The sequence below is a fragment of the Camelus dromedarius genome, chromosome 3, assembly GCF_036321535.1.
Source record: "Camelus dromedarius isolate mCamDro1 chromosome 3, mCamDro1.pat, whole genome shotgun sequence".
Taxonomy (NCBI): Eukaryota; Metazoa; Chordata; class Mammalia; order Artiodactyla; family Camelidae; genus Camelus; species Camelus dromedarius.
The window spans coordinates 70,187,883-70,259,971 of NC_087438.1; the positions used below are offsets into that span (position 1 = coordinate 70,187,883).

Genomic DNA, 72,089 nt, shown 5'->3' on the forward strand with positions numbered 1-72,089 from the left:
TGAACCAGCATGAATATCTGAAACACAGGGTAACCAAATTCTAGATTCTGTAAAACTAAGGTGAATTGAAACCTCTGTGCAAATGATTCTATATAAGGTCACAGAAATATACACAAAATAAAATCTTTTTTTAAAAAAGCTTAAATAAAACATCTGATTACCACTATTGCTTTCTCTCCCTAATTATTCAAATCTTGGCTCCATGGTTTTCTAAGTGAATGAGCTTGGACAAGATACTTTTACCTTTTCCAAGCCTTCTTTTTCTTATCTGTAAAATAATATATGCATTTAACAAAATTTTTGTTGAACTCCTGCTATACATCAGGCATTGTTCTGGGAGCTGGGGATGTAGCACTTCAAAAAAGAAACAAAAATCCTTGCCTTCATGATGCCTGCACCATAGTCACCAGAATCTAGTGAATAACCAAAGAACGTCTATCATTTAAAGTCAGATACTGGTTGCGTACCGGGATGTTAAAGTGAGACTCTACCTCAGTTTTCACTGAATTCCCAAAGCTGAAGAACAGAACAATAGGCTTAAAGTAGCTCTACATTTTGTAACAAGGTATTCAACAGACTGCTGATGAAGAACCCGGAAAGGGGATGGTCCACAATGGCAGTAACCTCAGCTTCGTACCTACCTCAGCCGTATAAGAGATCTCGGGTAGGCTAAGAGAAAGGGTTGTTTTTAAAGACAGTTTGGAGAAAGCTGGGGGAGGACAGCACATCTCCATCACATCACCATCGTGAAGAGAGGGCACCATTCCTAGTCACCCAAATGAGGAAAGGATCTTCGAGAGAATCACTGGGAGGGCTGGCGCGAGCCCCTGGCGTGGAGGCACGTGAAGTCTGTGAGGGAGGCTGCGGCTGCCGAAGCCTGAGGTGGCAGAGCTGAGAGAAGAGAGCTGCGCTGGGCACCGAGTACGCTGCCCTAGTTGACCCGCATGACGGCTCGAGGGTGTCTTCGCGGGGACCAGATGTGAACTCTGAGGGATCCTATCTGGAAGGACAACTTGATGCCCTCTGTTAAAGGATAAACTGAGGCACATTAAAATTTTCAAGGTTTTTTTTTTTTTTTTTTTTTTTTTTGAGAAAACATCGATTGGAATCGGTGCAACCAAACTGGAAGTTGTAAAAAAAATTAATAAACAGAAACTTTAAATAGAGCTAGGAGACCAGAAGGGGGAGCTCTCGCTCCCTCCAACAGGAAGAAGAAAGACTCATTCCTCATGAGGACACAGCAAACGAAGAGCCCTGGACTCTTGTTTACTACAGCCCTCCCAGCTCCTCTCTCCTCTCTATGAAAGAGTTCTCCTTCCCTTGCCAAGCGGGCACTTGCATGGGGCTCGCTGTGGTTGCAGATCCCAAATTGCAGTTCTCTGCTGATCATGAATAAACACGTCTTTGCTGGAGAAATATTAGTCAGTCTATTTGTTTGAGGTCAACAAAGTGGTTAGGAGCCCCTTCCGGAAACAGCCAGGGAAAAGGCTTTTATAGAATAGACATGGAAGCAAAGCAAGGAAATCATTTGATTGACTACACCTTAAGTGGTTGCCTTATTTGGGAGAACCAAGTTGACTGTGATTGGTTGTTCTTAAATTTTATTTTCTCCATATGACTGCATTTACAGAATTGACTTTGGCTTAGGTTTTGGTTTGCTTATGTAGGCTACCAAGGTATTAGAGCCACCTGGTCTAATGGCCCCCTTGTGTAATCACTTTAACATCACAAAGGACATGAACTTCCAGATAGATGCCCAGGGCATGAGGGAGGAATCATGATGACCAGGTGGGGCCAGGCATTGCCAGCATCACAGTGTGAAGGCCTTGCAGCAATGTCTTTGAGGAGCTCAGCTCTGGGGATCCACCAGCCCAGAAGCGCCCCAGAGGTATGTCTACAGCCAAGCAGAGCTTTTCAGTCCCTTACTTCTCCCATCCTCATTCCAAGTCTGAAGTGAGGGCATGAGATCTTGCCTGTGCCAGGACAAGGAAGGAGCACTACCTCGGGAGCAAGTGTGCAACATTAATAATTATACTGCACTGAACATTTTAATTATTAAAATGAGAACATTTTTGTGCCTGGAAGGGATTAGGGGACTCATGTTATTACTTACTATGAGATTCTAAACGCTGTTATGGTACCTCCCTGAGATTTCAGCCAGGACGGAAAGTACTTAGCCCTCTAAGTAGACTGGAAGTAGATTTAACCTATGCAAAGAGCTGAACATAGTAAATATTTTCTGTTTCATCATTGTTCTTCTGATCAGCCCTTGCAACTTGCTGGACTCTCTGATCTACGGCTCTCGTACTGAAGATGGAATGAAAGTTTCCAAGGACGATGCCAAAGCAGCACACAGTGAGGAGTGGACCGGGCAGAACTCACACTGCTCTTCAGTTCCTTCACCATCCGTCCACACCTAGACGCTGGCTCTGCTCTTCAGGGTCTCAGAGGAGGGGGAAATTCTCTCACTGGAATGTCTGATTCATATTTTCTAATCTACAGCACGTGCTCTTTGAGAGCAGCTTCTGACCTGTCATGGGCCCTTTGTGTTTGTAGACTGAATACTCGCATAAAGGCCCATGGCAGGTTGAAGGGAGTTGAATTACTTCTGGGATTTTGGTGGTGAACTAATTTTGGCCACCAAAGTAAAATGGTGTAGTTTGACTGGTGAATCAGAAATGTTTCTTTCCCACAAGACTGTGGCATGTTTTCACCTCAGTGTCCCTCCTTTCAATAAAGTCAGCATTTTTCAAAGAGGTGTTCTGCCAACTCTGCAAGAAGTTAATAGGAATATAGAGAGAGAATAAAAGTTTCCACCAGTCAGATGTTTGGGAAATTCTGCACACCTTGTCCTCACTTCTGGCACAGCACATTAGCAAATTACGGAGTCTTCAAAAGTGCATAGGTTAATTTTGCTAAACTCAGCATATTTTCTGACCTTACAGTAGCTTAGACGTCTTTTCTCTCAGCACACTTGCTAACATCCCTCTGACCGATGTTCTGTGTCACACCATTCTGGATACCCAGGACTGAGGCATTATCTCCAGAAAGGCCCTATGCAAAGGAACAACATGTAAATAAGTTAGCATGGAGATTCCCCCGGCCTTGATGCTGGAAAGTAGAGAGCAGCAGGATCCATGGGGAGAGGCCAGTTTTGATGAGGTGGTGGAGGATGAAGAAAGGATTGAAAATCGCTCTATCTGGAAGGTTAGGAGGTCAAAAGGGAGCAGCAGCCCCATGGAGAAATGCAGCATATTTCACAATTCTGTGTGTGACAAGATGCAGAAGGAGTATTTTATGTTATTATAGGGAACAAGAGACTGGAGAAAATGGAACTGCCATAGACTTATGATTGAAAGAAAATTTCATCTATTTAGTTAAGTCTTCTCTAGAACCCACATTATACCAGGCACTGTTCAGAGCAGGTTACAAATATTAATTAATAAGTTCTCAACAGAACTATAAGGTAGGTACTATTACTTTCAACCCCATTTCACAGATGAGGAAACTAGAACACAAAGATATTAACTAACTTGCTCAAGGACCAGGACTCAGGTCCAGACTATCTGTCTCCAGACTCCACGCCCTTAATCTGTGCTCCATGTGGCCTTTCTGAATCCGTAAAGTAGAACAGGACGCCACTGCTGGAGGCAATCTTGAATCATTAAAAAGCACAAACAGCAATTGCAAATATTAAGGGAAAACTCCCCCTCTTCTAGGTCCTCTAAAATGGGAGAGAGTTCTCCAATTTAATCAAAACTGACTGACATTAATGTTTATTCCTGAAACTTTTTGATATGACCTTTAATATACCGAAGATGAAACTAAAATTGATGTGAGGGATAGCATTCCAGGTGAAGCAACTTAAGTGATAAAACTTGTTACCTCAGCAATGTTGCCCAAGGGACAGACTTACATTTTTCATGAAAAATGTTAGGCAGAAGGTCTTGATGTCATTTCATGCACCGTTTAATCAGATTTACCTCGAGAGACGGGGGGATTTGGAAAGCTTTATTTTTCTTTTTTAAAAATGTAACTCATATTTTGGTATGAAAGTAATTCATGTTCACTATAGACAATTTTAGAAAAACAAATTATAATTAAGAAAATAAAAATTATGCATAATTCCACCGCCCCAAAACAATTACTTGGATGTGTTTACTTCCATTCTTTTCGCTTCATATAAATACATTTTAGAATATAAAAACAATCTATTGACAGATGACTGGTTGCCTGGATGGGGGCAGGGTGGTGGTGCAGAGAGATGGGGAGAGAAGGATGACAGAGACACAGGGTAACTTTTGGAGTTGGTGGATATCTTCATTACCCTGATTGTTGGGATGGCTCCATAAGTGTGTCCATATATCAGTACTTATCCAATTGTCCTTTTTAAATAAGTGCAGTTTGTTGTATTTTAATTAAGCTTGAATAAATCTGTAAAAATTTATAATAGTGGACAGTTTGGGGTTTTTTTTTGTAACTCAGGTACTCTTTTCTGGCTCTTTATAAAACATATAAAAGAGCTATAAAAGCATTTCACACTATAGTAGGCACCCAGTAAATGAATCTGATTTATGCAAATTTTTTTCTATGAAAATGTGTGGCATAGAGTAAAAATTTTAACTCCATATAGAATCATAGTTTCCCTTTGATACATTTTTAAACTAAAGAAAGAAACAAACAAAACAACCAAGACAAACATTTTCTGGCCCATGAAACCCAAAGACAAAGCAGCAAGAACAGCAGCCACAATTACCTGCTTCTCTCTCTAAATACGTATATGGACACATACACATGAATGTATACATATGTGTGTGTTCACACCCACACATAACACACAGAGAAGTGTACAGATTTAAATCCATCTAAGGAGACTCAACAGATTTTTAGGAATCTGTTCATTGGCATCTGGATGTCAGAGACTGCAAAGTCAATTTATTAATAAGATGCCTGAAGCACAGTTGGTGTTCAATAACTATTTTAAAAAAATGAATCAATGAACACTTGTTTCTCAAATTACTTTCATATTTATGTAAAAGCCTTCCAGTGAAAATAACTTCCCGTATTTAAAAAATAAGTTTGTTTTGGTCCTCGAGCCCTAAAAGTTGCTATTATTTATGAAAAACATCACACTTAAATAGCTCCTAATTGAAGATGCTAAATAAAATAAATGCGGTTTCCAAAATTGTTTTGGCATTGAAGTTAGCATTATTTGCGTAACAATAATTAGAAACAACTAAAAATGAAGATAGTCATTCAATGGTTTAATATCAGAAAATAAAAAATAATACTCTCTTTTCTTGTCTAGTTTTTCATGATTTGAATATCCTGGTGCTGTTATTACTTACTAACTCTGGTTTATCAAAGGGCAGAGCTCATTGCAGAGTTAATACTTTTTTTTTAAATAATAAAGTTAAGGTGAAAGAGATGGAGAGGTAAGAAATATGAGAAAGAGGAGGCAGAAGGCTGAAGATTTCTACTCTAAGATTTCTACTCTAAGATTTCTACTCTAAGATTTCTACTCTGGAAGATTGCTAAACACACGTAACAAACATGTAATTTCTAATATCACTGTTTGGCCTTGAGCTGATGTTTCACTACCTCATCGATGATTGAATGTTTGTTAAACTTCTGTAGTGCAGGAACAATGAGAGACACCATAATGGATGATTCTTAGATCTCCAAGAAAGATAGCACGCATAAGAAAGGTAGTGTAAGGCTGGAAATGGAACCTTGGGAAACACACTTATAAGGGACATGAAGAAGTAAATCCAGTGGGAAAAAGAGAAAAGAAAGAATAAGAAAAATAAGAGGAGGACCTGAGCAGCATATTGTCTTGGAAATTAGAGCTTATTTCACTAACATAATTGGCATGGCATTTAGGACATGTGGAAACACTACTAGTGGTCATTTGTATCCTGTTCTTTTCTCCTTCCAGGCATGCAAAAAACAACATTTTCCAGCCCTCTTGTAGACAGACATGGAAATTTGACCACTTCTCACCAATGAGCTTCGAGCTGCAGTGGCAGGTGTCAACTCTGTGCCAGGACGCAGGAAAGCCTGGTATGAGATGCCCTGTCACTCTTCCCCTGCCACATGCTGGGGTGGGGGAGAGTCCATCAGCTTGTGTCCTTGACTGACTTCATGAAGGAGAGCACTTTACTGCAACACATAACGTGAGGGAGAGATTTACTTGTGTGGTATCAAATGACCGAGATTTGAGGCTGATTGTTTTCAAAGCATAAGTTTAGCTATCTGGATGAATAAAGGAAGCAAGGGGTTAGGACTGCTATGTGTCAGAGCAGCCAAAGCAGATTTTGCCAGCCAGATTTGGGTGGGCCTGTGGTGGCATACAAACAGGTATGATACTGTCATAAAGGGTGTTCTCTGTCTTGATTGGAAAAGCAACATAGTCATGTGGCTCAGACAGACGAGATAAAACAAACACAGGGCAACATTTTTTGGTGGTATTTATTGATTTACCGTGTCCAATCTCACATCGTTAATATATTTTATCATAGAACACAAAGTTCCACATTGCAATTATCAGCACATTGCACTAGGCATCTCACCACTGCAGGCTAGATAAAATTTTAACTATTTTCATGAAGTACTCAAAATTTAGCATTCAAAAATTATTTTCTACAGAGCTCGAGTAAGAAAGGTTTTAGCCACCTCTTCCAATCAAGACATTGTACTATTAGATACCACAAGGTCATTCCCCCAAGGTCAATTCCAGTGGAAATAAAGAGAAACATCAAGAGAGATAGGAAACTGTCAGAAATTCCACGGAAGACAGAGGGCTGTTTTGAACTGTCGTGTGAGGGGGTGATGGTCCTAGTCTAAGGCATTCTGCTGTGTCTAGCATTATTCTCCCCCTTGCCTCAGGGCCATCAGTGGTGCTAGAATCCACGTAAATGCAGGTGTCCTCAGGCATAAAATCTTGACAGGACAAATTCTGGTTCTGAGCTTCAAAAGCATGTGAGAATTGATAATCCTTGGATAGCCACTTCTCTTCCCCTGCCCCCTCACCCAAACCTCCAGGACAGGTGATACAAACTAGGATGGCTTTCTGGTGCCCAAGTCGCTCTACCGTTGGGCTCACACCTCCCTTCTGCCCCACAAACATCAGGTCTGAGCCAGAATGAAGTCTGACCCTTGGCTTTCCCCCATATACATTGCTGGACAGAGCAATGACTATTCCAAGAGGAATATTAACTGACAGGTTAAAATAAGAAGATAGCTAGGGAGCACAGCTCTTTCGAAAGAAAATAACAAAGTGGCTTGCAGAGTCCATCAAAAAATGTTTTATAACTGATGGGACAAAGATTCAAAATAAGCAATTTAAACATAGTAATACAGATAAAGAAAGATAGTAGCAATATGAAACAATAAGAAAATGTAAAAAAAAAAAAGAACCAACTAGAAATATTATATGTAAAAAAATGAAGTACTTGAAGAACAGAAAAGATAAGGTAAATTGTAGGATTGTTACAGCTGAGGAATTGATTAATAGATTGGAAAACTTGATTGAGGCACTCTTCCAGAAGGAAACAGGAAAAGATAATGACCTAGAAAATATAAAAGAAAAGTTAAGCAATATGAAGGTTATGCATTGTTCACAAGAAATTGTTATTTTTCCAAGTTATCTATTTGCCTGTTATCTGAAACACAACAGCACTTGTTTGCCAAGGCTGATTCTAAAGCTAATCTAACTTGGTTTGAGGATCTGAATAATTAATACAAGAACAAAACAACTTATTCAACAAGACGAGGGAAAATATATTTTTCCTCGGATAGATGCAATATTTCTTGATCATTTTAAAGTCCTAAGCATGCAATATTCTGATGAATCTATCATTATGCTACATGACAACTATGAAGAAGTATATAGAGATTATTAATATTCTACTGGGAGAAAATGATAATAAAAGTAATCATATCCATTTAACAGTGTTTATCATCGTTGTATTGCAAAGTAACCTGACTTAGGTAGCAATTCCTGTAAATGACTGTAAATAATATTTTACAGCCAATCAGAGTTTTTGTTCTCTTCTCATTTTTTGTTCCTCTGGCTAAAAATCAGTGTTTTAAGTAAGAATTCTCATCATTGTTGTCATTATCATCACCATTATCTTTATCACCACCACCTTCATGGGTGTTAGTATTCCCAGCCCCCTCCTTCTTCCCAAACACGTATAAAACGGCAAAGGCTTCCTTCTGATTGTGTAAGTGTTGGGATTTCCTTGCCACTCATCTCCTTACACCATGCCTCAAAACATAAGTGCTCAGTTTTTTGTTTTTTTGCCAAATCATTTGTGAAATGTTCCATCCTTCTTTCCTCCCTTTTTTCCTTTTCTCAATATTTATTGAGCACTCACTATGTACCAGCACTGAATGATGTTGATGATAAAAGAGAAAAAAAAAAAAAAGGCTATGGTCCCTGACTTCTGCAAGATCTCAAGAATTGGTGAGCAATTGCTCCATGCTTGGCTGTCCTGCGTTGAATATCCTGGGAGCTAGAGGATTTGAGAAAGCAGAAGATCTGGACCACAAATACGTTGATTGTACGTCACAAATATGTTCCCAGAATGTGGGGACAAAGAATGTCGCTAGTCCAGGATTTGTAGCAATGGGAAAGCAAGGGGGGAAAAGGTAACTACAGAGATATGCTAAAGGTAAGCTAGGTTTTAGGGAAGAAAGGATGACCAGCAACTCCTTCAGGAACATAGGAATGTTCCCTCTCTCTCTCTTTCTCTCACAGACATCATGCACATACACACACATACCCCAAGTTTGATAAAGTACCAAGCTTAAGTATACATACTCTGATTTTAAGAACCACCTCTTTCTATTTGATGATTTAGCACTGTGAAACAAAGGCTTTCATTTGCCTGGTGATTATGATAGGGTTAAAAATGTAGTGTCTCTGAGTCGGCTGTTACCGAGGAGCATAGGAAACAAAGAACAGATTTATGATTTCTGGCTGATGAGTCACTAAGGATGGGTTTAAGTTTCAAAAATAATCAATAAAGTGATAGCACAAAAAAATCACAGTGCCTTATAAGGAAGTCACAGTCACTCTGACATTTGCTAATGGTACTTTTTGTGATAACATGTTGATTAAACTCACTAAATTGAGGAGAGTAGATGCACCACTTCCTTAAAAGACCAGAAGCTGTCAGATGTTATAAAAGAGGTGAATCCAGAGACACTTTCTCTGTAAGACAGTCAGAGGTCTTTTTCACATAAATAGATGTTCACAGAACAGAAAGAGTGGCTTGGAGAAACGGAATCTAGGCTTGGGAATGACTTAGGGCTCTTGTCTTTAGGGGTTCCTAGGAAAGAGGTCCAAATGGGCCAGTGAGGGGTCCTTGATAATCTGCCCCAACCTGTGATGGTATATGCAGTCCTTACCCACATCCTAACTAAGCATGCATCTAATGTCAAATTGGCTTTCTCTGCCAGGAAGAAATATTTCCCTTCAGAAGTGATTAAATGGATTTTCTACTCCATATTCATCTTGTAAGACTTTGGGTAGCGAATTTTTCCAGGGAATGGATAAGTTGGCCTTGGTAGTTGGAAAATCATGAACAGTGGCACAAGCTTAGAGAAAAAACTTTTTGAATACCAGTTTATCCTTCATAACTACATACTGCTCCACAACATTTCAAAGCCTTAATTACAGACAACAGAAGGAGAGTCCAGTCTTGTAATAAGACTGTCTTTTTTCATAAATGAGTATAGTGACACTGAGATTCATGAACATTAATATCTACAGCATTCTGCCTGTGGGGGTCTTCTACTTATGAATTCCGCTGAAGCTTAGGTAAGATGACTACTTCAATATAAAAATCCCTTAGAGTTAAAAGAAGTCTAAAAAATGATAATCACCTCTGTGGTGCACATTAACATGTCTGTACTGTTATTGAAATGAATATATAAAAGTTCTGTGATTCAACTGTCCTTATGACTAAATTACAGTTTGAACCAAGAACTTAGCACATGCAAATTTTACATCAATCAGGGCAGAATACTTTGGGAAGTGAATATTAAGAGCTGCGTGTTACTGTGTTAGTTTAAAAATGGCAACTAAAAACTTACGGTAAAAGGTTCATCTTAAAAATTTATTCTTTACCTCCAACTTTTCAGAGGTACATTTAAGACATGTAGCTATTGAAGCAATATGAAAAAGCAGACACCATAGAAAACAAACTTATGGCTACCAGTAGGGGAAGGGGGTGGGAAGGGATAAATTGGGAGTTCGAGATTTGTAGACACTATTATGTAAAAAAGAGATAAACAGCAAGTTCATGCTGTACAGCACAGGGAGCTATATTCAATACCTTGTAGTAACCTATGGTGGAAAAAACGTGAAAACGAATATATGCTTGACTGAAGCATTATGCTGTACACCAGAAATTGACACATTGCAAACCGACTATACTTCAATAAAAAATATATACACTAAAAAAAAAAGAAAATACAGAAACATCAAGAAAGTGTCCCTTATATATCTGTAAATGCGATTTGATGTCCACTGGTTTAATGTCTTATGGAACTGCAACTCCATCGGTGCCATCCTCAATTAAGGTGCACGCTCATGATACAGCGTATTACCGGTGTTAATTTACTGGTTTAATAGGAGCTAACCTGTTAAAATGGACTCAGATTGATTTGTTGTCTTATTTGGTTAGGTGGCTGCACATCTGACAGTTGTCTGATAATTGGAAGTTTACTTGTAATGAAAGAAAGCACCCAAGATAAGAAGGGGAGAGGCAAATGTGGGATCTGGGCTTGCTTTTATTAAGGATGATTTTCATGTTGCGAGTAGGAGCACTTTGTGTCTATCCAGTGTAATCTATGTGCCAACCTCCTCCTGTTTCACAGACTCTGCTCTCTCTTTATGAGATTTGCAAAGGAGGAGGCTCGTTTCACATCCACCCCAGGGCCTCAATTTGGCAACTGCTTTTCCACACTACATCCTCTTCACTGCTCCCAGTGTCACCGTAGGCCACTGCCGTCTAGAACTCCCCACTGCATGCTAGGGTACTGTGCTGGGCTTGCGTTGCTGCAGTGTGAACATTCCACACTGGGCTTATTGCTGTGTAGTCTGATTCCCTCAGAGCACCAGCAGTCACGGCTGTATGGGTGAAACAGTTTTCTCTGAAGAATTGGGAGTAATTAAAGAAAATTAATTACAACAGAGGAAAAAGCCCTTTAATATTATATCCCCAAAATGTTTGTTTCCCTAGTCCAAGAGAAGAAAAAAAGGCAAGTTCAACCCCTCAGAAGGGGTCATTTAAGGGCACACCATTTCTGTCTTATTCTCCTGCCTTCTTTTTCTTTGCCTTCAATGTTCGCCCCTCCCCTTTTTAGTAAAACTCTATTGCCCACCCCCACAGGGACTTGTTTTGCCCTAGTTACCATCCCTGTCCTCCAAAGAGTATGATCCAGAAAATGAAATCATCTCCAGTCTTATATTTTCAATGACATATTTGATCTGGAACAGTATCAAGGGGACTTCAGCAGAAAGTCTTGGCAGAGCTTACGAAGCAAAGCAGAAATGTCTGCAGAGTCCGAGCATTGCAGAGCAGAGCGCAGAAGCCCAGATTTGAAGATGAGATTCAAAAGCCGAATAACAGTGCAGTCATTTCGCTGGAAAAAAGTACAATTTGTAGTCCAAAGATGTAGAAGTGATTTTTCATCAAATAGCCTGAGTTAACAAATAAAGTAAATGGGAGAAAGGTGGAAGACTCCAGAGGAACATCTCTGAAAGGAGATTTGAGGAGGAAATCTAGAATTAATATAATATACTATAAGATTTCTAAAGGACTGAGATATATCTAAACAGCAATGAAGAGCTCTCTGTTAATGACGAATGAGAAATGGAGAAATTCTTTTATGCCCTCAACAGGAACTCTTTTATTCACTCAACAAATATTTATTCAGTGCTTAAAATGTGCCAGGAATATTTAAGGTGCTAGGAATATAGCCATCAATAAAAGGAATAAAAATCTCTGCCTTCATGGAGCTTACATTTTAGGGGTGGAAACAGATGCTGAAGTAGATCAATTAAATGAATGGGTTGGATGCCATAAATACGTTCAAGACAAAATGGGAGAGGGGGATATGAGGGTGCTGGAGATGTCAGAGAACTGCAGTCTGAATATTGTGCTCAGGGAAACCATATGTTGATAGGTACCAGTGAAAAAATTTCTGTAAAAGAAGAGCCAGCAAAGACTACAACTAGAAGCGTGAGGGTCTACACTCAATAATACACACCTGCCATATTATAATAGAAACAGTGACCTTACCACATGTCTCAACTATTCTAAAGATGTCCTCTGTCTACAAGACGAATATCGCCACGGTGTTACTTACAAAATGGCTTCATCGAGGTGAGCATTGGTGCCCCTCCCGAAGACTACCATTGCCCTCTGTGCTTCCTTGTTGCAGGAGCCTCCATCCCCCAGTGTTGTCTGGGAGGAGAAGTTGACTGTAACAGACACACAGACCATGAGGCCTCTGATAGAAAGAAAAGACTTCTAAGCTCTTGCTTTCACGTTTCCACAAGGCTGGCTGTACATCGTTTCCTGCTCTTGTTTTCTGAGGTACCTATCTGTAAAATATTCTCACCTTTAATTATTTTGGTGGACCTCTGTTTTTTGCAAGTAAATTTTTTGATTTCAATAATTTTAGCTCTGTCTCAGGTACTATATTTAGGTTGTATTAATACTCCAAGCAACGTGGAAAAATGGGTATTATTATGTTTGTTTTATAGGTGAGAAAATAAATAGAGTTAGGTTGGTTAAATAATTTGAACAAGATCATATGGCTAGAAATCTTGGAGTGTGTGATTTCAAAGTCCGTGTTATCTTGATTTTATCATAGTGTCTTGTAAAGTAATTCAATGACAAAGTAGGGTGTCAGCTGACCCATAAATGTGCAAATAGTTCACAGCAATAGTAACAAATAGGAGAAAAGTTTTTTTTTCCCATAAACTGCTTTTTATTCTGGAAAAGAGTCAGTATATAGAAATGAATCTTCATAATTTAAAAAGATAAAGATTTTGGCTAAGTGCCTGGGAACAACAAGCAGTTGCAATATGCAGTAGGTTAATAATTAGAAAGGTAAAAAAGACACCATATAATTTCTGAATAGCAAGTTAACAGACTGATCAAGACTATTAACAATTGGAAAGCATCAAGCTTTGAGCAATTTAAAATCTGATATTTAAAATTTTATTTTTTGAATAGGCATTGATTTTGCATAGTTCAAAATATATGAAAGAATATATAGTAAAAGGCTGACCTCCTACTTCTGTTTCTAAGCCATCAACTTTTCTCCCTGGGGCAATTAATATTTTTCACTTTCTGGCTGTGCTTCTAGAAATATGTTCTAAATATGCAGATGTGTTGCTTTCAAACTCCTTTAATTTTAAAAAACATGTTATTTTGAGATAATTATATGTTCACCTGCAGTTGCAGGAAATAATACAGAGAGATCCCATATAACCTTTACCCAGATCTTCCCACTGGTAACTTACTATATAGTAAGTACTATATATATATAGTGCAGTATATATATAGTGCAATCTATTATATACACAGTGCAATATCACAACCAGGACACAGAACATTTACATAACCAAGGGTTCCTTGGCAGTAGCTGTCTCTCCTCCGTGGCTACAGCTTCCACCAGGTCAGCCCCTGGGATCCAGTAACCCTGACTCCTCCCTCTGTTTCTCCAGTTAGGGGCTGTGCTTGGTAATTTATGGATTACCTCATGACCCCTGTTTAGCTTTTGAGTTTTGATAATATATTGCCTGTGTTATCAATTCCTACAGCAATTGTCTTTGTTTATGTATGTCTGAGTTGGTCTCTATCTTCCTGGTTAGTCCCTGCCTGAAACAAATGGGTGTAGAGAAAAGGAAGCGATGTGGTATTTCTGGCACACCTGGTTTAGTAGTTTCTGTTTTATATCTAATATGTTGTTATCGAATCTACCTATCCTCTTCTCTCAAACGGGCTGTTTGCTAGGCAACGCTGTTTACATCAATGTATAATCCTTCCCAGACAACGATCTTTTTAAAGTGATCTTTTCTGGGAAGGATGACTTGAGGCAAAGATGTAACTTACACAAGGGGCATTTGAGATGGAATGTCTGAGTCTCCAGGTTCAAAAGGCCTTTCAGATCACAAGGTCTATTTGCGCCTGATTCTTTATAAGCATGCCATTTTTCTTTATAGATTGAATAGATTTTCACAGAACATAGAAAAGCTCTGGGAAGCACTTCTTTGGGAGTAACCTCCCACCCCTCCGTACTCCCCTTAGCCACAGCCCTTGCAAGCCACAACTGATCTGAATTAATACAATAAGAAGTCAGAGTCTTTAGGCAGCACAGACTTATCACCGAGGGGCCACACATAAAGCTATTACCGCCCTTTAACTGCTTGGTGAATTGGTTTATTGGGTATCCTTTGGGACACTCAAGAACTAACTGAATTTTTGATTGGGTGAAGAGTCAGGGCTAAGATGGGAGCTCCAAGCACCACCCAGGGAGGGAGGCAATTTGGACACAATGCCTTCTCAAGAGGGCTAACCTTGAGCCTAATACACTTAAAGGCAAATCAGAACTTTACTGCTTTTGGCCAAAGAACATTGCCAAACTCAGAGCAAAGGGCAAGTTACAAGGCATTCTTCTGGAAAGGTTACAAGATTTCAGATAGGACATAATGAAAGTAAGTTTCTGAATATTAAATATACAATGTTTTGGAGGTGGTTTTATGAGAATGATCACGAGAACAATAAAAACACTGTGTCAGACATTATAATCTGAAATAACTCTCAGTGTGTTCTCCTAAAGTACTGATTAAAAAAAAAAGTCCATTCATTTATTTGTTCACCACAAATTATGTTGTGTCTGGTTCTGTATTTGAGAAGTTGCACATAATCTGTATTGGGAATAAAGTAATTTATGTTTTCTAAAATTATTCTGTAATCTTCCCATACGTGTTGTATTTTAGGGCACACGGGTAGTATTAAATGTCTTATAGTTGAGGGGCTCCAGGCATCACTCTGTTGAAATAGGGGTCTACAGATTTATTTGCCTTTATATTATCAGGGATGTATACAGATTTTGCAACAAGTTTGAATCAAGATTTGTTTCAATTTGTGTTAATTGACACAAAGTTTACGCCTTTTATGTCCAGATACAGCATTCTGTTAAAACAAAAACAACTACCTCTTTCGAATTGAGACTGGAACACAAATTAGCAACATTTATAAACAATTCTAGGGTCCCACTGTCTGGATTCAAACCCAGCTCAGTCACTAACTCCGTGCGTGACCTCGAAGAAATTACTTAAATTTTCTACATCTTTAAAATGTGGATCATAATTGGCCACTCTTACAGAATTCTTGAGGGGTGTAAATTTGAAAATATGTATTAAAAGACCTGGCACATGGTAGGTGAGAGCTAAACAAATGTTAGTAACTATTCTTATCTCTGAGTTTGTTAACCGGTTTGGCAGAGGAGATGTAACATGAAAATAGAAAATCTGATCAAAGGAAAGAATTTCTTAGAAGAAGGGAAAAGATCAAGTCTGAAGATTCAAAAATGGCTAATCAAATCAGAATCTGAATTCTACCCTTCTCCCCACATTCATTAGATACTCAGCATGTTTCTAAGATTGACCCTATAATTTGTAATTTCATGGGTTCTAATCTTCTCTACTTCTGCTCAGTGCTGCGTCCTTTAAATCGGAGACTTACAAACGACAAACATCGCCACACCACTTAACTGGGGCAATCTGAGTGTTGCCAGGCCTCCGAGTGGGAGCGCTTGAGTTGCTGTGCGGGGTTTGGACTGGGCAGAGTGTTACGACTCCTCCCCCGACCACCCTAGTCAGCAACCACACCCCACTCTCCCCCCGCCCCCGCCCCGCCCCCGCCCCGCCCCCGCCCCGCCCCCTTCTTCAGGCTTCTTTGCGCCTTTCTCTCGCGGGCCCGCCCTTCCTCAGGGCGTTTGAGCTGGGCGCAGGAGGCGGGCTCAGCGCTGACGGGCTGCGCCTCTGCAGCCGGAGGGAGGAGGGCGGGAAGGCAGGCGGAGGAGGAGGAGGAGGAGGAGGCGGGGACTACGCCGGGCGGTAGCTGGCGCCTATCGCAGTGGGAGCAGAGAGGGTACCCGGCTGGCTCCGCTGGCGGCCTCAGCCCGGATCTCGTCGCCGCAGCGCTGCGCCTCTCCCGCCCTTGTCTCCGGCTCCACGGCCCCAGGCACGGCGGAGGCGGCGGAGCTGTGGGCCACTGGTAGGTTGCACGGCGAACGACGGTTCCGTCTGCAACCTTTTGTGCTGCAGAAAAGGTGGTGGTGATGGGTGGGTGGGGGGAATCACCGATTCCCGGTGCGAGACCCAGTCGCGGCGCCGCCCCTTCCTCCCTGCCTCGTGTCGGGCCCGGGCGTGCGGTGCCGGCGCAGAGCTAGGGGACCACGGCCCGGCGGGCCTCAAAAAATGGGCGGCGGGCGACCTCAGCGACCTCAGCGACCCCCGGGTTTGGCGGTCTGATACCCTCCGCACCCGAGCAGGGGGCTGGGGGCTGGTGAACTGGGTGGGGCCCTGGTGGGGTGCCGGTGCCGGTGCCCGCGGTTCCTTGGCCCAGGGGTGGGGTCGGAGACGCCGTGAGTGTGCAGCGCGTGTGAGTGAGTGTGCGGGGGCGTGCGCCCCCGTGTGCGCGCGGCGTGCGCTCGCCGAGGAGGTGCGGGACTCAGCGACCTGGAGCGCCTCTCCCGCTGTGCGGCGGTGCGGAAGTCTGGGCGCGTTGGCGCGCACGCTGGCTCCTCCGCCGCCGTGCCCGCACCGCGGGGCAGCGGGCCTAGGGGCCCCATTCAGAAGTAGCTCCTTGCCGGGCCTGGTGCGCATCTGGCCCTTTGCCCGGACCGCGTGCCGGGTGCGACTGCTCGGGCCAGATAGCGCCTCGGGGCGAGCTCTGACGGCCTTATCTCGCCGTCTCTCCTCGCCTGCGCTGCAATCTAGGTGGCGAGGCCGCCCGGGAGCCCTCAGCCAGCGCCCGCTGCACGTCTGCCGGTGTGGCGGGGGCGGACGGACCCATCGTGGCCTGGGGCGCTCGTGTGGATTGGGGCCGGGTGCTGGCCAGAAGCGAAAGCAGCAGATGTCTTTGGGCATCAATGCCCTCGCCCCACCTGTCGCGGGTGGACTTTGGGCCGGGTGGGGGGCGAAGGAGAGGGATTTCCAGGCTGGCGGCAGTCAGACCTTGAACAGGCGGCCCCATTGTGAAGCTGCCGAACTCTCTCTAGTGGTGGAATCTGCGAATCTCTGCCAGAAAGGAGATGGGAACGCGAAAGGAATGATGGCCCCGTCCCTTTCCCCTTGCAAGGGTTCGGCATCCTTAGGGTCTCCCTGCTTCTCCACTCAGGCCAGTTTGCCCTTGTGTAGGTTACTGATTTGTGTCAAGCAAAGATGCTGAGTGTGTATGTATATGGCTGTGGAGCATAGGTAAAACTGAAGCTGGAAACTTTTTAATCATTCCGGGAAAGAGGAAGAATGGAGATAGTAGCGTTTTGTAGCGTTCTTGCTACTCCCAGTCAAACGAACAGTTCTCGCATAACGTTTCTGATGTTTGTAGGCTCTTCATTTTACATTGTTTTTCTCAGATGAGCCACACTACAATTTAGAGTTGCTAGCCGCTGTTTTTTTTTTTTTTTTTCCTTCTTCTTCTTCTTTTTTTTTTTTTTTAACCCTGTAGAGCAGTTTAGCCACTAGGGAGATAGAAATGACCTCTTCCCAAAGTTTATTTTCCCAGTCATTTCAAAATACAGTATCGGTCATTATTGCACAGGCTTTTGGTACTTTCTTGATTCAAGACCACAGTTTATGCTTACACAATTATATTTAATGAATGTTTCACAGATGTCTTGGTGTTTTTATTATGTAACTGTGTATGCATTATAAACGTAATAAAGTGACCCAGATGAAATACAAGGATTAATGAGCCCAGAGACCTCTTGATTTGATAAGAACTAGTGTTTAGAATATGCTTCTGCCAACATTTTAGTTTATTTACTTGCAAATGAGACTGTTTAGCAGTAACTATTCTAGGATATAAGATAGAGGGTATTTATTGATCTTACGTAATGGTCAGTGAATTTGTTTCCTTTCTCTGTATAATAATTTTGTATACTTTGGAGAGCTGTTAATATGCCTTAACCCTTACAAGTATTAGTGTGGTGGGAGTAATAGAACTTTATATACAGAATTTAAATTTTTTTTTGCTGATTATATCCTCTAGGGGAAAATCAGCTCTTTTCCTCCAAAGAGAACTCTGATTTCATCATAAGCCTATCAAATTCTTGGTTTTAAGTTTTCATTTAGAAGGTTAGCCACTTCAGCTGTGTATACCTGTCCATCTAAGTTATGTTTACTAAGAGGCAAATAGCTTGTAAAGATGGCAATATAGACCCACATTTCCAGTTACTATCAGTCATATTTGTAATGAAACTGGATTTTTTTCTAAAAGTAGAAGGATGACTTTACATAAATTTAAGATATTAGTAATCTAGGTTTAATTTCTACTAGCAGAAATAGAAATAAAATGAATGCTTCACTTTAAGGAATTTGCTATTAAAACAACTGATATTAGAAAGAGAAACTAACTTTTGTCTTTCTGAACTGATTGTGGGTTGCCTCTCCAGGTTGGTGTGGTTAGTGATTTGTTTGTAAGGTCAAAGATAGTTTCAGAAAAGTCACACCCTACTTAACAACTTTTCTTAAAAATTATTGATTGTTTAGCTTTTATGAGTTGCAGTGGAAGAGTAAGTATTTTAAAGTAACCCTTAAGATGAGCACATAGGTGTAGCTAAGCGTTTTGTTTTCATTGTGAGTGTTGTACATTGATTTGGCAGGTAAACCCTTTTATTTCTGCTCAGTGTTTTGTTACTGAAGAGATATTTTAGTCCTCTTTTTTATTATTAGAGTAATCTTTGGGAATAGTGGTAATAAAATATATTCATTAGTCTGAATGGAACTTTAACAAAATTTGTTTTTTTCCCAAATGCTTTTTCGTTATTGATCTCTCATATAGCCACTCTGAGAAGACTACCTGCGTCCTTCCCCCCCCCCCTTTTTTGGGAGCTAGAATTAGAATCTATAACTTCTACTCTACCAATTTTCTTTGCCTAAATTTTATTTTGCTTTTCATAATATAATCTTCAATGATTCATGTAATTTGTTTACCAGAATTCTCATGGGCTGTATGCTGGCCTTCATGTGGTATTTTGTTACATTATTTTTTCTTACCGCTACTTTGTTAATGGATCTATGATGAAGCTGGGATTTGTGCCTTTTTTTTTTTTTTTATGTATAGGGATTTTGTGTGGGCTTGAAAATTTCCATAAGGAGCTTCTGTATTTTGGGGAAAACCACTCCCTTCTTTGGGTTCCCATTGCCATTCAGGTTTACTGTTATGTGTGTTAGTTAGATTTATGTATTTCCATGTCCTTCTGTCTTCCCCTCTTGTCTGGTCTCAGGCTTCACTTTTAATGTTCGTCCCAGTGCCTGAATAATGCTGTGACATAGTAAGACCCAGGAAATATTGTTGAATGAATGAATGAGTAAATGAATAATTGAATGAGTGCATACACCCAAGGGAATAATACCCCTCCAAATTGTACAGAAATCCACTACACAGGCAGAAAGCTCTTTCTTTTTTAATTCATTGCCTTTCCTTTATTAGATACGTGACTTTTGAGTAGAATAACGATATAATCGCCAAACTACGACACGTTTGAGAGATAAAGGGGGTGCTGTAAATAATTATGCCCGGACACTGGCTGTGAACTGAGACATAGGGTCATTCTGCTTTTAAAAGACATTCTTTATATACCTTTGATGATACCTATCACCTTGCCTGAGAAAATGTGATACACTTGCTAGTTAATGTTTTCAAACTTCTCTTTCTGTAGAAGCTTCATTTGCAGTCAAATGTTGGGTGTCTTCTGCTTAGTTACCCATGGCTTCCCTTCCCAGAGGCCTGTGGGCAGCCCTTGGCCATGCTTAATTTTTCCTATTTTCGTTGCTTACAGGACAGTGTCACAGGGCTTCTTTTTGTTTCAGCTGCTGATAGCTGGAAGCATTATATTCTCTAGCCTTTGCTCTGTTTACTTCCGGCTGTTTTCTATGCAGTATTTAGTCCATCTTGTAAGAATTTCACCTAGTTCTTTTGCCTCTTGTTGACTATTTCTGAGAGGAGATCCAGTGATACTTTACCAAGACTTCATGTTCAAAACATGGCCAAAATCATAAGTATTAGAGATTAATAGATTTTAAAGTATTTTTAGAAGAAAAAGTGTTATTTGGAAGGTATGTGTTTTGGGAACTTTTGAATTACAGTCTTTTAGTTGTTTTTATTGGGAGATGAGAGTAAAATCCTTATAATTTTTACTAGACTTCTTTATAGACAGTCTCTTAAAGAAGCTATATGCTTATACTAGTTTCTGACCTTATTCTTTTTAGTTAAAATGTTTTGTTTTGTTTTTTGTCTTTTTTTTTTTACCATTGTCATTCTCCTCCTCCTCTTCATGGCACCTGTGCATGGGTAGCATACAATCACAGACCAGACACTAAACAGAGTCAGAAATGAGTGAAAAATGAGGAATGGAGCAGAGTTCCTTCACCTTGGTTTTGCCTTGTGTTGCTCCTTTGGACTCTGTTTGTGTTCTATTTTGGGCTTGGCACAGGCATAATAGGGATAATCAGTTACTACACTTTGTTTACTATGAAATTACCGACCATTTCCTAGACTCCCACATAAGCTCCAGTGCAGGAGTTGGATAATTACTTTAAAGCTCTTCTGCTTTCAAATCCAGGATAAAGTTTTACGTTGATTTTCCTTTCGATGTTGAAAAAATGTTGGAGATGTTTCTCGGTTTTCAGTCTAGATTTCTAAAAGTCTAAATGAAATCTGTCTCACTTTGTGATAGATACAGCCCTGAAAAATTAAGTGGAGATATCTCTCTGTATTTGGTATCCAACCACATAACCAGCAAATATTGGCTGATAGAAACATTTTTTTTCCTGCCTTACAATTTATGATTTAAAAAAAAAAAGTTATAAACTCTTACGAGAAAGGGTCCAGGATTTAGAATGATTTTGCCTAAGTCTCTCCACTGTGTGCCTTAGAATCCTAACATTTTCAAGTTAGAAGTAACCCTAGAGTTAGTAATGAAAGCTACTTGCCTCCAATCATCTCACAGATGAGGTGATAGAACTTTTAAATAAAGTGTGGGGAGCTATACATTTTAAACAGAATTCCTCTTACAGAAAGTAATTAATATACATTTTTCAGGAACATGATTATTGTGTAAAAAACTACATACCTGGGCTTATCATTGAACAGAGCCATGTGTTTATAAGGTGATGTCAGTGGGCTTTGGAGCCAGATGGATTGGGGTTCCGATTCTTGCTCTGACTCTAAAATGGTATATTACTTGATCGAATACTTTAAAATGGGGGTAATAGTTTCCTGATGGAGTATATAGTTGTTAAGATTAAATGATATAAATTGCATCTAGCTTTTGGATTGTAGAAGATACTAAAAATTGTTTTAAAGTTAATTTTAAAAAAGTTTCCTTTCCCCATTAAAAATCCATTTACTTAAATAAGAAATCAGTTTGAAGTTAGTATCGGGGAGATTCTCTGGGGGTAATGATAGTAAATTAAAAACTGGTTAGGTAACACTTTTTGTTACATTGTACTTTATTTTCTGTTAAAACCAGAGGCTTTGTTACTGGAGCAGACTTAATTATCTAGACTTCTTGGTTACCCAACTTGAAAATAGTGGCAAAAGAAATGAAAGGAAAGGTGTCTGTGAACTGAACCTAAATAAGTTCTGAAGATTGAGAAACATGTTGGTTTCTCTGAATGATAGTTCTTGGTACATTAGTTCCTTCTAGGGTCTCAAGCTGAGGAACCAGTTACCTTTAATTTGGTAATAATCCATTTCCTTTGGATAAAACTCTTCTGTGCTGGTAAGGAAACTAATACAGTGACAATTGTTTTTGAAAACATGTTGAACTGTTGTGCCTTCTTCAGGCTCTGTGCAACTATGTAGGTAAAATGAACCCATTCAGCTCATTTGAGCCACCACCTGCCCCCAACAAGTTAAGCACAACAGAAAACACAAGGACCAAAGAAACCTTTACAGATGGAAAAACTTTGAGGTGTTTTCTTGGTCTCAATGAATTAACCCAGTTAACTAGGGTGGTAGGAGGTAAAGATAGATTTTCTTACACATTTCCTCCCCAGGTAAGAGGTGAAAGGCACAGAAGAGATGTTAGAAACTATAAGCAATGTAATAACTATAAAGAAGTGTTTTTCTAGTTGTTCTTTTAAAAAAAAAAAATAGTTTTCCATAAACTTTCAAGTCATTTGCCTCAGCAGTCATATGAAGGATTTTTATTGTTGCTATTTTATGACTAAAAAGAGTAGACACCAAAATTTAATTGCATAATAATATCAGACATTTGCAAAGGGCTTTGCAGCATGCCAAATATGTTCACCTACTACTTATTTGATCCACATAACAACTGTATGAGGGAGGAGGGATGGTATTGTCCTCATTTTAAAAATTGCTATTTATTCAAGGTCAAGAGGCAGAGGTCTTAGCAAGACAAGGGCTACGACCTATTCTGCTGACCCTAGCCTCAGTGTTATTCTTCCCATAGGATACTGTGAGTCTGTTGAGCAGATGAGTAGGATTAGGACGGTGGAACCAACATTTAAACTGCTGGTTTTTCTTGGCTCTTTATTTAGCTCACTTAGCTACTGTTAGTCTCCAGATAGAGTTTAAGCAACAGAACACAGAGGAACAAGCATGATAAAAGTGTTTGAGGTTTCATTTAGCTGAGCAAACGCAAAATTACTTTAATTAATTAATATTTTATGCTATATAATCTGTACCTGATGTTAGTACCTCCTGCTAATTTCATCCTGTTTTGCAGTTAGAATTGATGTAATTGCTTTATAAGTTGTGTTACTTGTTAAATTAAAGGTTTATCTTTCTATTTTATGTTTAGTATTTGGAGTAGAGCAGAAAAATTATTATGCCTGTGCTCCCTTGGGACTCATTGGAAATTGTACTGTGACATCTTCTGGGATTTAGTCTGGTGAGTTATATTTTGTATTTTCTGTTTGTTAACCAGTTGTATGAACATAATAGTATAAAGTGTTTTAAGGACTATATAAACAGATGACTATGAAATGTCAGTATATTATTACAAATATATATACTATAATTGTGAAATTTTGAATGGAGAGAACTGAAATTATTTTTTAAAATGCTAACGTTACTATATTTGAAATATTTGACTTTTTGATTGAGGACATTTTCCTTTTTTTATTCTTGTAAGATAAAGGAGGTCTTGTGGAATAATATTTTGAAATATAGTAGTTAAGAGGTCGTTGCTTTAATTTCAGGGGCATTTTAGTAAAAACATTAATCTCCAAAGATTGGTGAAATCATTTGCAAAAAGTTTAGCCATGTATTATCATATGGAAAGAATGGCAAACAAGTGACTGAAAGGAACATCATTTTCACTTAGTCGCTTCGCAGTTCACTGCAAGTGTGACGTTCCTTTTGTCACATCATGAATTTGAACTGTTAAAAATAGGCAATAGTGCTGCTGATGTCTTCCTGTAGTTGTCTTTTTTCAGTGTGTCATCTGTGTATCTGGGCTGAAATTGTCTGGGTGGCTCCAAGTCTTTGAAGGGGAAAAAAAATGTAATAATCTTTTTAGCATTAAAAAAAGTTATATTAGTGTTAGTTCATGCTTTGGTATGTTATTGTACTTGGCCAATGTCTTTGTAGCAAGGCCAATGTCCTTGCTTTGAAGTCACATAGAGTGATCATAATCTTTTGAAAAAACAGTTTATTGTAAGTGATTTCCAAATTAGCAGTCAGCAGAATGAGTCAAAAGAATGATGAGGAAAAAAACCCACCGTTTTCATCTGGTAGATATAGTCTGTCAAATTTATGAAACTGTATTTTAAAACACTGAAAAAAATGGAAGCATAACTAAAATTTTCAGTTTTGAAGAAAAGAGCAGAAGTTTGAAAACTGTAAGTACAAAGTACTTTTAGAGGTTATTGAATAAGAAATGATGTGGCTGGGTCATTAACTCATCCAGTTGAAATAAAGCACAAAACTGGGAGCAGTGACGGGTGCAAGCTACAGGAATGTGTGTGTGTACTCTGTATCTCTGTTTCCATTTGGGTACATGTGTACATGTTATATATGTAAATAAAAAGATATTGTAGCAGAGCTGCAAAAGGGAAATGAACTAACCTTAGAGGAAGTGAGTTACCTGTCACTGAAGGTGTTCAAACATAAATTGGGCCAGCATTAAAATTCCTTCTGATTTAGGGATAATGAGATCAGAAGAATTTTAAAGACTTTTAAAATTTAGAGGACCATGAAAAACTTAGAAATATATGACAAGGTTTTTTTATTTTTTAAGTTTGGTTTACTGACATACAATTTATATGTAGTAAAATTCACCCTTTTAAGCTGTATAGTTTGATGAGTTTTGACAAATGCATCCATTAGTGTAGTGACCAGTACAGTCAATGTATAGAATATTTTGATCCCCGCCTCCTCCCCACACCCATTCCCTTGTGTCCCTTTATATAGTCTGTTCCCTCCTCCCAACTTCAGTCCTTGGCAGTCATTGAATAATTTCTTTTCTGGTACTTTCACCTCTTCCAGAATGTCATGTAAATGGAATCACACAGTATGTAGCATTTTCTGTCTGCTTCTTTCACTTAGTGTAATCTTAGTTTGCTCCCTCTCAGGGCTGAGTACTATTCCATTTTGCGGATGGACCACAGGCTCTTTATCAGTTACCTTGTTGGTAGATGTTTGGATTGTTTCCAGTTTTTGGTGATTATGAATGCAGCTGTTATAAACATTCACATCCAGGTCTTTGAACATATATTTTCATTTTTCTTAGGTAAATACCTACAGATAGGGTAGGTGGGTTGTTTAATAAGCAGTTATTTAACTTTCTAAGAAATTGCCAAACTGTTTTCCAAAGTGACTGTACCTGACAGGTTCTAAGAAGCTAAAAGAACTGTATCAAAGTGTGTGCAAATTTATTTTTATTTTATATCCAGTTTTAACAAGTTTGGTTGGCAGATGTTTTTTAAGCCAACAGTGGATTAGAAACAGTTAATTGGAAGGCCTCAGGGGTAGTTTGTTAGCAATTGGAAGCAGCCAAAAATGATATTCACTAATGTGATTATAATTACTGGTTAAAAAAAAAAAAGGCAGAAACTTATAGCAGTGAAATTCTTCTATCTGGTAAGTTCTGTTTGACAAATTCCTAAACATGTCTGCATATTAGAATCACCTGGGGATCTTTTAAATTCAGACCCCAGTCTACCCCCTCGATGATTTAAATCACAAATCTGGGGTTGAACACAGACATCAGTGTTTTTTGAAACTCCTTGGATGATGTCATTGTGTAGCAAGCTTGGGAACCACGTCCTGGAAGCACAGCATGATGCGATGAAAGGAGCACTGGACTTGGAGCCAGGAGACCTGGAAGTGCGTGCTTGGCTCTGGGCAGGTCCCTGTCTTCATAGCCTAAGTGTCCTGTTCTCTGTCATCGGAGGTTCAGATAGGTGAACTCCTAGGAGATTCTGGCATTCAAACTAGATGGTTCTAGGTATCACTGGACTGATGATAATAGTCATGCTTAGGAAGTTTTCCATTTCCCAAGGAAGGGCTCTATTCTGAATGATTCCTTTCAGGTTCCTCTTGAAAAGGATTTTGTTCAAAAAAGGGATTTTTTTTTGTGTGTGTGATGACATTTTTGTTCTGTATATTTAGAGAGTAACATTATATCTGTTTTGTCTTAAATGGTGTTGCTGTGTGTTGCTAAAAACAGTTCAAGCATATGGAGCAGTTTTTTGATTACTGAGGGTGACTTTATTTTTTTTTGACAAACCTGATTTTAAAACCATTTTCTGGAATGTAGTTCTTCTCAAAAAGATGTCTTTATTTATTTATTTTTTGTATAGCAGTTATGAAACTTATCAGCTATTTTTAGAGCTAGTCTAATGAGCTGAGGTATCTAGGTTATATTTTCAAAATGTTGCTCCTGGTGCCAAAAGGAAGTTTGGCCTCTTGGAGAGTGTGCAGAGCTGGGTAGATTCCACACAGTCCCAGCCTTTGGAATGTGCTCGTCTTTGTGCAGCAGGTTGCCCTACGTGTGTGTTGTGGTTTGGACTTTCGGCTTTAGTTTCAGCCAGACTTCAGCCTGCTGTACCCAGTGTTTTTAGAATGTGCGCTGTATATCTTTTCCTAGGAAGTATTAAAGTGTTTCCTTGTCTGGCGCTGTTTAGTTTTGAATTCTCATATATTAAAAAAAAAATAGTGGCTTCTATGAACATTGCCAAATCTTTCATATGTTGTGTAGATATACTTCAGTGCCATTGTTACTGATTGGATTGTGAGGGAATTTGATATTGAAGACCCTCAGGTGTCATTTAAAAAAATTATAGTTGTTCCTGTGCTTGTCTAGGAAACTCAGTTTTAAAAGCATTGTTCAACTACAAGTTGTCTTTTTTATGCTTGTTGAACTTTCTGGTCTAGACTCTCCTATGCATGGAAATTTGGCTAATTCTATTATTATAGTACTTACTATTTTCTATTTCCAGTTTTTATTTTTGCTTTAAACTGTATGAAAGGCTTTAATGCAAGCAGTAGGGTCTCTGTTGTTAGGCTTTGATTTGTAACACTCTGCAGTGCAGAAGTTAGCACTGGATCTGACTTCTGGGTTCACATTTATTCTTACATATGCAGTGGGAGTGTACCTGTGACACATACCTGCAGGATTTATGAGAGTGCTTTGTAGCTGTTTATCTTGGCAATATGCTTTTTTGATACAAGGTTTATTTTGGAATATGAAACAAAATGCTTAGTCATGGATAGATGTGTTAAAAATAACAAACCCATAGCAGATTTTTCATGGTGAAATGTGAAGAATCTACTACAAACACAGGCTATCGCTGGATGTAGTCAGGGTAGCTGCGTTTCCTGATGAATGCCGCTTAACAAGGAATTTCGCAGTGCAAATCAGTGGATGTACACATACCAGCATATGCTGAGTTTGAGATTTTCGATCTTTATTCTTTCCTGTCACCTCCCCACTCCTTTTTTGTTTAGAGTTAGGTGCCTAGACTTCTCCCTCTTCAGCGGGGACATGACCTACAGCATTTCTGCCCTTTTGAAAGATAACTGAGAATGTTGATTGTGTAACGGCTCTTGGAATCTTGTTCCAATACTTAAATCTAGTCAGGTAATTCTCAGCAGTTTAATAGCTTTAAAAAGTTTTGTTTTCGGTCACATCATAGAGTGGAAGGTTATGCTGCTCAGTCAGCATTCTGCCCAGCTAAACAAGAAATATTTATTTGCCAATCAGCTGTCCTCCACCTAGCTCTCTTAGTGCCACACAGTAGATGTTCTTTGCAAGGGTAAAATATAAGTAAAGGGGCATTAAAAAAAATCTAAGCAATTTGCAGACTCTGGATTGCATCACTCATTCCTGCATGAATATCAAGATCTGAAGATATTCTTGTACACAGGACAGGATGCTGCAGAGACCCTGAAACCACCTCGAAGAGCTGATAGTTTTGAGACTATGCAGTTGTTTGGAGCAGAAGTACTGATGTTTTATAGCTAAAAAGTGCAGTTTTCCAGCCCTTCAAATCACTCGAGAAGTTCAGCAGGTAGCAGCTGTTATCTATGTAATACTTAAAATGAGCATTTTCATGTTCCAATACAGCAAGGCTTTTATTCAGAGAAGCATAGGCCTTGGTTACTAGGTTAAATATTTCTGTGAGTGGACAGTAAAAATAAACGCTCATTTCTTTAACTTTCTGGTTAAGTATTGTTTTCTCCAGGGAGTGTGTTGTTTGCCTCAGTGAAGTATGGTAGGTTTCCTACACCAGGCTGCTTGGTTGAGATTCCCAGAGCTATTAAACTACACCTTCTTCTTAACCTAGGTTTAAATCATTATCTATCAGGTAGATATCTGAAGAGCCTGTTGGATAGTTTTGCCCAAGCCAAGTGACATTTTTTATGCTGTTATTGGCTGCTGGAAACTTGACCACTGATAGTTACTCCTCTAACAGTAGTGTCTGTCTCATGTCACATCAAATCTTGACCTTTATGCATTGCTTCATTCACTTTCTTCACTTTTCTGATTTTCTAGGTTCTTATTTTCCAACTGGCATATAATTTCTGACTTTTTCTCTCAAACCTTTGTGTCCTGCCATCTGTTATCCTCAACCCCTACAGATTCTAAGAATTCCTGATGGATCTGCCTTGATGCAGCAGGATTGGCTCAGTGAGGGAACAAACTTTAGATGATCTCATTGCCCAGAAGCCTGTGCCCACTCTTCTTTACTGTGACTTTGTACACGGTTAGCTTGCTTAGCAATTTTTATACTCATAGGCAAAAAAAGATGATTTTCAGCCTAGCCTCTGTTTGAATTATTACCCAGTTCAGAATGGGTGGGTTGTGACTTCATGGATTTTAGGAAGTTTATAATATACTAAAATGAGAGGGTGGAAATCCCATGGACTGTCATGGACTGCCAGATTTGGAAGAAACCTAGACCACTGTGTCACTTAATGTGGACTGACAGCTTGAGTATCACTACTGGGTGACTCTCCGTGGGCGGGCGGCCTGGCGTGTGTGTGCTCTCCGAATCCACCACAGCCCTGGTTGTTTGGGCCTCGCTGACCTTCTCTCCTTGTCTTTCAGAATGAAGTATCAGAGAATCACTTCCTACCTGTAGCTGCCGGTCAGGTTAGGTATGTTATAGGCCTTGGATCTGTCCTCTTGTGTTCTTTCTGGGCTACAGAATTGGTGAGAAAGGAAGGATTAATTTGTCATTTGGCCTAGAGTAAACATTTGTTTGTTCAGCATAAAATTTGATGAGGCTTCACAAGGCCCTCAGGCTTATTATATGAGAAATTTTCAGGTTTCTATATGCGTAACAAGGTTGGTGGTAGTCACCTACTGTCCCCATCCTCTCAACAGAGAAATAAATTACACAATCCAATAAAAATTTATGTTTACAGTAATAAAATAGAATAAAGCCAATTACTTTAGACTTAGAAGGGCTGAGGGACTAAGGTATTTATGTTAAATTAGTCTTAAGATTTAGAGTAACAAGTAAGTAAGCAAAACTATGGATCACTTTGGCATTTGCTTTATCTCAGGAATCATTATTGATGTTAGTTTTCAGTTGTGCAGTAGATGTTTGGACCATAATGAGGACAGGACAGCATCTGGGTACTTTTTTTTTTTTTTTTGGTGAGGAGGTAATTAGGTTTATTTATTTTTGATAGAGGTACTGGGGATTGAACGCAGGACCTTGTGAATGCTAAGCACATGCTCTACCACTGAGCTATATACCCTCCCAACTTGGAAACTTTGTCATAGTCTTGATTTGTTTCTTTTCTAATGAAGGAAAAGAAAGTACAGCATGCAAATGAAGGAATAAAATTGTGGCTTTTTTTAAGCTTTCTGATTGCTTGGATTTTAAATGAATACCCAAACTTTTTAGAAAATGCTTCAATTGGGAAAAGGATATTTGTTTTACAAAAGGATTCTTGGGAATTATTTAATATACTAGCCTTTTCAATAAACATTTAATCTTAAAATCATGTTATTTTTTGACATATTGACATTTTGATTAGTGATCTGAGACATTTAAAGCTGTGATCTTCTAACTGAAGACCAAGTAGAAATAAAGTTTCTCAGAAGTAATATTGTAACTCAGTTTCCCCTTAGCATTTTATTTTCCAAAATTTGATTTATCTACAGTTTTCTGGGAACCTGGCCGTTGTTTGTGGTACTTCTTGCTGGGGTTTTTCCAGAGTGTGCAATACAATCATTGTAATGAACATTGCTGGCATTCATTGTGAATTGTTTTGCTATTTACTAAACTATTCAAAAGTGTATGATCTTAGGTATTGTAGGATAAAATAACATCAGATCGGAGGTATTTTTTTATCATTATATTGTCAAATAATGTTTGATTTTTATATATGTTTAATAGTAAAAATGGCCTGATTTACTGAATTTAGGATTAACTTTTAAACTACCAAGTGGTTTTCTTTAATTGACTGGAGATATGGAGGAAGGAACATTTACAGGGTTTGGGGAACTTTCCCTTAAGACTCATCCATACCTTAAAAAATTTTTTAGGTCTAAATTGGATTCTTTTTAGAGGTGGATTAGCTTTTGTCTTTTCTTATATGCTCCTTAAACACAACTGAGAAGAACTGCAGGTGTGAAGAGCTGAGCGTGTTGTGTTAAATTAAATGATGAAACATGTACAGATTTTAATTTTCTTGTTGGAAACATATTGTGGATTCTTGTGAAATTGTGTATGATTATTTTATTTGCTTCATTTAAGTTGAGATCTATATTTGATTTGCTTAGTAATTGCAAAAAGGAATCAACTTTGTGTGACTGAATGGAGCACTGCATTTAGAGAACTATTGTTTTCTATTTGCTTCTCCATCTGAACCTTTTACTAGTCCTTCAGACTTTAATTTAACCTGCTTTCAAATTCTTGAAGGCAAAGGAGTTGTAGTCGTTTCATGCCTGCTGTGGAACGTTTAACAGACACAGATAAAAATCTGTCCGTGGTGCATGGGCTGTTTTTCGGGCCAGTGTGATTTCACGCTCCCTGAGCCTTTTAAAACGGCCCGGCTTGGCCTGGGGTTCTGCGCATTGTGCTTTTCTAATCTGAGTCTGTCTGCTTTTAGGAGTGTGCAGACTTGTGTGTGCAGACTGGTGCCTAAAATGGAAGTAGATGTTAATGGAGAGTCCAGAAGTACCCTGAGCACCCTGCCCTTGCCCGTGGCCGAGGCCAGCTCCCCGGGAAAGGCAGAGGCAGAGAAGCCCCGCTGCTCCAGCACGCCGTGCTCGCCCATGCGCCGGACTGTGTCAGGCTACCAGATCCTCCACATGGACTCTAACTATTTGGTTGGCTTCACGACTGGTGAGGAACTCCTGAAGTTAGCCCAGAAGTGCACAGGAGGTGAAGAGAGTAAGGGAGAAGCCATGCCTTCCTTGCGCTCCAAACAGCTGGATGCAGGACTTGCACGTTCCTCTCGTTTGTACAAAACCAGAAGTAGGTACTACCAGCCGTATGAGATTCCAGCTGTCAACGGCAGGAGGCGAAGGCGGATGCCCAGCTCAGGAGACAAGTGCACTAAATCTTTACCTTATGAACCTTACAAGGCCCTCCATGGGCCTCTGCCTCTTTGTCTTCTTAAAGGTAAGAGGGCTCACTCCAAATCTCTGGACTACCTCAATCTAGATAAAATGAACATCAAGGAGCCAGCTGACACAGAAGTGCTACAGTATCAGCTTCAACACCTAACCCTCAGAGGGGACCGTGTGTTTGCTAGGAATAATACATGAGTGACTTGCAGAGGGTGTAAACCAGTTTAGGTCAGCCTATGCACTTGGCTAGTGAATTCCACTGTTGTACCCTGTACAGGACTCTTTACATTATAGATGGTTATATCAGCTAAGTGTTCCTGGAACATGAAAATTGTTTGGATCAAATTTTGAATACAGGAATGAAATCACAGGTACTTGAGGGGAAATCATTCTAGAGCACGCAACTGCAAAGAAAACAGAATGTTGACCATTAGTTTGTATAGCTTTTTAGCTAGGAGAAAAAGGCTTTGGGACAGTAATATCATCTTTTAAGATTCTGATACTCAAATTGGGAATGTTATCTGCTTGGTTGTTGCTGACTTGGTATGATTCATTAGAAATTTATATCTTAAGTACTCAAGTACTTCTTTAATCTCTGTATTTTACTATAAAATGTATGTAATGATTTGTTTTATGAAATTTAGAACTTGAACATTGCTAAATTGGACCACTTTTTATTTTTAAATATTGAGTTTAAATATTTTATAACTGGTTTTGCACTGAAAAAATTAACATTTCAGATTGACAAGAGAATAATCTTTACTTGCCTCAATAATATTGTTGAGCAATGAATTTTTTATTTCCGCATGGAAAGTTATTGATCTCTATGGCTGTAAAATATTTCTTTATAGCATTATTAAAGTGTGTCTTAATAAAATTAAATTTGGGATACAAAGTATTTATTTTACCACGGGTGGGGGGAAGCTTTTCCCGAAAGTTTCCAATATAAAGATTTCATAAGTTGAAAAAGTTTCCTTAGTGTTTATTTTCTAATTTAAAATTCATCTGGAACTTTAAAGTGGAAAGGATTCTTTACATTGTGGATTATAGGCATAATAATGTTTGCATCTGAATGTTTTCTGTAAGTGAATGGAACTTTAATAGAGAAACTCATGATTTCTGCTATCTAATGCTTAAACTAAGTATGAAGTGATACCATTCAGCATGGCATCGGGTCATTCCAGTTTTAGTTCTGTGCAGCGCAGGCACTCATTGAAATTCCAGTTTCTAGGATTAGTGCAGGAGCCTAAAGTGCTTCTACAGTTTTAATGGGTTAATCCTGGATTACTTAACAATTTATGTCAATTGCACTGGTTTAATTTGTTGCTAAAGAAATAATGCCCTGGCTTTAGTAACAAATACAGCTCAACTAGTCTTGAATATATTCTGGAAGAAAAAAAAAATGTATGTAACTTACCTTTTGTAAAAGTTTCTGTTTCTTTTTTTCTTTTTTGACTCTTGAAGGTGCAATTTATTAACTGAACTGGCATTTCTGGCAGCATAGACCTACTTATTTTAAGTTTTATTTTGGGGGCTGTGAGTTTCTAAGGTGTTAGGAATCTTGCTTATAAAATAAAAACACCTTTTAATTAAATAAGTGGCTCATTTCTGGTGCAGTTCTGATTGTTGTTTCACCAGAATGAATGACAAACTCTATTTAGAGCAGAATAAGTATTAGAAAACCCTAGGAACTCTTAATCAACATTTATTATACTTTGACTGAGGCAAACCATGAGAAAGAGCCTCAGGGAAGTTGGCCCATATCTCACTGAGTTGATCAGATTTCTTGGTGGGCTGGAAATATTCAGCTGTTGTACATTTTGAAGTAAATTGCACCTTTGTAACATATTGTATTGACGAATGATCACTAAGATTAACTATATCCATACAGTCATTAGTTTGACAAGACATAGAATCCTGTCAGATGCCAAAGACTTGGGATTTTTACGTTTAATGATTAAACACCATTATTTATTGATGATTTTACCCTGTGGAACTGTATTATTTCTAACTATGAAATAAAAGGGTGATGTAAACACACACCGTTGTGTTGTGCTTTAACTAGGTCCACCTCCAACAGGCCAGTTACTGTTCGAAGATTTGCCTAAGCACTTATTTTTAGACACCATTTTAAAGTTTTTGTTTAAAAAAATTAAAATAATTGTGCTTTTGGTGCTCCTTCACATTTCAAAGTAAAAGATGTATTCATGGCATTGATATGTGTTCAGTCGCACAGTTGTGATCTGTCCCTACCCGTGCGCCTACATAATTTCTTAAGCAAAATAAAAATATGTAGCTGGTGTTTTTTTTGGTTTTGGTTTTGGTTTTGTTTTCACATAAAGATAGGTGTGAAACTCTGTGGCAGAAATGAAGGGGGTTAAAAGTTTGAAGTGTGGCATATTTGCTATTATCTGATTAGCAAAGATATATAATTAAAGTTTGGTTTCCTAGAAAGAAAGTCACAAAACTCAAGGTCAGTAGTTTTCAAAGTGTGTTTGCCGAGCTCCTTCACTAGCTCAGTCTTGCTTTCCCTGCACTTCGTGCTTGTGCCCCTGTAGTGGGCCATGGTGTCCTCCTAAGAAAAAAGGGGAGGCTGGATATCTTTTAGCTGACCCACCCCCGCAATCGCCTCTTCTTTAGCATGGTTTCTACTTTTAAATTTTTTTCCCTCTATTTTCGTTCAGTTTGATATCCGTGCTAAACAGGGCATCCTTTTGTCCATAGTACACCTACCAGTGTTACCCTGCCTAAACATTGCGGTACCACATGTGCGTTATTTTTTGTTTGTTTGTTTGTTTTGCAAAAAATACCATATTTCAGAGGCTCAGCTGATGCATGAAGTAGTAGTAATGGACTTTCAGTCCTTGCCTCATTCTCAGGTGATCTTCTTCTGCACCTTGACTTCCATCTGGCTGTGTCTGCACCTCTGGTTCCAGGGCTGCTAAAGTCAGCAGCCAGGGAAGGGAAGACTCAGTGGGGATGGACTGAAATATAAAATCGTGCAGAACCTCCCACATCCTGCCAACTCCAGCTCCGCTGGGCGACTGCTGCGGCTCCTTGAGTCCTGTCCATTGCTCCTTAAGCCGAATCATGCCCAGGTGTGGCTCACTGGGGTCATTTCCTTTCCTGAGATATTTATGTAAATGATTTCAACATTTGGGGTTCAGGGAGCTTTTAGAAGATTCTAAGTTAACTTTTAAAGGCAAATTGGCCTTTCACTAAAAGAATATTACTTGATATCTTGAGAAGAGCAACCTATTTTTAACTTATTTTCTCATTCTAACATAGTTTTTTTTTTTTTTTTTTTTCAATCTTAGAAAGGCTTTTATTCCATTATAACCATTAGAGTTTTTTTAAGGGGACTTTGAAATGACTCTGGGCTAAGCAGGTTGTTCTCAGTCACAGACAGGAGGCGGTGAGACTGTCAAGCAGTTTATAAACGGCATAAATGTCCTAGAAGAGTTGGAGTGGAGACAGAGCAAGGATGCACGTTACTGTAGTGCAGAGGACAGCAAGTAGTAAGTGAAATTGCCTTTTAAAACAATGTAATTTGATTAGCAAAATGGAAAGTGATGAGGAAGATTGCCTTGGAAATACAATAAATCTGATTATAAAGCTAGAGGTGGAGGTTGTCAGCACTTAGTAGTGTGCTTTAGAATTATGAAATGGATCTTTTTGCATTTTACATTAGAAAAATATTAAGGATTCTTCTAGCTGAGGAGAATACTACTAGAAGTAAATCAAAAGAAGAATGAGTTTGATTTGTTATTTTCAGTTTTGCTGAGCCCCTCGATCACTTCTTTACTCTAGAGGGGGAGAGGTACTGAATTTGTAATCTCGCTGTTGTGAAACCACTCTGTGCCAGGTTTTATTAAATGATTTCAGAGGAGAAGCCTGAAACCAGATCTCCTGAATGTTGTTACCTCAATCTTGGGGTTGTCTTTTGATGTACAGATTTATGAGAGAGCACAGGATGAGAAAAGGGAACTGTTTAAACAGAAGAACATAGCACCTTTTGGAGTCAAAGACTAGCTGCACAGACGGTGGAATCCTTAAGTGGCCCTGGCTGGGGCTCACCGCTACACCACAGAGCTCTGATGCTTCTGCTTTTGAGGAAAAGCTAGCAGCACTTTTCAAAGTTGTTACTGGATGCCCTCGAGATAGGGCTCTTACTGTGTGCCTGTGGAAAGAGGAGGGGAGCACTGGGTCCATGATGTTGACCTCTAAGTCTGATTCACCAGGAAGAGTATCCTTTGCCAAACTTTTATGTAAAAGGATTATCCATGGAAGTATATATTTGTAAGACTTTGAATCCTCTGTCCCTGGCCTAATGCTTCAGTTGGGGAAAGGAACTTGGCAGTAAGAAGTTCTTGAACTTAACTGAAACTCAGATTTTGGCTCAGGAATTAGAGTTGAGGTGGCAGATACTGAGTGTGCATACCACCAGGTTCCTCACCTATGCATGTGGCAGACATCATTAATCCATCAGTGTACACTCTCCGAGTCCAGATGTGGCCTCATTATCTTTCTTAACCCAGCACTTTAGGCAGCTGCTACAGAATTGATCAACATTACACTGGAGATAAAACCTGTTTGCCTACCACACCCCCTGCAGTGGGTTACAGTGTCAATTGAAAATGGTCATTAAAATAACTGAATAACCTACGATGAAAAAGAATATGAAAAAATATATATACATATAACTGAATCACTATGCTGTATACCAGAAACTAACACAATATTGTAAATCAACTATAACTAAAAAAAAAAAAAAAAAGTGGTCTAAATATTTTTGAGTAGGAGACCATTCTGGGCCCTGTCTTCTAACCAGAGCAGAGGCGAATTAACCCAGGGGGTGCCTACTGAGAACATGCAGGCATCCTGTGGAGAAAAGGGATTAAGATGGATTTCACCTTTAAGGACATGCCTATTATCGGGAGAGGGAGGGCAAGGTAGCATAAGATGCATGCCAAATGAGTGTTTTGTAGAATAAATAATCAATTTAGGAGGGAGGGGCTTAAATCCCATGGGACTGAAATCTGAGAAGGAACTATCTTGTTCCTTTTCCTGTCAGTAGCTTGGCCAAGTTATAGGATGTTCTCACTTACATTGCTGATCTGTGTAGAAGGTGAAAAAAAGTGTCTTCATGGGAAAGTTTGGGGAGATGAAAAATATGAGGAAGACAGAATCTTAAAATAATTGAATCTGAGAAGGATCAGGGCATGCCAGTAGTGTTCAGTTGTTACCTCCACTTCTCTCCTTGGTGGTCTGCCAAGATGGATTGACCCGCTCTCCAGAAGAGAAGAGTTAAGGTATGGGAGTAGTTAACTTAAATATTGGAGTTGGGGGCAGGGGAGGAGAGAGCTATGAGGGAATAAATACATGGATATTTTAGTGATTTGTTTCCTCTTGTACTTGCCTTTATTCTGGAGTGGGGTGGGGAAGACTGAGAAGAGTTTGCTTTAATTATTTAGAGTCAAGTTAATTTTAAAATATGTATTCTAGACATAGTTTGTATAAAAAATGAAACTGCTATATGGTAAGTGTTTTGCTCAAGAACCTTACTAATTCAGATCATCTTTTGAAATGACCAACTAGAACCCTGCAGTAGTTAGCAGATTTCTGTGTTTTACTTTCTAATATTTATAAAGGTTGAGTTTTGTTTTCTTAATATTTCACATACATTTTTAGTGTCATGCTCATCTATTGAGAAGTAAATGCAGTTATAAGGAAAAATGTTTAAGGGATTAAATATTTGTAGGCATCAGTACTGTTTTCTAGTAGGCCACATAAGGTAAACCACTCATATTCCAGAAAGATATTCACTAAACTTGATGAATTGACATTTTTAAGGGGGAAAGGACATACTATGTTTGGTATAACAGTGCATAACTACTTTCTTTTTTGACAGAAATTCATTTCGTAAATGTTTGCTGGACTGAGCCCTCAAAGTTTAACTAGGTAGGGATTGCTTTTTTTCCTTCAGATTTTCTTTAAATTTCTCCTTGCCTTTTTTTTTTTTTTTTTTTTTTTGAGGGACATTTTGACTAGAATAGAAATACCAGAAGATAAACAATGAAATACATGACTTTCCCTGCTGGTCCAGGTCACTATGTTCAGAAATCATAGGAAATGCTACAGATGATAATGGTTTCTAACTTGAGAATAGAAAAGTTATAAGAGCTATCATTTGTGTTAGGCTAGACTTAGAGTGTGACTAGTAATGAGAGAAGTTTCCATTGTATATTGACAACCAGATACAGTGATCTTACAAGGCTACACACAATGCTTAGAGGACTATGATGGATTTTATGTAAAGTGTATAAAAGCAAACAAATCCTTGTTTGTAACAAAACCATTAAGATTAAGCTATTATAATTTATCTGTAGGAATTAATGCTTTGGCAAATTCATGATTCAACCTTTATTTCTTCATCCACCAAATATTATTGATATATATTATGTGCCATGCACAGTAATTAGTCATGAGAATGCAAGATGAGTAAACACACAAGCCATAGTCAAAAACAAATAGTTGAAGTTTAAAATGAGTATTTCTAATAAAAACAGATTTAAGATTTTTTTGAGCACACTGAAGAGGAAGTTCCTAATTCCACCTTGAGTGTGGGGAAAGCGTCACCAGGGAAGCCATGCTTGGGCATGGAGGGTGAAGAGGAGTTTGCCTGGTGGGTAGGAGAGGTGAGGGCCTGTATAGACAGCAGTCATTTCTTTCTAAAAATCTCCAGCAAAGGAAATCATGCTGAGTCACTACTGTAGTTTCACAGTTTGACCCATGTTTTCTGGTGAAGAATTTATCAGTGAAATTTCAAATCATGGAACTTAAACTGCCAAACGAAATTTTACCATTAACGTTTCTTCTAATTCAACAACCTTTTTACCTTAAAGTAGCTTCCCCAGCCTTAAGGATCCTTGCATCTTCGTGGGTCTCTGGTGGTCCAGAGGTTTCACAGATAGTAGCTACATCTGTGTCTGGATGAGGAATAAACTTTTGGGTACCAGGGAGCCATTTTCAGGTCCTGCTTGGGAACATAGCTGGAAACTCTGTGCCCTGAGTGACATTCCAAGATGTTCCTACAGCGCAGTCACCCAGCAAGAGGAGTGGGGTGGGAGTCTGCTTGCTTTCTCTTTCCTGCTCCTCCCCACTGAGAAAAGAATGAATGCCCTGCTCTGCAAGCTCCAAAACTCATTAACAAACTCTGTTTTAAGAGAAAAGGATGTTGTTTGGGGAACACAATACTCATGAGGCTCTGAGGTTTCAGGCAACATCATCAGTAGAAACTTACCCCGGGCTGAGTTTATCTAACCTCTGTCACCATTCCCAGAATTCTCTCCTGCAGGCTTCTTTGTAGGACCGAAAAGTACTATTTGCTGGAGGAGAGGGGAAGAGAAGCAGATGGAAATGCCTGCAAGCTATTGTTACTATTTTTTAATCTAAAGAATTTTAAATAGTTAACAGCTTATTTCCCAGTTCCCCCTCTTTGCTTTAATGAGCCAGCTATAAATAAAGAAAATGTTTAAACAATTAAAATGCATGGCCCTTCACATAATATCCTATAATTGTGGCCATCTTGATTTTGTGGTTTTAAAGATACCCACCCTGGCTCCACCACTTATTTGCTGGATGTAGTTGATTGTGAGCCTCAATTTCATTTTTTTTAATAGAATGGGAAATAATTTTTATTTTATAGTTCTTGTTAGAATTAGACATAATGTATATAATATCAAGTGCCTGTCACATAGTAGTTGCTGAAAAGTACAGCCATTGGCAGTAATACAGTCTTTAAAACCCTAAATTGCCATATCTTTATTCACCCCACAACTGCTTTAAAAAGGTTCTACATTCTAAAATAAAAGCACTACGTGTAAAATTTAAGTATTCTGGATAAAATACAGCAAAATCTCAAGCGCGTGTTTGTGAATGTAAGTTATGGATGAATATGTCTTGCCCCTCACATCCAATTAATGAACTAAACTTGTGTTTTCTGAACTGCTGACATCCCAAGTGGCGCAAACATGATCCACTTGGGTGTGGGAAGAAAATACTAGGCTAGGCCTGCTTTTAAAATATATTATCTTTAAAATTTTTATTTCTTGTATACATCACGTGTATAGCTTACCAGTGTGGTAGTAATTGCATAAAGTATATGAATAAGTATACATACGTATTTTGGAGATACCAACTCAGTTTTTAAAAAATTTTTCTTTTTTTAATTTGTGACTGTAAGAGTTTGAAAGTCATTGAATTAAATGGCCACATCCATAATAACATGGAGACCAATATGCCATCTTGGAATTCTATCTTATTAAATGTTTGAACGTGAGCTTGAGATTCAACATGATTAAAAAATTAGGATCATTAAAAAAAATTTGTGGACAGTTTTATTTTGATTCTTACTCTACATTTCCTTGCTAGTAATTTTCTATCTAGTGCAGTAGTTCTTCAATTTTTTGGATTTGCTTTCTAGTTCGTAATTTGAGGACTTGATGCAATTTGGAAAATAAAAGATGTCAAAACAGAACCCACTTGTCTTGATAGGTTTCTGACGATTGTGCCTGTGAACCTTTTCTTGGGCACACATTGTATTTTCCGTTAGGGGCTTCTGAGCCGTATAGTGAAACATGTGCTGAATATCCCATTTGCAGAATCCGTTTTTTTGTGTCTCAAATGAGGTTGTGTTCTTGGTAATGGTTTTTAGTCACGTCTTTTAGGAGCATGATACTGTGTCACCCTGCAGAACTTTCTATTTCTCATCCCACAGTTCTTTCAGGCAGCCATCTCTGATGATTTGAAGACCTTTTTAAAAGAAGACTAGAAGAATTCCTAATCTCATTCTTTGGTGTGTGACACCCTTACAGAATATGTCTCTCCAGCAGTCGATTTCTCTTGCACAGACAGCTTAATTCTTCATATGGTTACTGTCCTATCCTCTCCTTAAATATAAGAAAAAAAGAGTAAAGCCAGAGACTGTGTTCTGACACACTTTGTTGTTAGGGACTTTGGCAACAAAGGGGTAAATGACAACGAGGGAGTGTCTGGAAAGTGGCTTCTTCCTCCCACCCTTCTCCCTCCCCTAGTCCTTGCCTTCTTCTCCCTGATGCAGCTGCAACTTATAAGAGCCGGAGCTGACCCGCACCTGCTCTAGGCGCAGGCTGCAGGAGCTCAGGCACCACGTGTAAGGGCTGGGTTAGGTGTGCTCCGTAGCGCTTCCCCCAGGTAATCCACCCTTTGTTCTCTCCATCTCTGCCCCCAAGCAGCTCTCATCAAACTACAACGTGTAACGTGCCCTAGAAACGATTACAGTGGCTCCCCTCTTATCCACAGTTTTGCTTTCCGCAGTTTAGGTTACCAGAGGTCAACCGAGATCCGAAAATACTGAATGCAACTTTCCAGAAATAAACAATTCCTAAGTTCTAAGTTGCGCTTGTTCTGAGTCGCGTGATGAAATCTCGCGCTGTCTTGCTTGAGCCGCTCGTTACTCACGTAGCCGCCATCTTGGTTATCAGACCGTCTGCCGAGGTAGCGCAGCGCTGTGTTCAGGTAACTGCTTTTTTCCTTAATAATGGCCCCAAAGTGCAAGAGTAATGATGCTGGCAGTTCGGATATGCCAAAGGGAAGCTGTAAAGTGCTTTACGTGAAAAGGTGAATGTTCTCAACTTAATAAGGAAAGAAAAAAAAATCATATGCTGCGGTTGCTAAGATGTATGGTAGAATGAATCTTCCATCCCTGAAATTGTGAGGAAAGAAAAAGAAACTTGCTGGTTTTGCAGTCACGTCTCAAACTGCAAAAGTTACGGCCACAATTGTGTGATAAGTGCTTAGTTAAGATGGAAAGGCATTATATTTGTACAATAAAATATTCTGAGAGAGACCACATTCACATAACTTTTATTACAGTATATTGTTGTAAGTGTTCTAGTCTTAGTTATTGTTAATCTCTTTCTGTGCCTAGTTTGTAAACAGAATTTTATCTAGGTATGTATTTGTAGGAAAAAATATAGTTTATATAGGGTACTATCAAGTTTTCAGGCATGCACTGAGGGTCTTGAAATGTTTCCCCCGAATAAGCGGGGACTACTGTATTTACTGTAGTTAACTTTGCTACAGTTAGCTACAGTCCAGTTTATTTCTTGTAAGGCATATATGTTACTTTTACTTAATAAGAAAGGAGATCCATTTTCACTTTTTCTTTACTCTCCTTATAATGAAGAAAATATTCACATGTACCACAACCTGCTTGTTTACATCTCGCCGTTAGATTAGTTTGGCTGCCATCTCAATGCCTGGTCCTGTTTCTAGTGTGTATTTTTGTTTTTAGGGTTGTATTTTGCCTAAATTGAGAACCCGGAAGTGGAAATTTTCAGTTATTTCTGCTGGAGTTTTCCTGAGTTGCTAGCAATGCCCTTATTTGTCATGTAGCCACTGTGCAAACTGACTTTGACAAGGACTACTGAGAATTCAGCTTGTCTTCATTTTTCGTATAGAAATATATTAGCTATCTTTTGATCTTTTCCCTCAAATCTCCTATGACTGGTGCACCTTTTTCATACTTTCTGAAGTAAAAACATTTGTGTTTTTTATGCACAACTGCAGAATTCTTCATTCTGTGACAAAGCCTTAAAATAATATTACTTCTTACCTTTAAGGTTTTGTGATATATCTGAAAAAATGGACAAATTGTCAAAGAAATAAAAAACAAAATTTTATTTGGTTGCAAATGGAAAAGGCAAAATAGCCTGTTTGGCTTAAATCTGCATTCACTGTATCTCTAGCTGCTAGTTTTAATTAAAAAACAGCTGAAGCAGTGGAATATTGGGGTGGAAGAGGGTGCTGTTGAGTGTGTGATTGGACCTTTTAGAAATTCTAGAAATCCTCAAAATGTTTTGTAACTTAAAGGCTTTTCAAAGCAGTATTCCATTCATACAAATTTAGATACATAATCAGAGTTTATAAGAACCTTCTGTGCAGTTAGTCGCTCCATCAAAAATTTGTACTCACAAGCCTCTTTATGTGGGCTGTTTAATGAATAACTAACTCCCCACTCACTGACTACACTCAGCGTACCTGGGAAATCTAGCTGCTCCTCCTCAAGGCCTGTCTCATATTTGCCGTGCCTCACACTCACTCCATCAGTGTTTTGTGTTGAAGCCAGTCCCTGCTGTAGGCAGTGCATGCGTTTCCTCTGCTTCCTGGACTGAGTGGTTAGGTTTGTGCAGGCGGTGTGTTGAGACTCCATGGTGGGCACATGATGCTTTGGCTCTGAATCAGATTGGGTAGTAGGTGGCTCTTGTCTTCAACAGTTAATAGTTCATGTTCAGAATGTGAATTTTCCTTCAGTTAAATATGGTATTCTTCTTGTTTTGTGTACATAAAATCAAAGGTATCATGGAGTTGGGTTGTCCTGATAGTTTTTATCATCGGATTGACAGCTTGATAATAATTAGGTGCTATTATTGGTGTACTGTTCAAGAAACTTTGCAATTACTTTTCCAAAAAGAGATAAAGAACCTTTTCAAATAAATAATTTCGCTTATTGTTTGAAGAAATATGTAAATAAAAATCCTCAGAATGTTCAAGTTAGCCTGTGTGTGAGGGTTTCTGGCTGTAGATTTCTTCAAACCCTTCGACATAGATAGTGTCAGAAATGAAAGGAGCAATGCAAACAATATGGAAACTGAGAAGAATAATCTAAGTGGGGTCAGTTTTACTCACCTCCTCCCCCCTGCTTTTTTTCTTTTTTGGTTATCACCTGGTTTAGATTTTAAAATAACTTTTCAATTGCAGACTTCCAAGTTTATCCCAGTGTTCTCAGTGCCGTGGGCTATATGTGGATGCAGTGTGTGTTAACAGTACTTTTGTAACCATCTCGGGATTTTTAAAATGACTTGTTATTTCTGTGAAGTCACCAAAAATGTGACTGCTGAAATACGCAAGAATTAGAGCAAGGTGACAGAATCTGGAGCGCCTTATAAAAGCCTGATCTTATGCTTTAATTTCTTTAACTCCCACACAGTCTTTTCTTCTCAGAAGTTTGATTGAGCTGTAGCTGGTTTTTGTTGGCTAGGATAATTATGCTGGAATGACTTTAAAATCTCTTTGTACGTACTGTTTAGCTTGGGCACTTTTTGTAATCACCTAGAGAGGGACCAGAGGGTCCTACCCAGAATTCCCAGGGTAGGCCAGTAGGAAGAAACCTCCCAGGAAAGAGCAAGGTGGATTTAGGGAAGCAGTTATTCTTTGTTCTGCATGCAGTTTAGCTATTCAGTGCTGCTTAGGTCGGTCGTCGCATTGATAGCGGCATGACAAAAAAGGGCCAGGCCAATCTGAAACCAAGCAGCAGAATGTGCAGTGAAAAGAACATGGGCCTTGCAGTCAGACAAAACCTGGACCTGAATTCTGGGCTTGAACCCTGGCTCTGACACCTTAAGCTGTGTGACCTTGAGCTACTGTCTTTGAGACTTAGCTTTAAAAAGTTTTTTGTGGAGGACGTGAGCCAGGTTTACATGTTATCGCTTAGCAGAGTGTCTGGTGCAATAGCTACTCATTTTCCCCCCAGCTTACTTACGATAAAGAAACAGACATCTATTCACCTTTTGCATATAATTAAGGATGTTTGTGTCGTTCAGTTTTGTACACTTCACTTTCACTAATTTTCTTTTGTTAATTTTTTTTGTTATTAATCTCCCTGCCATGTCACAGACCATGAAAACTCTGTTAAGAACAATTTGGTGCTTTTTCTTCTGCTATGTAGAAGTTATTCTCTCATGATACCTTTTATATTTGATATTGTGCAACAGAAGTGATATGGCTGATGTCAGATCTGAATCAAGTTTCCAGGAAGAGTGTCAAGCAATTGTGCATTTGCTCCTAGCTGATTGCTGCAATGATTTTTCTCTTTCTCATTTATGTGCTTCGTTTTAATGGTGAAGGCAATTCATGAAAACAATGCATAATCAGACCTGTTTATCAAGATGAAATAGTCTCTAGCCCACTGATTTAAATTTCTTTAAGAACAAACAACAGACAAAAAAAAGCCTACCCTTCCATGACTAAACCACAAAGCACTCTTTATACAGATTGTGAAATTAATGGAATTACATAATTTATAGACAAGCATTAAAAAAGCATTTCTAAATTGCTTTCAAGCCTAGACCTATAGCTTAGTTACAATGAGTTAGACTTCTTAAGTATTTTCTTAATGTTTACTGATATGTAGTGATAATTGAATGCATATCCTCTTAGAATCAAATATTGTAGTATAGCTAAACATTAAATTGAAAATTAGAGGCTAAGTGTTGAGCTGGAAATAAATGTAGACTTACTTTGGTTTCAAACAATATTACCTTTTAAATAAGGTATAATAAAGCTTCAGTCCTGAGTCTTTTTTTTTTTCTGATGTTGTTATTAAATCTGCTGCATTTTTGGTATAATTCTAGGGTTAGACTTCTCAACCTTTTCTCTCTCAGTCCTGAATCATTGAGTGTTGTGTAGGATCCTAGAAGTTGTTGTGTTTCATGATTATATAAATTTATGAATTCAGTTTTGGAAATATGAAAACAATTGTAAATCTAAAACTGGAGATTGTGGTAACTAGCTTTCCTAAGTTATTTTTTATTGACTCTGTTGGGGTGGGGGATTGTGTGACTCCCTAACCTACTGAATTAATAACTTCATGACACGGCAGTTTTATGAGTTTGTGCCCTGAAATTGCTTATTTTGAGAATAGCAGGTTTCTCCAGTGAATATTTACTTCGAATTTTTTTCTTTTCCCTTGGTAGTACAAGGAAGGAACTTTCTAGACCTAAACAGAACTACTCTAATAAATATGACCTCATTAACACACTTCAAATAATGTCCTGTTAGGTCTAGTTTCTCACAAGGGAAATATTTTTTCCTTTAACATACAAATGAGAGAGCAAAGTTAAATATAGTAGATAATCTTAACGCAGTGAACATGCTGAGAACCCATGAGTATGGCTATTTTCCAATTTGAATTTCCTAAATGGGGCAGTAAGTGTAGGACCCTGTGGTCAGCTGTAATGAATGAGAAAAACAGCAGTGACCTTTGCACGAGGGGAAAGACATCATTCTGCTTCTGGCTTTTCACAGCTTATGTGTTTGTATTTTTAATGTATGACTGAACCTGAAAGTTCATCTCTAATCTTGATCCACGGGGAAATGGCAGGAATCCTAACCAGCCAAATGATACAAATTTAAATTTCCTGTGGAGGAAAGGTCAGTAATGCTCTGTTCGCTGGGGACAATCTCAGCACAGCAACAATCCTGATTAAAATTCCTGTTGAGAGCTAGTGATTTGTCTGATTGAAAAACTAAATAGCTCCTTAATCACCTAGATGAGATGACATCACTGGGGCATCATAAACTGTCCGACAGATGAATAACCCATCTCAAATATCAACTTCATTTTAAAATTGAAAAACAAAAACATGAGGCTGCATTTAACAGCACCTATTTTTAGTTCTGTGATGTAAGGCCTCCAGTTTCCTATAATTCCCATTGTTCTCTAAAAATAAAGACCCATTTAACCGAGGAGGACTGACAAGTGATCTTGTGATGGATTTGAGTTATTGTTCAATGTGTGAGACTGGGGAGAGTACCACAACAGCATGTCAACACTGCTGGAGACTTCTGGCCTGTTATGGTGCCTGCAGCCTTGCCTGCTGTAGGTACCTGTTTGCACACTGGTACTGTTGGGAAAATGACACTCTTTGTGATTGGTTTCTGCTTTTTCCAGTGGAAAACTTAGCCTTATTATTTTTTTTTCTTAAGATAAGCACACAGCCAGCATATCTAGTTAGTAACAAGTGACCCATCTAATGAATTAGGTCAGCTTGGAGAAGATGCAGTTCCCCTCCCCCATCCTTAAAGTTCCTGTTTTTCAAATGTAGGAGTTTTGTATCTGTATCACCTACATCTAACTAGGACCTTCCTATGACGTCTGAAGATAGCCTTTATCCTAAATTTAAAATAACCTGAGATGCACCATTTTACCTTGAGGCCAACAAAATTATGTTTCATCCTTGTTAATGTTTCTAATGTAGATTTTTCTGGACAGTCCTTACTTATAATTTACTTCTTTCTTTTCTTTTCTTTTTTTAATTGAAGTATAGTTGATTTACAATATTGTGTTTCAGATGTATAGTGTGTGATTAGGGTTTTTTGCAGAACTATAAGTTATTCTACGGTAAATTCTTCTTAATGTGTTTTATGTATGTACACACAAACCAGAAACAGACTCAGATGTAGAAAACAAACATGATTACCAAAGAGGAGAGGGAGTGGGAGGGACAAGTATGGGATTAACAGATACACACTATTTTCGTTCTTTATTTTCTGAATTTTTATTTGCATTGCAGTGTCTGTTGTTTTTCTTTGTTGTAAGACAGAAGAAAGTAATAAAAGGTGAAAGTTAAGAAAGGACATACATGCGGATTAGGTGCATTTCCAGGCTCTCTTTGAAGTCATATACAGCAGTTCCTGTCTTCCCTCGCCCCTAGGTGTATGCAGGGAGTTCCTGGGGGTAGCCAGGGTCTGTGTCTGCTTTCAGAAGGGCCCTGGGAATCCTTGTTTGAGGCTTCTTGTCTTGTCGGGGCTGAACAGCTGAAGGATAATGCAGGGATTTCTCACAATTGGAAAACCCTGACATTTTGTCTTTAATCTCTTTTTCAACGTGAATTCTGTCAGATGCTCTGAGAAGACACCCAGTTTCAGTCTGAGTTGCTATCTGGTGTCTAAAACTGCTCAGGAAAATGGCTTTCTTTTCAGGAATATGATAGCGTATGTATGTTCGAGATTTTAGCTTTTCATATAAAATTATAATAAATTGTGCATGAAGGTGAAACACTGAGGGTGATGCAGCCTTATTAAATTGAATTTAGTGGATGGTTAATTCTGATGACTCTGAAATATTGCTCAGTCTAAAGCAGGCACACTGATGCCAGGAAAGTCCTTGATGTGTTTGGCACAGAACTGTGACATTTAGCTATTCGAAGCTAGAGTGAAATATCTTGAGTAGAGCTGATGGAGGGAGAGCTAAGCACTTGAATGGGTCTCACTTCTAATACATTTGGGTAGTTTTTTGTGTGTCTAATGATAAATTAAGAACTTTATAGATTTCTATAGTAGTAAATATACAGTCTTTATTCAAATAGATTTAAAAGGCTTACTGGTCAGATAGGTGGCTTTGGGATATATTTTTAAACATCTAAGTTGCATATTTCAGTTACTAGAATGCAGTCATATATTGTGTGTGAAAATGAATTTAAAATCCAAAAAATAAGTGAAATGTTATGACAGCAGGAAACCAGAGACTAATGTAATGCTTGGTAGGTTTTAAAAAGCAAAATAATTTCAAATATTTTTGAAGTGGATACATACTGTCGGAAACAATGAACAAAGGAAGACAAGTTCACAGACTGAAAGCCTGAGAAAAGTTTCTCTGTGGACAAATAAAGTGATAATAAAAATGGAGAAGAAATGAGACCCTTTATACATGTTTGCCAAGCCCAATGTGCAGTTTCACAATATAAGGCTGGTGAACCCCGAGAAGGTGAATAGGGCTTTTTCTCTTTATTCATACAGCATTAGCTATGTATGGTTGTATCCTCACTAATAATCACAGCCCCAGTTTTAACCCCAGTTCCATAGTACCCACTTTCAAGGCCTTGATATTGTGAAATTATTTTGATTTAGTACTAAATCGTTTTTCATTAGTGAGTCTTCACATTTTAGAGAGAGAAGAAAAATCAAAACTACTTTCTCTGCTTAGTGGCCATAAGTACTTTGCATCCTGATTTGTTTTGCTGATACTAGGAAGGGTTGTGTATGGGTGACGAGACCATGTCACACAATCTCTGCCTCAAATGCTACTCAGGCTACATAGGGGTCACACCAGGACAGCAGGAATCTGCAAGAGTAGGTTATTTTCAAGAAGGCTCCAGATGGGGTTTTACTTATTTATTTAGATTTCATTTGGAGATACATCAAGTTTTGATGGCACTGATATTGTTATAAATAAGCCAAATATAATGATCTGGACCTATCTTTAGTGATTTATGAGATATATCCTATTTTTCTATCATGTTTTATGATTTTCTGCAATTTATTCTGCAAGAATGTAGAAAAATTATCTCTCTTACACCTAACGTAAAAAATACACAACAATATTAATTACACATATTAGGCTGAATTTACCATACATATAGGGGAACTAAAAATTTAAATGTTTAATAGCGAGTTTAAAAATATTTATCAAGATCAGTTATTTAAAAGCACTGACTCACAGGGGCACCTTCCCTTGCCACCCTGTCTAAAATTGCAGAACTACTTCCAACTGTCCCAGTACATTTTCTTTTCTTCATTTTTTCCTCTCAGTTTTTATATCTGTCTAACATTAAATATCTAACTTATCCTGTTTACCTTCTGTTTCTATCAGAGTGTAACCCTATGAGGGTAGGGATTCTGTCTGTTTTGCTTGGTGCTCCATTGCCTAGAACAGTGCCTGGCACATAGATGGCACATGTACATATTTGTTGAATGAATCAGTAAAATTTTAAAGACACAGTATTCGTTCATCCATTCATTGGACATTTATTAAGCAGACACTGTGTGACTATGCCTCATATAAGTACCCATCTTGGTTTGTGGGTATATCCATTTATAAACGCTTTATTAAATTTTCAATTCCAAGTGCCCTCATGTCCAAGGAGTCTGATTTTTGGTATCTCTGTGCTATAGAGCCCTACCAATCTATGAGAATTAACACACAGTAAAGAGACTTCTGCAGGTGCAGTTTAAGTACTGAGAGTATCTGTTTGAATCACTCTAAGTGAATCATGTGCTTTTAGAGAATGCGAAAGGACCAAAGAAAAGAGAAACCTTCAGATTGTACAAATCATTGGCCAAATTAGACCGTGCTTTCTGTCACTTGACAATTTTAAGAGGTGGTTAAGGTGTTGGGAGCACATATCTGAGCTTGAAGCCTGGCTCCACCACTTACTAACTGCGTCCCTTGGGGCATGTTCTTTAGCCTTTTTGTATCTCAGTGTGTTCATCTGAAAAGTTGGACTGTGGGGAGGATGAAATTAAATAATACATGTAAAGTGCTCAGGATACTGCATGGCACGTGGTATGTGCTTATTGGTGTTGACGTTGGTGTGCAGTCTACCAACCTCAAAACAGCTTCCCTGCTTAGCTTGTTTTTGCATTTGGTTTGGTTGTATTTGGAAATGCCTATAATATGTTTCTCACATTGGAAGCAAGTGGCAAACTGAATAGAAAATACATTCAGTGCACTAGCACTCTTTTCTCAGATGCTCCCCATTTGTTTGGTTTTTAAAATTAAGTACTGTGTCATTCACATTCTCCAATATTTTTGTGTGTTGGAAAAAAGAGAAACAGTGATTGTTAAATGTTGTCTAATTATCTTAGCCCATTGTTGCTTTCACTCTCCAGGGGAGCCAGAGGTTGCATACACTATGTTCCAGAAGTGAAAGCTACAGGATAGAAGTCTGTGAATTCAGGAACAATTTAGGGGAACAGTTTTCAAGTGCATTGTCCCCTGGGTTTTTGTAGACTGGTGTGGTGCTAATGGGGGATCTACAGTAGGACAAGCAACCGGAGGCTCTGAAGAGTTAAAGCTGCAATGGAATTTCAATTCTACTACTGTTTTTGGGTAATGGGATCTTGAATCAGTCTCTGACTTTTTAGAGAAACAGAAAAGTGTGATTAGCAAGTGCTGTATAGACAGAGACCTCAGTCTGAATCCCCCTGCTAATTAAGCTGTGGATTTTGGACCAAATAGCTGGGTCTGTCTTGAAGTCTTAATTTTCTCATCTGTATATTGGCCATTAAAGCTTCTCTCTCACAGTACTGGTAGGATAAGACAGAAGTTAAATCACTTTGTACTGTGCTTGGTACATGAAAAATGCTGCTGTCACTATATTGATGGGTAATACCATTTAGTGCCTAAAAGATTTAGGCACTAAATGAGATATATGAAGCACCTAGCACAAAGTACATGTTTTTAAAATGTTTTTACTCACTTCCTTTTTGGCTTTCCTGGAAATGGGTGTAATTCTCATCCTTCCCTGGAGAGTAATTTCCACCTTCTCCTCCCTTTTCTCCTCTCCAGCAGCATCTCCTCACTCAGTCTCCGTAAGTGATGCTCACATAGTGCATCTGCCCACATCTCTTATTTCGTGCTCACGAAATGCAAGATTCAGAGGAGGGTGGCAAAACGGGCCACTTAGCGAATGCCACACATTTCATCTTTTTGAGCTTTTCCAGTGAAAACATGCCCGCCTCCACCCCTCTCCTCTTCCCAGAGATGATCATATCTCTTCAGTACTTAAAATCACAGAATCCTAATGCTAAATAGAGTTTAGTCTAGAAAACTGAGGGCCTGAGGGCCAGTACAGTCCAGAGATACTTTGTTGCACTCTCTCGGTTTGGCTTATGTGTTGTTTCAAAAATTTTGAATCAGTCAATAATATTTTTAAAAGTCAAACATTTCAAATTAAGACACACACACACAGACTCACACATAGTTCTGGATACCCTGGCAAAGTGGGGCAATCTGGCAACCCCAAGTCCAGATTCCCGCAGGTGACAGTGGAATGTGGTAGAGCAGTAGCTGTCCTTTTCTTTAGTGTACTATGCTTAGACCCAGTCCGCCACCATTGTCTTCTTTTTCCTTCTTTATTCCTTTATTTACCTACATAGCTGCTGCTAATGCAACAGCCCTGTTATCTCCACTTACAGATATGGGACCTGAAGCCAACTGAGGCTTAGGGCTGCTGATGGGTCTAAAGGTTAGTTAGTAACTGAGTGAAGAAGACAATTCTAGTTTTTTGGATTCTTGGACCCTTGTTCTTCTTAATCACCTGAGTTAAAATCCATGGAAGATCATTATTCCACTGAGAACAGGTTTTTAATCCCTTTATGACTAATTTTCAAACATCTTGACCCCTTATCTCCCTTGGTTAGAATGTGAGCAAGTCTGAACGAATTCACAGGTTTGGTCCTGCTCTTCATTCTGTCCCACTTCCTTCATTCTGCCTTACAGCTTCCAGCCATTCCCCCTGCACTTGTGTCCAAGTTGGAAGGCCCTGGCCTTGCTTGTAGGCAATGTTCAGTGAGTATTAGGTAACTTTACTTGATACCATTGCTTCAGAAATGGCGAACTCAGATGCTACTTGGAGCCAGGCAGGCAACAGTGTGTCACAGGCTGGGGTGACCTGGAGACAAACCCCTGAAGGAGAGCACAGCCATTCCTCAGCTCATGTTGTCAGTTGCCATGAGGGAATCCTGGTGCTGTCATATCTTTTTATGCCTTTATTTTTAAAAAGAATCCCCAAATCAAGATTTTATATGAAATCTGGCTTTAAGTTTGGCAGTTAATTCACATTTCTAAATAAAACTGTTTTATCTAAAATTCAAACCTATTCATGATAAAAACTCTCAAAAAAACTAAAAATGGAGGGTATGATCATTAATTTTATGTATCAGTTTGACTGGGCCATGATATCCAGATATTTCATCAAAAATTACTCTGGATGTTTCTGTAAGGGTGTTTCTTTTTCTTTCTTTCTTTCTTTCTTTCTTTCTTTCTTTTTTTTAAACATTTTTTATTGAGTTATAATCATTCTACAATGTTGTGTCAAATTCCAGTGTAGAGCACAATTTTTCAGTTATACATGAACATTAATATATTCATTGTGTAAGGGTGTTTCTTGAGTAAGATTAACATTTAAAGCAGTAGACTTTAAATAAAGTAAATTGCCCTTCATAATGTGGGTCAGCCTCATCTAATCAGCTGAAGGTCTTGATAAAACAAAAACTTACCTCCCCTGGGCGAGAAGAACTTCTGCCAACAAAAGCCCTTCAGACTTGAACTGCGACGTCAGCTCTCCCATGGGTCTCCAGCCTGTACTCTAGTTGGTAAAATTGTTTCCTGTGGACCACAGTTGACAATTCTGAAACCACTATACATGCATACTGAAGTTGAAAAGTTAAGTAAATTGATGGTGGATGATGGGAGACAGTTTTTTCATTGTTAGCATGGATTTATGGAATATACTGTGCTCCTCAAAACTGTAAATATCGTTGAAAACTAGGAAAATCTTATAAGCTGTCACAGATAAGAGACACCTAAGCATACATAACAATTCCATGTAATGTGGTATCTTTGAAGGGATCCTAAAACAGAAAAAAAGGGTATTAGGTAAAAACTAAGAAAATAGGAATAAAGTACAAGTATTATCATTTTGATAATAATAATAATGTATGAATTTTGTTTCGTTAGTTGTGATAAATGTTCCAGGCTAACGTAAGATGTTAACAGTAGGGGAACCTGGATGTAGAATACATGGGAATTCTCTGTACTATCTTCACAACTTTTCTATAAGTCCAATACTATTCTAAAATTACAATGTGTATTTAAAAAAGTAAACGAAACAAAACAAAAAAAACCTCTTCTGTCTGAAGAGAACAAAGCCTCAAGAATTTGTGACCCCTGCCAAGAAGTCCAGGTGAAAAAATGAACAGCTGACTAATACAACCCTTGCTACTGGAGGGACAAAGAGAGATACATAGAGAGCATGAGCTTTGGTTTCAGGCAAACTTGGATTTGAATCTCAGTTCTCCAACTATTCCTATGTGATGCTGGCCAGATTGCTTCATCTCTCAGTTTCAAAACCCTCATCAGAAACATGCGTTTAATAATACCTTGGGGGGTTAATGTGAGGACCAAAGTGAGAATGTAGGTACAATGCATGGCACAGAACAGATACTGAGAAGATCTCAGCCCTTTTTTTTTCCCTGTTGATGCCATCTTAGTTTTTGCAGGATGGTGCATTTGAATTTAAATCCATGTACTTGTTGCTTTGTTTCTGTCTCAGAGTACTATGCGAGTGGTGGGCTGAAGGCTGATCCTACTATCTTGGCTCCCTCACACTGCTCCCTCAGATCCAAGAATGATCCTTTAGAAAGAAATAAGCTGTATTAACGGTTACTTGGTGCAATTAAAAGACATTTCAAACAAACTATCATTTACGGCATTAAAACAGGTATTGGCAATTAAATACATTCAAATATAGTATTGCAAGGGAACAATTCACTGAGAGAATACGCTATCTTCCCAAGTAATATTTCAGTTAAAACAACACAGACATATCAGGACAATCCAGAAATGCTGGCAAATTCAGATGTTCCGCTTTATTTTTAGACGTATTTCAATGCTCATAGCAAAAGACATTTATTTTATAGCTTTTTTTTTTTCCTGGAAACGGTAAGATATTCCCTATTGGATTTCTAGAAACTCTGAGAGGATTCTAAAGGCCTTTTTGAGTACTGAAAGCATTTAGAGAGAGGAATGACAACAGGGATGCCCACCTCGTCTGTTGATGTCACCTCTGGCAGCAGGAGAGGAGGCTAGGGGAGGGAGTGAGATGGAGTAACTATAAACAGAATTATGGGATTAAAGCCTCTACCTATTGACTCTGTTACCACCTAATTAGAAATTCTTTGATTTGTAGCAATTCTTCTGCTAATGAAGGAAATAAGAAAAGCTACAAAGAAAAGAATGGAGGCAGAGATCAGTAAACCCCCTATACCCCATATTGAGATGGTGCCAGAGGTGGGGGAATTCCCTCGCCATCCATTTCCCTGTTTTTACTTCTCTCTCTCATCTGATGTTATAGATTGGCTGTCCTTCCCTTTGCTCTTTGATTTGCCCTTACCAAAAAATGTTCCCATAGCAAAGATAAAAAGTACTTGATAAAAATCTTTTAAATACATTTTCCTGTAATTTCTCTTGTAGCTTAGAAGTGGTCTAAGAGTTCTGTGATGTACCCGTTGCTAGGGAAACTTGCTTTTTAGTGAGCAGCAATTTTCCAAAGCAGATGCGTTTCCTCTCTTACTAATGAGTGTGTAACTGGTACCTCTATTGCTTTTTGCCTCTATATTTTGGAAACAACTTGAACTATTTGCTTAGGACAGCAGACATCTGCTTTATAAAATTGAAGCAGATAGACTCCTAGAATGTCTTATTTATATGCAACTTGTGCTACATATTTCAAAAGTACATTTGCTATTTTGCACTTCTTGTTAGAAGACATTTTACACCTGTTAATAGCAGAAATAATTGCTTAGATTAAGAAAAAAAAGTCCTCCTAAAAGGTTTAACTATGTTTGGTTGCATTGTGCATTTCATTCCCACCAGTCTAACGGTATAGAGGGGAACTTCTCCTGATTTGGGCTGGGAAGCGGGCTGGAAGTCGTGCTGCATAATAGCAAACCGAATATTGTTATGCAAAGTTGAGTGGGAGCAAGGCTATTTCAGAGGCAATAACGTTTTCTTCCAGTTCACTGATCCACTAATTTCTATTCATTTTAAACTGCTCTTGTATTTTTCAGAGAAAAAAAGCTATTTTCTTCCATTTGCACTGTTCTAATCTTTGGCTTTGAACAGAATCTGCCTGGATAACAAGGAGGAATGGTCACTCTCCTGCTTTTATGGACAGCTGGTAATGGGTCCAAACACATGCAAATGAGGAGTATAGATATTTCCATAAAAGGTGGAGCCACATGCCCTCTAATTATTCTTTCTGGTTTTAGATGAAGGAGGAAGATAGATTTAAGGAATTAGAAGAGGGAAAGGCCAGAAAATGAGGGCAGCAGCTTGAATAACATAAAGGATTATCTGAGTAAAAGACAATGTTCTTGTATTTTTTTTTTTAGTAGCTCCCTCCCTGAAAAAGTCCTTGAAAAGTTTCTAAATTTGGTGTTTTTTTACAGTACCACTGAAATGAAAGAATATTATTCTTCCTATTTGTTTAAATTTATAAGACTTCCTCTTCTGATATGATTATATAGAATTATACATGACTTTGTCTTTTTATTAAATCATTTACTCATTTTTCTCTTGGAAATTTTGTACCTCTTGACAGTCATCCTTAAAGGGATTTAAGCTGTATTAGCATTAGGCATATTATGTAAATGGTTTTAGATCTCCGTTAATTCAACTTGAAGCTTTTTTCTTTTTAAAGTAAATAATATACTTTCTTGATACAATATAGTTTCAGCTTGAATTGGCATTCTGGTTGTAGCATGTGTAAGGGAGAATGGAAAGGAATGTGTTATTTTTCTAATATATCTCATACAAGATTAATCAGGAGGATTCTAATGTACACAGAATGAAAGCCAAATTTTCTAGCAAATTATTTTTTATAGTCTATTTTTAATGAAACTGCAAAAATCTTAAGTATGCTTTATTTAGATACCATCTGAAATGTGCCCTCCAAAATGTGATTTGAGTTCACATCCGAGAAAGGTCATAACAGGTGAACTTTTGTCAACTAACATCTTCTCTGTACCAACTATGTATCAATTAAGAAAGCAGAGAAATTCTATGCCAGACTACTAGGTTGTGATTTGGGTCAGTGTCACAGAGCACAAAGAGCACCAACTGAGGAATCAGAGGACCCCAGCTATGCCAGCAGGTAGCTGTGTTACCTCAGGCAAAGCCCTTCACCCAATAGAGGGGCTGTTCCCCATCGATCAGATGCAGACAGCAGTGCTTTCCTTCCTTATCTCAAGGAATTACAAGAGGGTTCAAGTAAGATGACAAAGTTAATAGCATCCTCATCTTCCCTCTTTGTCTATCCTATTTAGAATTATTTAGTAGAATATCACGTGTCATGGTATTTTAGCCTACTTACATGTTTATCTTCCCCACTACATTATACATTCTTCTAATGTAGGTATTGTGCCTTTTTTCCTTTATATCTCAATTCCTATAGGGTCACATTACATGTTTATGGAATGAAATATTGCTTTTAAAAAGTAAAGCACCACATAACGGCAAGGTGTTGGGTGTGATTTTGCGTCAATATTGCAAAAGTAGTCAGTCTGAAAAAGTAATCATTTCACTCTGAAGGTCATTGTTGTGTTCTGGATTGGTGAAACCCACCTTTCTCTCTGAATTCAGTGCTATGACCAAGGCCGTCATCTACGAGGCCCTGGCTTCCTCGGGAACAAATTCCATAGAACAACTGGTCTTTTTAGTTTATATTTCCCGTCTCACATTGAATGAAGTGCATTCCATGGTAGAAGTATGTTTTAAAAGGAATGCAAATAACCCAAATAAAAAATATTTATAAAGCTACAGACTTTCTAAATAAGGTCCCAAAATACGTCCACAAGATCACTGTATTTAAAGGATACTTTGCACAAACATGGGCTCCATGTTGCTTTGAATTTTAATGGGGACTTCCTCTGTAGGTTTGATGAGGTTATAGCCCCATTTCTGATATTGAGAATATGAATTACCTTCTTCTAGGGAATCATAAGAGGTTTTTTCCTCCTGAGTTAGGTAACAGAATATATTTTCTATTCTTGATAAACTTTTCTGCTTTTTCTCTTTTAAGGCTAAACTCAAGACTGTACTTATATTTTATCGGTTTTTCCGTTAATGTCCTCTTTCTGTTTCAGGATCCAATACAGGGAACCACACTGCATGTTGTCATTCTCTCTCCCCAGTCTCTCCTGGTCTTGCACTGTTTCTCAGTCTTTCCTTTTTTTCCCCACAAGACCTTGACAGTCTTGAGGAATACTGGACATATATCTTATAAAATATCTCAGATCTGAATTTATCTGGTTTTATTCCATGGTTATACTAGGATTATGGGTTTCGGGAAAGAATGTCTTAGAGGCAGAGTGCCCTTCTCATCATATCACATTAAGGGAACATGATGCTCACGTGCCATTGCTGTGATGTTGACCTTCATCACTTGGTCAAGGTGGTGTCTGCCAGGCTCATCCACAGTAAAAGTACTATTTTTCCTTTCCCTTGTCTGTTCTTCAGAAAGAAGACTTGAAGTCCATCCAATACTCAAGGGAGTGGCAAGGTGGGAATTAAATTTCACTTCTTGAAGCGGGGTGTGTGTCTGCATATACTACTTGGAATTATGAAAGAAAGATTTGTCTGTTCTACCATATTTATTTATTGATTCAAAAATTTATTCATACCAGTATGAATTCATGCATATTTATTTTATACTATGGGTTATAATCCAATACTGCTTTATTTTGTTGCTCATAATGTTCCACCTTTGGCAATTGGGAACTTTTTCAGGTGGGTTTCTGTGTCTTTCTTTTTTTTTTTTTTTTGAGGTATATTCAGTTTACAATGTTGTGTCAGTTTCTGATGTACAGCACACTGCCTCAGTCATACATGAACATACATACATTTGTTTTCATGTTCTTTTTCACCATAAGTTACTACAAGATATCGAATATAGCTCCCTGTGTTATACAGCATGAACTTGTTTAACTATTCTATATCTATCTATCTATCTATCTATCTATCTATCTATCTATCTATCTATCTATCTATATCAGTTAGTATTTGCAAATCTCTAGCTCCCAATTTATCCCCTCCCAGGCCCTTCCCCCACTGGTAGCCACAAGTTTGTTCTCTATGTCTGTGTCTTTGATATGACCCTATCCTTTTGTTGTTATGTATGTGCTTTGTTTGCTGTTTGTTTTTTAGCACTTTCTTATTTTCTGGGACTACAAAGTGCTCTACTTTAGGTTCAGCTGATACGCACTTTTAAATTTTTTTATCAAGACAACTTTTTTAGAGCAGTTTTAGGTTCACAGTAAAAATGAAGGGAAGGGAAATTTCTCATACAGTCCCTGCCCCAACACATGCATAGCTCCCTTCATTACTAACATTTCCCCATCAGAGTGGTACATTTGTTATGAATATAAACTTAAATTGACAATCATAATCACCCAAAGTCCATAGTTTACATTAGGGTTCACTCTTGGTGTTGTACTTTCTAGGGGTTTGAACCATTGTATAGTGACGTGTGTCTATCATACAGAATATTTTCACTGTCCTAAAAAATCCTCTGTATTGTACCTATTCATTCCTCCCCCATTAGCCCTTGGTAATCACTGATCTTTTTACTGTCGTCATAGTTTTGGCTTTTCCAGAATGTCAAATAGTTGGAATCATGCAGTTTATAGTCTTTTCAGATTGATTTCTTTCGCTTGGTAACATGCACTTAAAGTTTTTCCGTATATTTTCATGGCTTGGTGGCTCATTTCTCTTTAGTGTTGAATAATATTCCATTATATGGATATACCAGTTTATTTATACACTCACCTACTGATGAATATTGCTTCCAAGTTTTGGCAGTCATGAATAAAACTGCTCTAAACATCTGTGTGCACATTTTTTTGTGGAATAAGTTTTCAGCTTTTTTGGGTTAAATATCATGATTGCTGGATCATATGGTAAGAGTATGTTTAGTTTTGTAAGAAATTGCCAAACTACCTTTCAAAGTGGCTGCACCGTTTTCATTCCCATCAGCAATGAATGAGAGTTCCTTTTGCTCCATGTCTTCACCAGCATTTGGTGTTGTCAGTGTTCTGGAATTGGGCCATTCTAATAGGTATGTAGTGGGATCTTGTTGCTTTAATTTGCTTTCCTTGATGACATTTAGTGTGGTGCATCTTTTCATATGCTTTTTACAGTCTGTACATTTTTGGTGAGATATTTGTCCAGGTCTTTCACCCACTTGTTGTTTGTTTTCTTATTATTGAGTTTTGGGAGTTCTTTGTATATTTTGGATAACAGTCCTCTATCAGACATGTGTTTTATAAATATTTCCTCCCAGTCTGTGACTTGTCTTCTCATTCTCTTGACATTGTCTTTTGCAAAGCAGAAGTTTTTACTTTTAGTAAAGTTTAGCTTATCAATTATTTCTTTCATGAATTTTCCTTTGGCATTGTATCTAAAAATTTATTGCTATACCCAAGGTCATTTACATTTTCTCCTATGTTATTTTCTAGGAATTTTATAGTTCTGTGTTTTACAAAATGCCTGTGATTAATTTTGAGTTAATTTTTGTAAAGAACTGATAGGCATTCTTAAGAGAGCTATACTTTCACTTATGTCAAAAAGTTTGTTTTCACCGCTATAAATGTGTAATAGCATACAATGATGTTCCTGAATGTCATGGACCATTGCAATTATGGCATCATTTTATTATTTTTAACTCTTTTTTTAAGAGTTGATATTTAATGATATTATGTGCTGAATTGTGTTCCCCTCTCCAAGTTCATGTGTCACATTCTGAGGTACTGAGTTCCAGTACCTCAGAATGTGACTGTATTTGGAGATAGGACCTTTAAAGAAATAATTAAGGTTAAATGAAATCATTAGAGGGGTCCCTTGTTTTAGTCAGCTCAGGCTACTATAACAGAATACCATGGACTGGCTGGCTTAGACATTAGACGTTTATTTCTCACAATTGTGGGGTCTGGGAAGCTTAGAATCAAAGGCTAGTAGATTTGGTTTCTGGTGACAGCTTTCTTCCTAGCGCTTTCTCACTATCCTCACGTGGCCATAAGAGAAAGAAAGAGCTCTGGTCTCTTCTTTAGGGACACTGATCACATCATGAGCCAGGATCTGGCTCTGGGAAGCTGACCTACCTCAACCTGAGCCTCAACCTGAAAGACTCAGCTTTTATTGTACAAGCCTCTCTTAAAATTTTTGCTTAAACAGGAGGTTCTGCCTAGGAAAGAATTGAAAACCACTGTTCTACAGCATGATTTTTATGTTCTGCAATATGGCACGTGTTCATCTGTTTTATGGATATGTTTTACTTTGTTTAACCGATCTCCCATAGCTGAACATTTAGGCTGTTTTTAATGTTTCACTAATAAACAACTCAGACGAGCTTCTCTATTCAGAATTGTTTGTACTTGTAACTTCTTTGTGCAATATAACTGATTCATTCCTCAGAATTCTTTCCACAGACAACTGACTCCATTTTTAGGAGTGGAATAGTCAGAGAAATGCACTCCTGTCAACACCTTGATATTAGCCCATTGTGACTCATTTTGAACTTCTGACCTTCAGAACTCTAGGATAATAATTGTGTTGTTTTAAGCCTCTCAATTTGTAGTTATTTATTGCCACAGCCATAGGATGCTAATGCAGCCTCATAGCCACAATTCATGGTGGGAGGGAACTACACAAATGAGTGAATACAGGCAGCAAGGACCATTTGGAACCATTTTGGATGTCAGAAGGAGTATGCCTACTTTTAAGATTTTGATATCTATATTACCAAATTGCCTTCTAGAAAGATGTATGAATCTCTACAGCCAGAAATTTGGATAAATACAGACACAGTGAGATCAAGGGAAGTGTCTTCCAAATGACCCATCTTTCTAGCCCATGCATCTTCTTGTGGAGGAGAATATAAAGGGGAAATGGGTTACTTAATTGTCTAGATATCTTTCCTTCTGACAGTGGGAGAATAGTCAGCAAATGGGAGGTCGATAGCCAAGGACCTATCTCTATTCTTCTCGAGGTCATTTTTTCCCAGCACAGTTTATTCTGACCCCTTTAAATAAAAGAAAATTCCTAGTTGCAATTCTGTAAATATATTTTCACATAACAGAATTTAAGAACCATGTCAGCCTTTAAAGCCAAGAGATTCCTAAATATAGCTGAATTTTTTTGTTTCCTTTAAGTATTATTCTGAGACGTGTCTCTCAACCAGGTGAACATTTTCATACTGCTCCAAAAAGAGGAGCTTGAAATAAAGACACATATGTTTAAGAGGAAACAAGTGATTTCCATGGCAGCTAAGGTGAGCTCATTCTTTGCAGAAGGCTGGGGAAAATTTTATAATGCATATCTTTGGCTCCCTGTTGATCATACCTAATATCTGAATGTGTTTTCATGATGCTGACATTATAATCTAGGGCCACCGCAATTGAAAAAAGATTTATTTTTCCTACAGAGTTTCTACTGCCTAACAGAGAAATGCTGAGCAGGGGTCTTTCTCATTTTGGATTTTTTTTTCCCCTGGAAGATATAAAATGCTTTAAAAATTAATTAAACAAAAAAAGTAGATATGCCAGTAAGCAGTAAGCTATTTCCATCAAGGAAGTCCAGATCCCTCATGCGCTTTCCCCCATTACACTCACAGAATTTCTCAAATGAGATTTAGAGACCACTTAGTTCCCCTTATTTTATAAACGAGGGATCTGAAGACTAGAGGCCTGATCTGCCATGAGAACTCAGGATGTGTGGGTACTAGACTGAATACTAGGCTGAAAAAGAATATACTTTATCACTCAAGCAGCTTTGGGGTTTCTTTTTATTCTTTATCTTTTCCCTCTTCCCTTGTAATCAGACAGGAACTTTCAGTTGAGTTACAGGAAAATGTAACTGAAGCTTGTTTAAGCCAACAAGGTATTTATTGAGTAATGAAACTTTAAAAATCCACGGGTAGGTTTGACTCCCATGAGGTTTGACTCAGGTACTCAAGTGATTTCTCTAGGACCAGAGTTTTCGCTCCCTCTCTTGTCCTGTTTCCTCTACGTCAAACCCATTTTCAGATACACTCTGTCCTTGCACTGACATTAGCCTCTCATTCATTCTCCAGGTTCATGTCCAGTAGGAGAAAGTGCCTGCCTCTCTCCAGGGTTCTAAGCAGGTTCCCAGCATCACGTTGTTTTTGATTGGGTCCTGTGCTCATCATTAAACGTATTTTATTGGCCAAGAGGTCACCTTGTTCTGCTTTGTCGGATCTGAGCCCCATGCTGTGCCCCTGGAGGTGGGGGTGGCAGCTTTTTGCATCATAGGGATTGAGAGTTGAGGGAAATTCTGGATACTGTTACCAAAAGAAGTGGAACAGATACTGCCTGGCTCCCAAGTTGCAAATGGTTTTCTGTATTCCCTTAAAAAAAAAAATATATATATATATATATATGTGTGTGTGTGTGTGTAATATATATATTTAAATATAATATAAATATATATTATATATAATTTTGTTGTTGAAGTATAGTCAGTTTACAATGTGTCAGTTTCTGGTGTACAACATAATGCTTCAGTCATACATGAACATACATATATTCTTTACCACCATAAGTTACCACAAAATATTGAGTGTATTTCCGTGTGCTATACTGTATGAACCTGTTGCTTATCTACTTTATACACATTAGTCAATATCTGCAAATCTAGAACTCCCAGTTTATTCCTTCTTACCCGCTTCCACCCTGTAACCATAAGTTTGCTTTCTATGTCTGTGAGTCTGTTTCTGTTTTGTAAATAAGTTCATTTGTCTTTTCTTTTTTTTGGATTCCACATATTAGTGATACATGATATTTTTCTTTCTCTTTCTGGCTTACTTCACTTAGAATGACAATCTGCAGGTCAATCCATGTTGCTGCAAATGGCATTACTTTATTATTTTTAATGGCTAAGTAGTATTCCATTGTATGAATATACCACAACTTTGTATTCCATTTTAAAATTTCTTCCTTTACAATTAGTTTATCGAGCACCTACCATATACCAGGTATACAGTCAGGATAAAACAGACAATGTCTCTGACATATGGAGTTTGTAATCCTAGAGAAAGAGTAGGTGTGTGTAGAAACAATCATTAAAATAAATGATCCCAGAAATAGGTTAAGTAGAAAAACTAACAGAGGTTAGTGCCTATCTATTAGGAATATATGCTGGAATATTTACAGATAAACTGATGTCATGTCTGGGATATTTTTTTCAAAGATGGGGTGAGGGTACGAATATAGATGGCATTAAATTGTGTAGATAATTGATGAAGCTGGTTGATAGGTGTGTGGGGACCCATTATACTATTCTGTCTTCTTCTGTATATGTTTAAAATGTTCTGTAATAAAAAATTTTACAAAGCAGTCCTACAGATAGATATGCTATTGGAGAAGTTCCATGAAGAAAAAAAAGTGTATATATAGTACAGGAGAACCCAACCAAGTTTCAGTGGTCAGGGAGGAGTTTCCAAGAAAGTGATATGTCTGTTATAATCTGAAGTATGATTAGTTAGTATTGAGATATTAGAAGCATAGTATGTAACACCCTCTCCTGCTTGAGTTTGGAAACAATTGAGAGAAAGACAAAGGAGTCAGACAGATGGAAATCAAAATGTCAACCTAGTACTGATACAATTTAGTATGTGCCTTCCATATGTAAAGTAAGCCTGCTAATATTCCTCTGAATTGAATTTATGCTCAAAGACTGCAAGCAAGATTGCAGACCAGAATACAACCTCAAGGAAAGCTGGAATAGGGAGTAAGACAAGGGCTGGGCTGGATATACTCATTTCCTTCTCATAACTGCTCCAAACAAAAGGCACTCCTTGTCCTAGAGTGGAGGGATGAGTCAGAGTGGGACCAAAGGCCATAAATGTCACTACGGGACTTCCTCACAAATGGATGCATGAGGAGTGGGGTGATAAAAGGTCCCCTCTTAACAAACAGTAGTAAACCGGATTAAGGGGTGGTTTGTGGGTGGGTCAAGTATAGGGAAGTGTTTGCTGGGCAGGTGGGGCAGTCTACGGGAGGGCCCTACCTACACTACGCACAGGCACTGTGCCTTGTACTGGGCGTGTGTAAGAATGAACTGGGTTTGGTCTCCACCCTCAAGTCACCTATGGTTTATGTGGGAGATAAACAGATCTAACCACAACGAACAGGACACAAGTACTACTCAAGAGGAGTAAGAGCAATAAAGGTTGATGTTATTGAGGAAGTCAAGTTGGATTGGGGAAAGGAGGGAACAAGAGAGAGGAGGAAGATTAGGAAAGGCTTCCTAGAGGAGCAGTTATTTATCTGGCCTTGAAGAGTGGGTAGAATTCCCGTCGGGGTGGGGTGAAGAGCAGGGCACTGCAGGCCGAGGGAACTGCATAGTGCCTCTCCTGACCTATTTTGGTCCAGTGTTCCCACCTGTGTAATTGTTCCAGCTTTTGAGAGAGGGAAGGCTCCTCTCATCACCTCCCTGAGGTGCTGTGAAGCCCCAGGGCACAGACCCCACATTCAGTGCTCTTGACCTCTGTCTTCCCACTGTCCCACCCACAGTGATTCTACCCTCAGGCTTCCTGATGCTGCTGCTTGTAGTGGCTTGTGTGGGAGGGAGGCTGTAAGTAAGCCAGGATGCAAGTTCATAATTATGATGATTTTATTAGTGGTTTGAGGTCAGGTTTGCACAGAATCAGAATTTGTCTCAGCAGAATGTAACACTCTTAGGTGCATGGCAGAGTTTTCATTGGGTGCTGTGATCACCACGTGAAATGACATTGTCATCTCCCCCTACTTTCTAAAGCTTTTAAGGAAACAAGATTGAGAGAGCACCTCTTTAGAAGTGGGAGGAGTAGGGGGAAAGTTTCCTTCTCAGGAGCACATGTGACAAGTCTTTATCTGATGTCTTATGTATAGATTATGTAGATTCCCACTTAACACTCTTTTATTCTTAAGTAAAACAATAGATTGAAAGCATGTCTATTTTCAAAGATTCATCAAAGAGCTATCTGTGTTTAACACTTTAAGGTGTGTTTTTTTGCCCTGAAATAATTTATATATAGTGAAAGCCCAGGTGAGGGCTCGCCACACTGAATGTTTTTGAACCTTTTAGCATTTACAGTCCCAATTCACAAGCAGGTAGCTTAAAGTAATGCATACCTGCCAAGGAAAAGAAGAGGCAGCCTTTTGTCAGAGTGCTAGAAGGTTCTCTTCTTTGCCAAAATCACAGCCTTTTAAACTTGAGGATTGTGACGGTTAATTTTACGTGTCAACCTGACTGGATAATGAGGTGCCTAATATTTAGCTAAATATTATTTTTAGGTGTGTTTAGATTGTGTTTCTAGGTAAGATTAGTATTTGAATCATCAGATTGAGTAAAACAGACTGTCCTCTCCATTGTAGGTGGGCATCATCTAAACCCTCAAGGACATGATTAGAACAAAAAGACAGACAAGGGAAAATTTTCTCCCTCTCTTCCCCTTCCCTCCTCTCTCCCTAACTACTTGGGCTGAGACATTGACCTTCTGCTCTTGGACTGGGATTCACACCATTGGTGCTCCTAGTTCTCAGGCCTTCAGACTTAGACTGGAGCCACACACAGGCTCTCCTGTGACCCCAGCTTATAGATGGCAGATCATGGGACTTCTCAGTCTCCATAATCACACCAGTCAATTCCTTATAATAAACAAACAAACAAACAAATAAATACCTATTGGTTTTATTTCTCTGGGGAACCCTGACTAATACAGGAGTCAATAATGAAATAAAATTGTTTGATTTTTTTCAGAAATATATTAAGTTTTCATGACCAAAAGATATACATTCTTATTATAATCACATTCTTTTACCATCTGATTTTCCACATTCCTCAGCGTTGCAACTTTCCCGTTCCTTTTGTTTCAGGCTCCATTTCTACAGTGTTCCTCAGTGCTCCTAAGGCTCCTCTGGAAATTTTAGGTTATTCATGTCCATTCTTGTAAGAATGTTCTCTAAAGAAGGGTCAAGGAGTAAAATTTTTGATTTAGTCCTTTAGGAATGGGTCATACCTCTCAAGCTGTTAACTCAAGAGTTCCTGTACATTTTAAATTAAGTGATTTTGAAACTATTAAAAAAGAGAATACAGATTTCATAAAAACTTTATATATTTGATTTATTCATCCATTTATTGAGTGTCAGGTACTAGCTAGGTGTTTTGGAGAAAACGTAGAAGATTAAATTGTCCATGTAATCAAGCTTCTTACAGTTTAATGATGTAGTAAGACAAAAATAAGTATTATGGCACAAGATACAGTGAGTCTAGTAACAAGTTCCAAGTGCTACAGCAATTCAGATAAAGGAGAGCTATCTTGTGGTTAGTCGGACTTGGGAAAGCTTAATGGGAGTGACCTTTGAACTAAGATTGAAAATGAATCGGATGGTAATGGAATGGGGAGAGGATTACAGACTGATGGTGTGGCAAAGCACAGAGTATGGCAAGAGGGTGAAGGTATGTGGTCTGATTTAACTGAAGCATGGGTTTTTGAGAGAAATTATCTACTGAGTACCTACTATGTGCATGCAGTGTTTCTAATCTACAAACCCTATAAGATAGGCATTGTTATTCCCTTAACAAATAAAAAGATCTTCCTCTCAGAGAAGTCAAATAATTTGCCCAGAGTTATTTAGCTGTTAAGTGGTGGTGTTAGGTGTCAAATACAGATGTAGCTGACTCAAAATCCTGTGTTCTTTCTGCTATACTACTGTCCTTAACTTGTGTATGTGAAGGAAAAAATATGGAATGGCATTTCATTTATGCAGTAGATTGTGTAGGGTAAGAGAGAGGAGGCATAGGCATGAAAAAGAATACCCTTTGATTGAGAAAGACGTGTTGATTTGATGTTTTTCTGGTAAAAGCATGCTTGTATTTAGATGACACTAAAAAAAATGATGATGATGACAATAAGTAGATGTCATGTACTGAATTCCAAAAACAGGCCAAAATTATGTCATCTCTGATGCTCACAACTATGTGTAGCACAGTCATGTGATTTGATACCTGTTTTAATAGAAAGAGCCAAGCTGTAGAACCCAAAATAACTTGGTTCAGATCCTTTCTCTACCCTTTTCTAGTTATCAAACTCTAGGCATGTTATTTAATATTTATGAGACTCAATATACTCATCTGTAAAATAGGTATATATGCATATGCCATAGAGTTGTGAATGGTAGAAAAAAATTTTAAAAACCTAATGCATTTTATAACAACAAAAGCATATATGACAAAAATATGAATAGTCCTATTACCAAAATTTAACCTACCTAAATAAAGACTTCTCTTTCCTTTACAAAAGAATGATGTACCAGAATATGCAACTGAGGATATGACTATGAATTTAAATATAGTCTGAGAACTGAAAGGATTCATATTAGTGTATATAACAGCAAAATATACCTAGAAATGATTGGTTGTAGAACCTCATGAAAAATACAACTCATTCTTACTACGTTGAAATAATGCTTTTACATCCATTGTACTAATGCAGTTCTGTCTGGATTTTTAATGACAGTTTTTAATTCTTTTTGAGAAAAAAATTCAGTACATCAAAAGTAGGTCATGCTGTGCATAGATTTCTTTTCCTAGCTTGATGTGTGTTTCCACAGTAGACTGAGAATTGATTCTTCTCAGAATGAAAAATGGATAATTCTGACATTTATATCGAGCATCAGAAATATTATAAATGTATTTATTGAAAGCATTGCTGCTATTGTTTTGAATGTAATATTCATGCAAAAAAACCTTTGTCTGGAAGGCTTTGTTTTTCTTAATAGACTCTTCTAATTGAGACTCGTGCAGAAACCTCCCAGAGGGAAATCCTATAATTGGTGAACGCAAGGAGGGAGTATACAGCATGCAAGATAATTTTACCTTCCTGAAGCCTTAGATCCTAATGCTTTAATTGATCTTATCTTATCCCAGGACACTGGACCTCAATTGACTTATCCAAAGAAATATTTGGAACAACTTTTACAAATATACAATTAGCAGAATCTTTAGGATATATTATGTTTGTTTTGTAAAGTGGCAAATAACTATTCCTAGAACATATCCTGAACTCTACTGAACTATTAGTAGTGTTACCAGATTTGTAAAGCAGACAAATAACCCCAAAACTGTGAAAGTATTTTATCAAAAGGGTTGTTTTCAGAACGCTAGGGCAGAACACTGAAAAATAAGTCCATCCTGCAAAATGTTTTGTCATTCTTGCCCTAGAGTAACCTACACACAAGGTATAGTTTTAAAAGTTGAATAATGCTTGCAGTGAACTGATTAGCCTGTCTTGCAATCTAAATCTGCATAATTTGTTTCAACATAGGAATATATACATGCTACAGTATCATTCATTGCTCTTATATTCTTAGTATTCAGGAATTTCCAAGTCTTAACAAAATTTATACATCTTAACTCTGGAATTTGTCTTATTTTAGGAATATGTCTCATGTAAGTAGCCATAAATTTGCATGTGTGAAATGTTTGAAAATAGTTGCTCTAACATTATTTGTAACAATAAAGCTAATGGAAAAATCTTAAGTGTTTAATAATAGGTGAGTACTTAAATACCTTAGACTAGACTGATAAGCTGGAATTGTATGCAACCATTAAAAATGAAGTTTTTTAAGAATAGTTTAAATTTCAGAAAATTTGGGGGGTTTGATGTGAAGATTATAATTAAAATTGTATATATAGTATCTACCCAGATTATAAAAATATAAAAATATGTTTGCATTAAAATTATTGAAAGAAAATGCATCAAAATATAACTAACTGCTTTGGGGCAATGGAATTTTTAGTGATTTGTTTTCTTCCATGTCCATTCATTCATTCACTTATCACGTCTTTACTAAAAACCTAACATGTGGTAGGAACTATACTAGTGCTGCACATTCAATGGTGAGCAAAAATAGAATAGACTCTGTCATCATGATGTTTCTGATATAGTGGAGATGACACAAATAAATGTAAAATTACAGCTGTGATAAGTGCTAAGAAGGCAACTAAGAGAGCATACCATAGGGAGCCTAGCATAACTTGGGGTTTAGTTCACTGATGAACTGACAAGCAGACAACAACCTGATGTGTGTGTAGGAGATGTAAGCAGGTGCATGGAGGAGGAGGGCTGGGAGAGCATTCCTTCACAAAGGAACAACATTGCAAAATCCCTGGGATAGGATGGAGCCTCTAAAGAAGTGAGAGGGGGCCAATTACGGTGGTGCAGGAAAAGGGGTTAAGGAGCATAATATAAGATTTGTGTGTTTAAAATTTCACTCTCTTCTGCAGTGTAGAAAAGAGGTTGGAAGGAGAAGAAGCAGATTCAGGGAACCTAGCTGGGGGATTATAGCAGGAGTATAGGTAAGTGATGATAGTACACTGGATTAAGGAGATGAAGGTAGAGACAGAAAGTCAAAGACATGGAATCCAGATATATTTAGGAAGTAACAAGGAAATGGGCTTGATGATATATTATACATGGGGGTGAAGGCTCAGGGAAAGCTGAAGAGGAAGCCTAGATTTCTAGCGTAAGAAACTGATTGGAAGGAGGTTCCAGTTACTGTGGTAAGTGCTTGGGAAGAGAATTAGAATTGAGGGGGAGATAATGTGTTTAGTTTAAGACATGTTAATATGTCTTATAAACATTCAAGTGGAGATAGTAAGAGCCAGTTAGATATATGAGTTAAAACTAAGAAAAGTCGGAATTCATTCACTCTCTTATCCCTAGTAACTGGAATATTGTATGCATGTAATAAACATTTATGGAATGTATGAATGAATGAATGAATGAATGGAAAATAAACTGACTGGTGTTGTTGACTTATGACTGACAACTGAAATAATATTGGGTAAAATTCCTAAGAGCAGAATATAGAATGAAGAGAAAAGATGACATAGAAAAAACCCATAGAAAATGTTCCATTTAATGACTTGGAAGAAGGGAAGAAGGAAATAGAAAAGTTGCAAGAAAACTAGATAGATGTTGTCTTGAAAACCAGGAGGGAGAGATCAATCATGTCAAAACTGCTGGTAAGTTGTTTATGGTAAAGACCAAAAATGCCCTTTGGATTTAGATAGTGAACGCCTTTGGTAAACTTAACAAGAGCTATTTTGGTGAAGATGGGGAGGTAAAAGGAAAAGGGGTTACGAATGGTATCTAAATGGTGATGTGGGAATCAAGGGAAATGACTGATTTATTGATTGGCTGGTTGATTGCCAGGGATTTGACTTTGGTTAAATCCCATTGGGAAAGATGAATTCAGAGTGTGAGTGTGTGTGTGTGTGTGTGTGAGTGAGATATGAAAATATAAGAAATTATCTAACATACATTTTTTTGTGAAGGTCAGAGGAAATGAAATTCAATGCTACCATAGTCCTGAAGGAATATTTAAGGATAATAAATAAAAGCTGAGAGAGTTAGTTCTCTGAGAGGAGATGGGCAGTTTCCTTTTCCTAACAGGTGATTGGGAAGGGTATAGAAGTAAGTTGACATGTTGAGTGAGGTAGTCTGTATTTCCTCTGTAAAGTAGAAGGAAACATCATCTCCTGGAGGAAAGAGCGAAGATAATTTAGAGTGGGAAAGTTGGAGGCTTGGGAAAAAGGAGGCACTTTAAGTAGTCATTTTACAGAGTGAGCATGAGGTTCTAAGAAATATCATAGACCATCACATAGAGGGTGATCAGGTAGAGCTCATTTGAAGTTGATACTATGAATTCACAGTGATGTTAGTCTACCCTGGTGGTGGACTTTATCCAACAGTGCACAGTCACTCAGGGCAGGAATGAAGGAAGAAAACACCTACAGGTGGAATTTTGCCACACCAGTGAGATACAAAGACAGAGGAGCAAGAGAGTCTAGAATGTTGTATATGTGAACAGAGAAATGATGCATAAGTTTAGCTGAACATAGTTTTACAGTCAAAATAAGCCAAGAGGGAAATAAGTTACAGTAGTTACCTATTGGTTTCCTGCAAGTTTTTCCCCTTTGCACCAGGTTGATAGCCCTGGTTTCAATTTGGGAGCCATGTGAATATGGGAAGGGGACACCACAGCCAGGGGTATAAACCATGTGTTGCCAAAACACAGCCTCCATACCCTACTTACCAAATTGAGACTTGAAGACAGAGTTTTGGATGAAGTAGAAAAGGCAGCTTTATTTCTTTGCAAGGCCAAAGAGGTCACAGTGGGCTAATGCCTCTAAGACTGTGAGCCTACTGGGGACAAAAGGCAGGGGATTTTATAGTAGCAGTTCAAGAGTTCAAGGAGTGAAGCTAGTTTCCATGGAGATCACATATAGGGTAACAAAAGTTTTTCTTGTTTTTGCAGATGCAGGGGTCCTCTTCCCTCTCTTGGATATGCAGTTCACCTCTGTCTTTGGACTCCCTTAATATTCTTGTGCTTAGAACTAAGGGTGCATAGGAAGGAGGTCCATGGGAGAGAGCCCTAGATATAAACGTGTGCAGTTTAAAACCAGGTTGATAAGTGCGCCTTTTAAGCACGCTGAGGCCTGGGACCTCCTGCTGCAGGCTTCAGCCTGCAGCTCAAACAACAGGATACAAGGAAACCAGAAGGGATCAAAAACAACTGCAGACATTCTCAGTTGGGGTGAGTTATGAACAACACAATGCACAAAGCACCCAACTGCTATTTCTGAGGTGTTGGGAGAGCAGGGCACTGAGCATGACCCCTGCACGAGCACCAGCACCACAAGGTGGTTGGGTGGACCATCCAAGCCTCTCTCCTCTCCAGCCCAACCCTGGTAAGCAAGAACATAAGAAAAACTCTTTAAACCATTATACAGTTAAGCAGTTACAAGCACCTTTACAGATATTAGATGGTCACCAATGATGACAGTAGAGTCCTGCTTGGTTGCACATGCTTGGTCTAATACAATCAGAAAATTCTTTTCTCAGATGCAGTAACTGGTTCACAGGTGACCTCATCTTGTCCAATCAGAATGAAGTTAGGACTTTTTCTGGGAATGCTGGAACAAGATGCTCTTGTCTGGTGAGCAGGGGAATAGCCTCAGAGTACTGCAGCTGTTTTTGTTCACAAGAGGAAGTCTCCTGAGGACTGGTGGGTAGAACTGAGAGCTCTGCAGAGAATTGCTTCTAGTCTCAATGCTATCACAAACTATCTTGCCTGAAGCCTGGTCATGCTCTTTGGATCTTTGAGGCATGAGGATCGATATGTTCCCTTTATCAGTTGGCCACCTTGAGATGATTTCTTCCTGCTCCTGAGATGTCTGTACTGATGCCATCTTCTTCTAATCCCACTTGCTGGCCCCACTACTCACATTTTATTTTTCATATGACATTTTGTCT

The 72,089-nt window shown here is 38.4% G+C and overlaps 1 protein-coding gene across 2 annotated transcripts; it reads left to right on the forward strand.

Moving 5' to 3' along the window:
- Positions 1-16,080: 16,080 nt before the first annotated feature.
- Positions 16,081-33,633, forward strand: MACIR (macrophage immunometabolism regulator). Of its 2 annotated transcripts, XM_031448772.2 has the most exons (4): positions 16,081-16,310; positions 23,092-23,181; positions 28,846-28,895; positions 30,864-33,633. In XM_031448772.2, the coding sequence occupies exon 4, from the start codon at positions 30,901-30,903 to the stop codon at positions 31,522-31,524; it is 624 nt and encodes a 207-aa protein (XP_031304632.1). In that variant the 5' UTR covers positions 16,081-16,310; positions 23,092-23,181; positions 28,846-28,895; positions 30,864-30,900; the 3' UTR covers positions 31,525-33,633. The 2 variants fall into 2 exon arrangements, with proteins under 2 accessions (XP_031304632.1, XP_031304631.1); XM_031448771.2 differs by lacking the exon at positions 28,846-28,895.
- The last annotated feature ends 38,456 nt before the right edge of the window (positions 33,634-72,089 follow it).

Bases quoted from the DNA above. Each gene is read 5' to 3' on its own strand.
- MACIR (XM_031448772.2), top strand. From the start codon at position 30,901: ATGGAAGTAGATGTTAATGGAGAGTCCAGAAGTACCCTGAGCACCCTG.